The following is a 72089-nucleotide window of genomic DNA, read 5'->3' as shown; positions in this document are numbered from 1 at the left end:
CATTGCTCATCTAACTGAGAGGGAGAGGGGGAGGGGAGGGGAGGGGGGGGGGGGGTAGGAGAGGGTTCAGGGATTGTACTGATGTGTGGCACCTGCAGTCTGAGTGGCATGCATATCTCATATCTTACTACTGAACTATGGTAGATGTGGAACTCTACAAAGAGTTAGTAAAGGTTGTGACCACAGCTAAACTGAGACTGGCCATATCCCACATAGTGATGCACAGACTGTTGAGCACTGTGGAGGACAGTTGTAAAAAATCACATGAAATCAGTGGAGAGAAACACTCATGATTTCCAAAGTGCTACCAGCGGTCCAGCAAGCACAGTAGCTGTGTGTAGGGAGTTAAAAAGGAGAGGGTACAATGCTCGAGGACCTACTCATAAACCACATGTATCTTTAGTGATGCAGGAGGTGGTGTAAAGAGAAACACCATTGGACAGTGGATGACTGGAAATGACAGGCACAGAGTAATGACTCACGCTATACTAAGTGGCAATTTGATGGATACGGGTTTTGCGAATTCCTGAAGAACACTGCTTGCCATCGTGTGTACTGCCGACAGTGAAGTATAGGGGAGGTGGCGTTATGGTATGGGGATGCTTTTCATGGTTAGGGTGTGGGTCCCCTTATTGTACTTAAGAAAATGTTAAATGTGGAAGGGTATGAACACAGTTTACAGCACTTTGTACCGTATAGGAATAGTTCGGGAATGAAGAGTACTCATATCGGCATGATAATGAAACCTGTCATGAAGGAGCGCCTGTGAGGCAATGCTTTGTGGACAGTGACATTCCTGAAATTGACTGGCCAGCCCTAAATCCTGACCTGAAACAAGTGGAATAAGACTCCTTAAATGTACTGGCATTCCCAGAATCCCAGTCCAAACCCAGTAGAATACCTTAGGTACGAGTTTGAACGTCGACTCCACTCCAAATGCCAATTATCTACACTGCATCCTCCTCTGGCTTTGGCTCCTGAGGAAGGACAGCTGCCATCCCTCTACAACCATTTGAAGACGTCACTGTTACTTTTCCCAGCACAGCTCATGCTGTAATAAAGGTGAAGATTACACACACCTCATATTAATGCCCACTAACAGGTCCACGTACTTTTGATGAGAAAATGAATACAGAGAAATTGTAATCCCTCAGCTTATATTACTGTCTGCATATCCAGTAATAACCCAACTTGCACCAACTGCAGCTCTTCTCTAATGTTCCATTAATGTGTTAACCACTCATCTAAATATGTCCACTTCGACATCCTGCTGCCCCATAATGTCACGAATGCACAGCATGCAGTGAAACCAGTATACCCAAGACTCTGTATACTCACACGGACTACTGACAGGCACACTAAGATGCCTCATCTGGGGTGCCTTTTGTGTCAAATGTTTCCATTTTCTCCCACAATCACTTTAGTCTGCACAGTGTCACCATCACACAATGCTGTTTTGTTGATCTCTAAGCTCCATCACTTTGCAGGCATATATGTACCTAAAGGATGAAAGTGAAAAACTACAAATCAAAATGCAGAAAATAAATTACCAGTGTTTTTCTATTAAAAATGCATGTTTCTAAGCATTAAAAACTCATACCAGTACAGTAAATTCTAATGCTGCTGCTGCCGAAATTTTTGTTTACTTAATATGAGAAAATTTTAATTCAGTGCTTATGTGTCTAATGTTATATGTGATACTAAAAAATGTCATATGTTGCTATTTTTCCCACAACACTTAAGTGTAATCTAATGTAATCAAATCTGCTAACAAACTACATAAAATCTAGGCTCTACTTGCATTTTACTAGCTGACAAAACATGTACATAATACAGGTATGTTATACATACTGGAAGGTATCCCCATACGAGTATCTTGGTCTGAATTGTCATCTATGTCTGAAGGATCAGTTCAGTAATTTTCATCCCACTTCCTCTTCTTGTTCTTCTTTCTGTATTAAATGTAAAAACAGGCAATAAAAGCTACAATTCATTACAACAGTTTCAGTATGTTTCACAAAATATCAGTATCTTTTCCTTAAGAAACCTATTTGCTTAGCTTCTGTTCAACCTAATCACTTGTAAGACACACATTGTTTAACAGTTCCCCACATAAATTTGCACGAAATAAAACACTATTAAAATAATTAGAGAAGAGAATGGACAACTTTGTAATCTAAAATTATTAATTTGTTACATGAAACTATACACACTAATTATTAGTGTATTTTTGTTACCAGGAAACTAATCTTGCAGAGTATTCAGAATTTTTGTGAAGTTTAAGAAGTAAAAGAGAGGTAGTGCTAAAACTTAAGTAGTGGCTGCATGACTCTCCCTTTCGTGTGTGTGTGGGTGTGTGTGTGTGTGTGCGCGCGTATGTAGGGGGAAGAGGGAGGCTGTAAGGCCTTGTACAAACTTTTGAAATGTTGAAGTTTATTTAAAAAATAGTGGACATTGCTTAACAATTGGTATTATGTTACAGGAACATTTTATAATATGGCAGTTGCATAAAAAAATCTACTTGATTTCACACGCATATAGAAAAAAAGATACTACTGTAGCTGAAGATAGAAATTGTCCTTGAAATTTAGTATTACATGTTAGATGGTGCACAAAAAACTACGTTTGGAATTAATTATAACCTTGTGCCAATTCCCTTCGGTGATGCAGAAGATGAAACAGGTTGATAAAATTAAATATTTAATCACATTTTGGAGACCATTGTGATGGGACACTATAATTAAATTATGTTATCTTATACTGTCCACAAAATGTAAACTGAAGATTTCACTTATATCTATTGCTTTTGTGTTTTACAGAGGGTTGGATAAGCACCTTCTGGGAGTTCATGCTGCTCTCAACAGGGAAATGGTTCCCTAACAGCTGTTTCATCAACTGCATATTGCTATGAATGTTGTTCAGATGTAATGACATTCACGTGGATCAGATTTATTGTAAATCCATTAAAAACTTGGCCACTCTTGTCCCCTCCACCCCCCCCCCCCCCCACACTTTAAAAGGCAAGCTTTCTGGTTTGAATCCCAAACCAACATTGTAGAAGGCTGTTGTGATCAGCATCTTTCACTCTGATTCAAGATTCAGGATGAACATTTGCGGGACATAGCACACTCACATCATGTGAAATGTTTGTCCCATGAAATGTTTGAGGACTTCAGGTAGTCTCAGTTCTTGAAGATGCAGTCAGAATATTAGTTTTTTGATGTTCATCAGGAGTTTTAGCACTGAATGGACATAACCTTTTTTGTGTTTGAGCCATAAAAAGACCTTTTTTTTTGTCCAGTGTGATCTTCCAAACACAATTATTATTGTTATTATTATTATTATTACTATATGTCTCCCAGTTTAGGATTCCCTCATGAAGTCCATGTGAGTACATAAAACACAAAGCAATGTTCATGTAGAAGTTTGAAAGCATTTTGAAGACTTGGTTGATGATAACTGTAAGACATCTCTCCGACAACATGTCACCCCAAGAGCAGCGACACCTAACAAAAGGAAGTCACTTCAAAACATTGACTTCAACAGATCTTGAATGGCTAATGCACAGACAAAATATTTGTAGCACTGTAGCATCTGTAAACATGACCTCCTTATTTCGATTGAGTGACATTATACATGCTTACATTGCATATTCAAGTATAGAATGAAAAAATATTTTGTATGTTAACAATAACACTGGTGGGGTCCGCTATGTTTCAAAACTCATACTAGATTTAGTCTATTACCTGATCTCATTTACTGTGTTGTATATCTCTGGCTTCTTAAAAGTTCTTATAAGAGAATTCCAAGATGTTTCAATGATTTCTTGTCCCTAGGATCAAATTTTTAATTTGAGTGGCTTCTGTGCTTGTAAAATGGTGAGGTGTTGGTACAACATCAGCAGGTGTTTTGTGGTATTATATCTCGAGGACAGGGAATAGTATAGGTTGAGGCCAGGGAGTTATGGGAATGAAGGATATGTTGTAGAGAGAGTTCCCACCTGTGAAATTCTGAAAAGTTGGTGTTGGTGGAGAGCATCTAGGTGGCACAGATCTGGAGAGAGACTGTGTCCAATAGCTTAACCTCTCAACATAAAATCCCAGTTATAACATTTTTATTATTTTGACAGGAAATTAAAGTCCCGAGTATCCTCTGGCAATTTAAGAACAGACTTTTTAAAAAATAAACCCACATTTATATCCATTCCAGCACTGATAGTTAAGTGTTTAGCTGCTAGAAAGCATCTAGTCCTACACTAGTAGCCTGGTTGTCATGTTTTGGTTCAGGTGGTTGCCACTACATATCGTTTTTACTGTGCACAGCTTTGGATACTTGACAACAAAATGCGTGCATTCAGCCTCTCTCTTGCATTATGGTTTAGACTATAGTGATCCTGAGTTTGACACTGAATTTAGTGGCTCAAGAAGTAGAGAAGAATGCGACGTTACTTCACTGGAGACTGAAAGTGATGATATTTCATCAATTGAGTGACAAGTGCTCGGCAGTGGTACGAGATGAATGCATCAACTGTGCTCCAGCCAGCTCCTCAAAGATTTATATTCACAGGAAACCACTGTGAAATACACTATGAGACCTCAAGCTACACAGAAACTAAAATATGACATCAAGTTTCAGGATATTTTAATCAGAGTCCAGTGCACAAGTATACCTTGGGATTCTGTTACTGGTAACCTTCAAAATTTTGTAACTCATTATTTCAAGCTTTAAAACTATCTTTATAGTTTATATGTAATGCCATTCATATAAGGTGTTTTACATTAATAAAAAATAGTATTTGGGAGAATTTGAAAAAAAAATCAAAATGTTAATGTACTTTTAAATGTGACTGTCTGCCACTCAATGCCTCCTCTATGTGGTAAGTAACATTCTATCCTAATGCAGATTATTGTTATTCCCTGTAGGATTTTCCACAAACCTACAGACCTTACTTTTATTCAATACTGCAGCAGAGCTTTAAATTTCAGACCTTAAAGGTGTAATTAAAAAGCAACAGTTCAAGCCATTGTTCTGTAAGTTGGTCAAGCCATTGTTCTGTAAGTTGGCAGTACTGTTACCAATGATATAAGGAATGCCCTACCAATGGCCGTATACCACAGGCAAGCAAAACATGGTGACATCCAAGCCTAGGTTGAGTGAGTGGGTATGCACCCAGTAAGTAGGGATGGCTGAGTTGTTGGCAGTGGTGATGAGGAGGAGAGCAGGGGATCAGGATTTAAGAGTAGTTTGCAGGTGAATACAAATAAGTCAGAATCAGTGTAAATGAGGTAGTGGGCAGGGGGACTAGTGGCATTTAAATTCTCTTTGAATAGGCACTGTGACGTGGTACAGTGACCGGGCGTATCTACTGCCAGTGGCTGCCGGGGTTTGGAGCTCGGAAGCATGAAAGTTTGCAGTTGGTTGCATTCTTACTGGACCTCTGTTGGTACAAGCAAGCTGTGCCTAGTTCGCGGTGGTTGTCATTGCAGGATGGCAGTTAGAACCGTGCCTGCACGAGCTGCTGTTTTCTCCTGGGCCGGCATCACATATGTGAGAGTGGTCAGCACCTGGCAGTGGGTGCATGAGGTGTACATGGGCGACACTGGTGGAGAGTGGTGGTGTGAGTGATGTCTTGCATGCAGTGGGGTGGGGTGGTAGGGGTGGGTGAATAGCTGGTTGGAGCCGTGGGGAGGTAGCCAGCAATCTGTGCCACAGCTACAGTGGGGAAGGAGTTCAGGGTTTCGAACAGTTTACAGGCCAAGACCGTTGCGTTACCTACCGATAAATGGGTGTGTGAGGCCATGGCAGCCAGTATGGGGGCAGCAAGGTGCACAAACCAGCAGTTTAGGAGCAGACCTTTGGGGAGGATGCACAGTTCGATGAGTGCTCGGATGTGATCAAGAAACAAGGATGGGTGCATGTCGTTGCACTGGTTGGACGGTAACAAATTATGTGCACGTTGCAGCTCTGAGGGTGCAAAGCTGGATATGATGCATTCTTTTAGTTTAGTGTAGCTGCCAGAGGGGGTTGCTATGAGATAACATCCCAGACTTGAGTGGCAAGGGTCGTGTTGAGCTGGCAAACAACCATTCTGAATTTCGTTGCATCATTCGTGATAGAGCAATCTCCAAAAACTGCCTCGATGGAAGCAAACCATAGGCATGAATCTTGTGGATTGAAAGGAGCCAAGTGAGCAGCAGTGCAATCGAGGGGAGGGTATAACGATACAGCCTTCCCCAAAATTCATATGAAATGTCTGATACCACATTTTTTATATGCATTCGGATAGTTATCGGACAATTCAGTGCTTCCTAAGGCCTTGTATGTTTGTCTTTATATATATCATCCTGTCCTATTTGATAAAAAACTTGATATTCATTGCGAAGGCGTGTGGAATATTCAGGAAGGACGGGCGTTGTCGTAATTATTGGTGGATTTTTGTCACTGATAAAATTATGAACGTATACTAAATTAAGTAACTAGTCAAGAAACAGAAGTAATAAGTCCTTAGCAATAAATAACTAGAGGGTGCAGAGATGTTAGCATGAAAAATCAATACTTCTAATTAACAAAATAGTAATCTAAAAAAATCCAGTAACAGAAGACCTCACTGTCTTGAGAAACAGCTTAAAAGTTATTACTAAGCAATGTATTTTCACTTGTTATTTATTTTTATGTCTTCCTCTGGAATTAATATTCTTTGCAATTATGTTTCTAATTAACTCTCCAATTGTTTACATCTCACAGTTTTCCAATTTCCAGAATTTGAGGCCTTATTTGTGCATTTTATGTAGGTAATCGGATAAAGCACGAGCTCTGTACTACCATTGAATATTAGTAACCAAATCCAAACTGTAATTAATTACATAACTAAAATAATACAAGAGACATTATTTTAATTAAAGTTCAGAATGATTTTTTAAGGAAAACTAAAGATATTACTATAAAAGGTTGTCACTGAATATTGTATTTTATACCTTATTTGACTGTAACATCCGTTTCTTTACATTTTGTAAATTTTAATTGTAACATCAAAATTGTACAAGATTAATAATGCTTTACTTTGGAAGTTTTGTTAAAATTCAATATGAAGTGATGCAGCATTGCTGCGAGGATTCAGTTTTGAAATTACTTTTGGAAGTCAAAGAGATCAGTGAAGTCTGTCCGTGTTTTGGTTACACGACGAGTGTGACGTTCGGATGTCAATTAATGTGAATAAATTTTATGAAGCATGAAAATTTTGCATTCATTCAACAATGGACTTAAGTAACATTCAACATGAATCGTTACAAGGGTCTGCAGTCAGCTCATGCTGGGCACACAGCCCTATTAGCCAGTGCTGTCAGTTGCATGTGGGGTTCTGACACCTCCAAAGTGCTCCTAGGTGCTGAAGTGGCTAACAGGGGGCTGCTGGCTAGAGAGCCCATCAAGCGTGACCACCATAGGGCTGGAAATATGTGGCAGCACCATTGAGACTGAACAGTGCAGGCAGTGTGCCACAGTATGCAGGATGGTGCCGGCAAGCAATATTGCAGAGCAGAAAGTAGGTAGGACACGCACGGCGTGGATCACACAATACAATCTTTGCCTTGTGTTGTTGTGGGAAGGGGTGTTCAGTAGGCTGCACGATAACACTGTGACCTGTCCGGGCACACCGCTCTCAGCTCAAGGAGGGGCGCGGAGCGGTACTGTGGTGTGCACGGTGGGACCGTGTACATAGAGGGGCACGGGGAGAGGTACGACAGGGTGCAAAGGGAGGGCATGTGTGAAGGGGTGCGGGAGAGGTGCAGTGACGCATGTGGAGAGGTGCCGTGTGTGGAGGGGTAAGGGAAGGTTGGAGAAGGCAAGGGGGTGAGGGGTGGGAGAGGGATGCATCCAGCCAACCTTATGGGAGCTGATTTGTGTTTTGTATCCTACCTGGAAGGCAGTGCGTGGGTCTGCTCCTGTAAACTGAAGGGTAGGCTGAATGTAGGAAGTGAGTTGTTGTTGTGGTCTTCAGTCCAGAGACTGGTTTGATGCAACTCTCCATGCTACTCCATCCTGAGCAAGCTTCTTCATCTCCCAGCACTTACTGCAACATACATCCTTCTGAATCTGCTTAGTGTATTCATCTCTTGGTCTCCATCTACGATTTTTACCCTCCACACTGCCCTCCAATGCTAAATTTGTGATCCCCTGATGCCTCAGAATATGCCCTACCAACAGGTACCTTCTTCTTGTCAAGTTGTGCCACAAACTCCTCCCCAATTCTACTCAGTACCACCTCATTAGTTATGTGACCTACCCATCTACATTCTTCTGTAGCACTACATTTTGAAAGCTTCTATTCTCTTCTCATCCAAACTATTTATCGTCCATGTTTGACTTCCATACATGGCTACACTCCATACAAATACTTTCAGAAACGACTTCCTGACACTTAAATCTATACTCAATGCTAAGAAATTTCTCTTCTTCAGAAACACTTTCCTTGCCATTGCCAGTCTACATTTTATATCCTCTCTACTTCGACCATCGTCAGTTATTTTGCTCCCCAAATAGCAAAACTCATTTACTACCTCAAGTGTCTCATTACCTAATCTAATTCCTGCAGCATCACCCGATTTAATTTGACTACATCCCATTAACCTTGTTTTGCTTTTGTTGATGTTCATCTTATCCTTTCAAGACACTGTCCATTCCATTCAACTGCTCTTCCAACTCCTTTGCTGCCTCTGACAGAATTACAATGTCATCGGCAAACCTCAAAGTTTTTGTTTCTTCCCCATGGATTTTAATACCTACTCTGAATTTTTCTTTTGTTTCCTTTACTGCTTGCTCAATATACAGATTGAATAACGTCGGGGAGAGGCTACAACCCCGTCTAACTCCCTTCCCAGCCACTGCTTCCCTTTCATGTCCCTCGACTCTTATAACTGCCATCCAGTTTCTGTACAAATTGTAAATAGCCTATCGTTCCCTGTATTTAACCCCTGCCCCCCTTTAGAATTTGAAAGAGAGTATTCCTGTCAACACTGTCAAAAGCTTTCTCTAAGTCTACAAATGCTAGAAACGTAGGTTTACCTTTCCTTAATCTTTCTTCTAAAATAAGTCGTAAGGTCTGTATTGCCTCACATGTGCCACCATTTCTATGGAATCCAAATTGATCTTCCCCAAGGTCGGCTTCTACCACTTTTTCCATTCATCTGTAAAGAATTTGCGTTAGTATTTTGCAGCTGTGACTTATTAAACTGATAGTTCGGTAATTTTCACATCTGTCAACACCTGCTTTCTTTGGGATTGGGATTATTATATTTTTCTTGAAGTCTGAGGGTATTTCGCCTGTCTCATACATCTTGTTTACCAGATGGTAGAGTTTTGTCAGGACTGGCTCTCCCAAGGCCGTCAGTAGTTCCAATGGAATGTTGTCTACTCCCGGGGCCTTGTTTCAACTCAGGTCTTTCAGTGCTCTGTCAGGGGGGGGGGGGCAGCGAGGGGGGGGGGCAGGGGGAGGAAGTGAGTAGGAGCGGGAAAAGATGAAATGCTTTGGTACTGCATTTAAATTGAAATCACCTTTACTATAGAAAGAATTAATTACGTTAGGCTTACGTAACTTTGGATGAGATGAGCATGTAGGTGCGAAGCCATACATCAAGTTACAATGGCAAAATATGTAATGGCTTGCCCACTATGAAATAGTAATAATGTTGCTTGGTCGGCTACTCGGAATCAAATGGGCTGAATCTGGAGCGGCGCTCGTAGAGCTGCACATTGCCAGCTAGAAGGCGCTGTCGTCAGTATCATAGTGCCAATCTAGCAGAGCGCACTGATGTTTTTGTATCGTAGCTATCGATACCACAATGTGGGTTGTGCTAATCAGAATAATAAAAACGAAAAGCAGCGAATTTTGGTGATGAGGCTTGGTGGATTGGGTTAGAGTGGGTCACCAGTGAAGAGACAGTTTATGTTCCCTTCTATATGCTAAGGGGCATACATGACTAAGCAGTGTGCAAGTTAAAGAAGATGACAATATATGACGGGACATGCTGGAAGAGCCGTGCGGCCTGGTTCTGACATATTATACCTAAAAGCTAATGACTACAGTAAAATTCAATGAGCTAATACCTCTTAATAAGGAGTGCACTTGTTTGGGATGGAGACTCTGGACAGGGCACACCACAAATGGCCTTTGTTCGATGTCCTCTGGCGGCATGGGAAAACCTTACAGTATTCCAATTGCTGATACCGGAAGGACAAACAAGACATTTGGCAAGCACCTCAAGGAAACGCATATGAGGAATGTGGTGCAGAAAAACACAGTAGCACTCCTCTTGTTAAATGAACTATGATAGGTCACTGACACTGAACATAGGATGAGAATTCTGCAGTTTACACATACAACAGCAAAATGTGGCAGGTGATGATGCAAGCCATGTGGTGTTGTGCGGGCGAGCTGCCAAGAGCACAGCTGGGGGTGTTTCCTCATCGGAGTAGAACAAGAGATACTTGAGCGACAGTTCGGTGTGCCTCACATCTGGAAAGCACGGGTGTATAAGTTCTCCCTCTGGCAAAAGTGACCAGTGGAGATGTTGGGGGCCTGGTTTACGATCTGCACAGCCCATCATTTGCTGCTACAGACGGAGTTGCAGTGTTACATGGCTTTATACTTAATTACAGACTTACTATTTTATCAGCTGATATGTTTTCACCATGTAACGTCCGCTGTTTACTCCCTTCTTCATTGCTGAGCGATGTATCACTTTTCGTTCTGACGCCGCAACTCTTCCTTTCCTATATCTTTACTACTTTTTATCTATATAAATGATGAACTATTGGTTTTGCCATTTAACAACTTTTTAATAACTGTGGAAGTATTACAGGGATCGGGTCCCACCTAATGTGTCACCCGCCTATACGTTTTACATGAACCTTTCAAGACTCGATCAATCTGTTTACAAAGAGGAAGCAGAATCTCTCTGCCTTTGATGCTGTCCAACAACGACCTAGGAAGCTTGACGCCCTCACGGCCCAGGCTCTTCCGTGGCTCGCGGTAGTTTGCAGCATTCGTTTTATTCCTTGCCCACTTGCCGCTACGTCGAACTTTCGTGGTGATCGTTGGGCAACGTCTTCCACGTTATCTGCAACATAAATAAACTTTCTTCCCACAGTATTTCTGTAAACCCAAAAACAAACTTAAAGAACATAATAATAATAACTGTTCTTACAATTATTCGTATAAGTCTTGGTCGATTTAATGAGGGGTGGGACAGGCCTAAGCCTTGTGACACCACAGAGTCGATCGAAGGAGTCGCGAAAGACTCTACTTGAAAATGGAAATGCTAACTGATGTAATGAGGAAAAGGAGACTACAATTTTATGGATACATACACCGAATAGATACTAACAGATTAACCAAGAAGATCTTCAACTTAATAAACCTTAATAAACAGCTACAAATACAAACACACATGGTTCACTGAAATTGACAAAGGTATGAAAAACACAGGAATTAGAATGGACATAATAGGTAACAAAACACTTTTTAAAAAAGCAACACAAAAGACAGGATTTCAGGAAAGAAAGTGGTCTGCAAAAGAAAGAAAGTGGACACTGGAGGAAAAGGAGCAACACTCTCAAAGAAACCAAAGTTGATTTATTGTACCCTCCAAAAGGGTTATTATAATAAATAAATAAGATGAAAGAGAGTTTAGTGAATGTGGACTCTAAACTGCGTGCCTTAAGAGCTATGAGGACTTCACCTTTGCTACTATGAAGCAAATTGCTTTTACTGCAAGTTCCTCGCTTTCCTGAAGAGCTATGACCTATCGTTCACCTTCAGTAGAACAGATTCATTTCACAGTATCAAAGATGAAGGGGTGCTCGTGGCTCTTAATGTATGCATTTTTGGAGCACATGTTTACTAGACTTTTCTTCTCCTTGTTATATGAGGAATCCATCCAAAGATTTTCCATCAAGTTTTGCAACACCATGTATATTGTGGTTGTTGTTTGAAAATACAATAAATCTAATTTCTTCCAGAATGCCCTTTAATCTGCTTTCCTCTTCCTTGCAAAGATTCATTGATGCTGCTAATATTATGATCATCATTCTGCAGGTGTGCAGTAAATGAAGATTTCTAGTGCTTGCTTATGTTTGTGTGCTCTCTGAATCTGGTGGAGAAACATCTACTTTTTTGCCCCACACAGAAATGTTCACATTCACCACATTTGATTTTATTGGTTACATATTATGTAAATGGTTTTGTTTTGTGGGTGGTGTGTCTCATTATCATCCCTACTTTATTTTGCCCAAACAACAAAGTAGGGAGCACACAAACATAAGTGAGAACTGTAAATCTTCATTTAGTGCACAACTACAACACTACAATCATAATACCAGCAGCATGAAGGAACCTTTAAAGGTACTACATACTGTAGAGAAAGGCAGGCAGATTAATGGACACTCTAGAAACAATTGAGATTTATAGCTCCTTCCAAGAACGACCATGATACAGGGTGAACATTAACAAAACTGCAGGGATGGATTCCTTACTGGAAATGGAGGAAAAGAGCCCTGTGAACATGTGTCCACAAATGCATTGTTGCCACAGTAGATGGCACAGACGAATGACAGTTCCTCTGATTACATGCCGTGCGTTCCTTGTGTGTTGTAGGTGACAAGGATAGTAGCGGCTGTCATGCGGGATACAAGTAACCGTACTTTGGCTATTGGTAGACTGCTTGCCTGGAGCTTGTACTTGGGTTTGTCTCAATATCCTGTAGAACCCGGTCCTCCAGATCTGGTGTACGCACAGTCTGCTACCTCCCTGCACGTTCATCTGTCTGAAAGGACCATCGATCACACAAATACCCAAAATGGGCTTGAAATGTTCTGAGATGTGGTTGGCGTTTGTGAGGGTAGTCATTTTCATACAGCCGTACTGCCTCTCGACCATTCCCGCCTTCTTGGCCATATACGAACACAATCTCGGCTTATTCCCAACATGAATACCGGACCATGTGGCTGCTTACAGTACACTGAATCTATCACATAGTCTGCGACATGCAAGGAACATATGGCATGTGGTCAGAGGAACTGTCATCTGTCAGTGCCATCTACCATGGTAGTGATGCACTTCCGGACACATGTTCATAGGACCTTTACTTTTTTCCTCCATTCTCCGTCAGGAATCCATCCCTGCTGTTTGACAGTTTAACTAATGTTGAGCCTTTATATTCTTAATGAACAAGTAGACCTCAGAAATAAAACTTTTCGCAACTGCTTTAGACATTTACTCTAATGCATTATAAGTGCACACTTTTGGACATGTCAACCATTCAAGATATACACTATTCACTCAAAATTACACTACATAAAATGTATTGTCATAATTGCTAATTGACTAGTACCATTGACTGGTTGCTTTTTGATGCATATGCATTGTAATCTCTGTCCAACATCAACCTGAATGTCAAAAATCTCATAAGTACATGAATGTCAACAAACTACAAAATTAGTTCTAACCCCATTTTATATTGTTGTCAGTACATTGTATTATGTTTTGCAGATGCTTAAAAATGGTGTAAATTCCGTTATAACAGTTAAAAGCAATACAACACCATTTTTAAAGTAGTTGTTTTGTCTGTAATCCACTCTAGTCACCAAACTGACAATTCCTTGATGCCTAAGAATGTATCCTATCTAAATATCCCTTCGCTTTCTGCTGGTAAACCTTTTATGGTATAAGGTTGTGGTCTGTTCCTAACATTTTGTCCAGAACTGCACTGGGCATCTTCGGTGGTGTTGCTCCTCCATTGAGTCTTGCTGACTGGTGGGTTGGATGTCTGAGAATGACATATATATTATAGAAATGGAACATGGCCAGAGTCACACATGAGAGATGATCTTTGACAAAGATAAAACTTAACTATCAATTGTCACCTTGTCAAAGATAAAAAAAAAAAAAAAAAAAAAAAAAAAAAAAAAAAAAAAACAGTTTAGTGATTCAGCAGAGTTACTGTCCATATCTCGCTAAGTTTCATGGTCTTTTCTTACCTATTAACATTATTCCTAAGTGTATATATTTCAATGGCTTCTCTACATAGCTGTGGATAATAGTTCACCATCTTAGACAAAATTTTAGTTTCAGAAAAGTTGACTGAAGCACAGCATGAAGTTTCCTGAAACAAAAATTTTATTTATGACAATGTAGTAGTAGTAGTAGTAGTAGTAGTACATTTGCATCTACATCTACATCCATACTCCGCAAGCCACCTGACGATGTGTGGCGGAGGGTACCTTGAGTACCTCTATCGGTTCTCCCTTCTATTCCAGTCTTGTATTGTTCGTGGAAACAAGGATTGTCGGTATGCCTCTGTGTGGGCTCCAATCTCTTTGATTTTATCCTCATGGTCTCTTCGCGAGATATACGTAGCAGGGAGCAATATACTGCTTGACTCCTCGGTGAAGGTATGTTCTCGAAACTTCAACAAAAGCCTGTACCGAGCGTCTCTCCTGCAGAGTCTTCCACTGGAGTATAATTATAATCTCCGTAACGCTTTCGCGATTACTAAATGATCCTGTAACGAAGCGCACTGCTCTCTGTTGGATCTTCTCTATCTCTTCTATCAACCCTATCTGGCACAGATCCCACACCACTGAGCAGTATTCACGCAGTGGGCGAACAAGTGTACTGTAACCTACCTCCTTTGTTTTCAGATTGCATTTACTAGTAGCAGCTTTATTCATCCGTAGGTCTCTTTTTACAAGGATATACGACATGTCGAAGTATTTACAAATTTAGACCAATTTAAAATAAGCTAATTCGTACACACATATATTTACACACTTATAGTTAGAGACAATCATTAGATTTACTCCTGGTATACAATACTATTTTTACAAATAACTTATTAAATAATGTAATGCCAGTGTTCACTCATACCTCATTATCAGTCACTGCACACACTATATGTTCATTGTTTCATAACATGAACTATAAAACATAGGGATAATTTCCATAGGAACGAAGAAACAATGAAACTTAGCAACATATGGACAGTGGCTCTCCTGAATCATTAAACAGTTTGTTATCTTTGACAAGACAACGATCAATAGTTAAGTTTTATCTCTGACAGGATCATCTCTGCTTATCGCACGTAACTCTGGCCACGTACCCTTTTCTACAGCGCATATGTTGCTCTTAGATGTCTGATCCATGAGTCGGTAAGACTCAATGGAGGAGCAATGCTGTGGAAGATGTCCAGTGCAGTTCTGGGCAAAATGTTAGGAACAGAAGAGTTTCATGGAAGGTTTACCAGCAGCAATGTCATTCAGTCATGAAAGCCTTCATTCTATTACCCCTTCATTTACTCAAGCTGTGCCACAAAGCTCTTTTCTACTAAATTGAAATCAGTTCCTTTCAATTAGTTATTCCATCTACCCACGTAATATTCAAAAATTTTCAGGGACACTACATACCAAAGCTTCTAGTCTCTTCTTGCCTGCTTCATCTAAAGTTTATGTTTCACTTCTGAATAATGCTCCACTCCAGACAAATAAAATAAAAAAGACTTTCTAATGGTAAAATTTACATTCAATGTTAATATTTTCTTGTTTTCAGGAAGGCTATTATCTATTCTACATTTTACATTCTCTTCAGTTCTACAGTCATCAGTTATTTAACTGCTCAAATAGCAGAACTCTGTTTACTACCTCTAGTGCCTCATTTTCTAATCTAATTCCCCATCCTCACCCCACCAGCACCTGGCTACACTTCATTACTCACATTTTACTTTTATTAACATTTGTCTGACAACCTGTTCTCAACATACCATCTGTTTCGTTTAACTGATCAAGTACTTTGCCAAAACTTAAAATGATAATATTATCTGACGATTATACACTTGCCTCAGTTGCCAAAATTTTGTTCTTTATTTTGAACTTCTAATGATGCATTTCATTGTAATGAATATTTCTCTATTTTGTCTCACACTGAACTCTTATGCCACAGTTATGATGAAGGGGAAGCCCAAACATGTCATGAGAAGTTGAAAATACAGAATAATTTTTGGCGACCAGTACATGTGTATAATCATTAGTGTCAACACAGTCACAGATCTCTGAAAGACTTCTTGTCTAAGGTGATGAAATATTTGCCTCACTGGATATATGCAGATGTAAAACTGTGGTACATTTCTATACGTAACATTATGCTTAGTGTGATGAAAATTAGGTTCAATAAAATATGTTTATCTAATGGCGTTACAGCTTCGAAATTTACCCTAAAGGTGTCTCTAGTACATGTTACACTGTATTCTTATGCCACAGATCTGGTGGTGGGGTAATCAAAACACATCATCAGAAATTAAAAATAATGAAAAAGTTTTGGTGACCACGACATGTGTGTCATTAGTGCCATCATGGTTGCAGATTTCCTCAAAGACTTCTCATCTAAGGTGATAAAACATTATCTGAACAATATGAATATAAGTGTTTCATTATCGCAGTGATAGAACACATTGTTGTGCAAGGAAGAGTTGCTATTCACTGACATTATTTGAAACTGTCTTAAATACTGCTTTGAATGGAAGCAGGTGTATGAGAAACACACACACATGGTAACACAAGAGACGTTACAGTGGAGGCCTCTCCCATTATTAGGTGTGGGGAATAAGAGTCACTTATTGGTTTAAATGGTTCTGAGCACTATGGGACTTAACTTCTGAGGTCATCAGTCCCCTAGAACTTAGAACTACTTAAACCTAACTAACCTAAGGACATCACACACATCCATGCCCGAGGTAGGATTCGAACCTGTGACCGTAGTTGTCACACGGTTCCAGACTGTGGCACCTAGAACCACTCGGCCACCCTGGCCAGCAGTCACTTATTGAAAATTAAATAAAATATAATACTGATTCTACTTTTTGGAACAGCAGCCATTTAACTGTGCTAATGATGTTACTGTGTTACTGAAAGGAGGTCCCATCATCTTCAGTATGTCAATACAATCGTGTTGGGAATTCTTACAGCACAAGCTAGTAATGGACATAGGAGTATTTACCTAATCAGCAAATCACTGAAGGATTGACAAAATGTAATTAAACCGTATGGACCCAGTACCAGAAGTAACACAAACCAAGTTTTATTCTGGAATGAAAGTTTCACTCTGCAGCAGAGTGGGTGCTGATATGAAACTTCTAGACAGATTAATAACACTTGAATTCAGGACCTTTGCCTTACCAGTTTTGCACGAGAACTTCTGTGAGGTTTGTAAGGCAAGATATGACATACCAGTGGTGGCAGTAAAGCTGTGAGGATGGGTTGTTACTCGTGCTTTGGTAGCTCAATCACTTCCCCGCAAAAGACAAAGGTCCCAAATTCGAATCTCGCATGCTTGTGCTCCATCTCTAATGACCTCATTGTCGACGGGACGTTAAACAGTAATCTTCTTCTCCTTGAATCTCGCTCCAGCACATAGTTTTATTCTGCCTGGAAGTCTCAAGTTTTATTCTGCTTCCACATGAAGAGATTCACAACAACAGTGAATGTAGTATGTTGTTGTTGTGGTCTTCAGTCCTGAGACTGGTTTGATGCAGCTCTCCATGCTACTCTATCCTGTGCAAGCCTCTTCATTACCCAGTACCTACTGCAGCCTACATCCTTCTGAATCTGCTTAGTGTATTCATCTCTTGGTCTCCCACAACGATTTTTACCCTCCACGCTGCCCTCCAGTACTAAATTGGTGATCCCTTATTGCCTCAGAACATGTCCTACCAACCGATCCCTTCTTCTAGTCAAGTTGTGCCACAAACTCCTCTCCTCCCGAATTCTATACAATACCTCCTCATAAAATAACTGATGATGGTCGAAGTAGAGAGGATATAAAATGTAGACTGTCAATGGCAAGGAAAGCGGTTCTCAAGAAGAGAAATTTGTTGACATCGAGTATAGATTTAAGTGTCAGGAAGTCGTTTCTGAAAGTATTTGTATGGAGTGTAGCCATGTATGGAAGTGAAACATGGACGATAACTAGTTTGGACAAGAAAAGAATAGAAGCTTTCGAAATGTGGTGCTACAGAAGAATGCTGAAGATAAGGTGGGTAGATCACATAACTAATGAGGAGGTATTGAGTAGGATTGGGGAGAAGAGAAGTTTGTGGCACAACTTGACTAGAAGAAGGGATCGGTTGGTAGAACATGTTTTGAGGCATCAAGGGATCACAAATTTAGCATTGGAGGGCACCGTGGAGGGTACAAATCGTAGAGGGAGACCAAGAGATGAATACACTAAGCAGATTCAGAAGGATGTAGGTTGCAGTAGGTACTGGGAGATGAAGAAGCTTGCACAGGATAGAGTAGCATGGAGAGCTGCATCAAACCAGTCTCAGGACTGAAGACCACAACAACAACAACCTCCTCATTAGTTATGTGATCTACCCATCTAATCTTCAGCATTCTTCTGTAGCACCACTTTTCAAAAGCTTCTATTCTCTTCTTGTCTAAACTATTTATCGTCCATGTTTCACTTCCATACATGGCTACACTCCACACAAATACTTTCAGAAACAACTTCCTGACACTTACATCAATACTCGATGTTAACAAATTTCTCTTCTTCAGAAACGCTTTCCTTGCCATTGCCAGTCTACATTTTATATCCTCTCTACTTCAACCATCATCAGTTATTTTGCTCCCCAAATAGCAAAACTCCTTTACTACTTTAAGTGTCTCATTTTCTAATCTAATTCCCGCAGCATCACCCAACTTTTTTTCAACTACATTCCATTATCCTCGTTTCGCTTTTGTTGATGTTCATCTTACACCCTCCTTTCAAGACACTGTCCATTCCGTTCAACTGCTCTTCCAAGTCCTTTGCTGTCTCTGACAGAATTACAATGTCATCAGCAAACCTCAATGTTTTTATTTCTTCTCCATGGATTTTAATACCTACTCTGAACTATTCTTTCGTTTCCTTTACTGCTTCCTCAATATACAGATTGAACAGCATTGGGGAGAGGCTACAATCCTGTCTCACTCCCTTCCCAACCACTGCTTCCCTTTCATGTCCCTCAACTCTTATAACTGCCATCTGCTTTCTGTACAAATTGTAAATAGCCTTTTGCTCCCTGTATTTTACCCCTGCCACCTTCAGAATTTGAAAGAGAGTATTCCAGTCAAAATTGTCAAAAGCTTTCTCTAAGTCTACAAATGCTAGGAATGTAGGTTTGCCTTTCCTTAATCTTTCTTCTAAGATAAGTCGTAGGGTCAGTATTGCATCACGTGTTCCAACATATCTACGGAATCCAAACTTATCTTCCCCGAGGTCGGCTTCTACCAGTTTTCCATTTGTCTGTAAAGAATTCGCGTTAGTATTTTGCAGCTGTGACTTATTAAACTGATAAGTTCGGTAATTTTAACATCTGTCAACACTTGTTTTCTTTGGGATTGGAATTATTATATTCTTCTTGAAGTCTGAGGGAATTTCGCCTGTCTCGTACATCTTGCTCACCAGATGGTAGAGTTTTGTCAGGACTGGCTCTCCCAAGGCCGTCAGTAGTTCTAATGGAATGTTGTCTACTCCTGGGGCCTCATTTCGACTTAGGTCTTTCAGTGCTCTGTCAAGCTCTTCACGCAGTATCATATCTTCTGTTTCATGTTCATCTACCTCCTCTTCCATTTCCATAATACTGCCTCAAGAACATCGCCCCTGTATAGACCCTCTATATAATCCTTCCACCTTTCGGCTTTCCCTTCTTTGCTTAGAACTGGGTTTCCATCTGAGCTCTTGATATTCATGCAAGTGGTTCTCTTTTCTCCAAAGGTCTCTTTAATTGTCCTGTAGGCAGTATCTATCTTACCCCTCATGAGATAAGCCTCTACATCCTTACATTTGTCCCATAGCCATGCCTGCTTAGCCATTTTGCACTTCCTGTCGATCTCATTTTTGAGATGTTTGTATTCCTTTTTGCCTGATTCACTTGCTGCGTTTTTGTATTTTCTCCTTTCATCAATTAAAAGTCAATATCTCTTCTGTTACCCAAGGATTTGTACTAGCCCTTGTCTTTTTACCTACTTGATCCACTGCTGCCTTCGTTACTTCATCCCTCAGAGCTACCCATTCTTCTTCTACTGTATTTCTTTCCCCCATTCCTGTCAATTGTTCCCTTATGCTCTCCCTGAAACTCTGTACAACCTCTGATGCTTTCAGTTTATCCAGATCCCATCTCCTTAAATTCCCACCTTTTCGCAGTTTCTTCAGCTTTAATCTACAGCTCATAACCAATAGATTGTGGTCAAAGTCCACATCTGCCCCTGGAAACGTCTTACAATTTAAAATCTGGTTCCTAAATCTCTGTCTTACCATTATATAATCTATCTGAAACCTTTTAGTATCTCCAGGGTTCTTCCATGTATACAACCTTCTTTCATGATTCTTGAACTAAGTGTTAGCTATGATTAAGTTAAGATCTGTGCAACATTCTACCCGATGGCTTATGGCTTCCTCTTTCATTTCTTAGCCCCAATCCATATTCACCTATTACGTTTCCTTCTCTTCCTTTTCCTACTGTCGAATTCCAGTCACCCATGACTATTAAATTTTCATCTCCCTTCACTACCTGAATAATTTCTTTTATCTCATCATACATTTCATCAACTTCTTCATCATCTGCAGAGCTAGTTGACATATAAACTTGTACTACTGTAGTAGGTGTGGGCTTCGTGTCTATCTTGGCCTCAGTAATGCGTTCACTATGCTGTTTGTAGTAGCTTACCTGCACTCCTATTTTTTTATTCATTATGAAACGTACTCCTGCATTACCCCTATTTGATTTTGTATTTGTAACCCTGTATTCACCTGACCAAAAGTCTTGTTCCTCCATCCACCGAACTTCACTAATTCCCACTATATCTAACTTTAATCTAACCATTTCCCTTTTTAAATTTTCTAACCTACCTTCCTGATTATGGGATCTGACATTTCATGCTCCGATCTGTAGAATGCCAGTTTTCTTTCCCCTGATAACGATGTCCTCTTGAGTAGTCCTCGCCCGGAGATCGGAATGGCGGACTATTTTACCTCCGGAGTGTAGTATAGAAAGCAATAAAGTCTCATAACTATAGAATACATCAATATACAGTCTCGTAGGTGAGCATACAATAAGTAAGTAAACGTAAGTAAGGCCGAAGGTCTGCCAAACTGGGCTTATATTGGGCTGTTGCGCTTGCTACGTCATCTGTCAAGGTTGTGGTATGACCTCTCTAGGCCGACTGTGTAGTGTGCTGTTTGATTATGCGTGCTCATACTGCAAGCTTGCAACACTCCTTCCCCTTGGGGAAAAGTGTTGTCTATGCAGATGTCCCTGTCTTCACCAATATGTGATAACTGCTGATGTTGTGCTGTCACAGACAAATACAGTCTGAAATGGAGCAGATGCAGACACAGGTGCAGCACCCACCGTAAGGGAGCATCAGTGATGGAGGTGCTGTGTCCGTATCCACATTCAAGCAGGCCCTCAACAATGGAGGCAGCAGAGAAGACTGCGGCAGCGACAGGGGCTGTATAGATGGAGGTGGCCCAGTGCGGACTCCTCCACCCGACAATGGCGGCACATAGAGTGAAGGGGGCACAGGAGTTGGAGGAGGTGTGGACCACAATGCGTGTGACAGTGAAGTTGGTGGAGGCAGTTGCAGGGGCAGAGGGCTCTCCAGTGCACGGTCAGTCACGTACGGACGGAACCGGTCGTAGTGTCGTGTCACCGAGCCATCAAAGGTCCACACGGCACAGAGTCAGCAGCCTCAGCAGTGGTGGATGCCTGCTGGTATCCACTTAGGGTGCCAGCCAAACCCATGGACCCAGACAGTGGAGCCCGGACGACACTGTGGCAAAGCAGGCTCCAGTGGCTGGCCACACATCGGCCACAGCAGATGGAGCAGTGTACGGGGCTGGGATTTGTGAAGCAGCTCCGCTGGGCTACAGTCAGCGATTAGAGTGAACCTGTATGAACTCAAGAACCTATCGAAGGCTTCCTTGGGAGAAGATTAAGTGATATGTTTTTTCATCTCGGTTGCGAATGGACAGAACAGCCACTCTGCCTCTTCATTGGACTGGATATGAAATGGAAGGGCTGTAACATGCCAGATATCCTTCTTTGTACAAAAATATTCATAATATTGAGACACCAACTGTGAGCTGTTGTACATAGCAAGTGTATATGGCAGTTTTTCTAAGGAAAAAATCTTGGAGAGGGCTGTGACCACAGCAACCGTGGATGGGGATGGGCAACGGACCAGATGAGGAAACTTTTAGAGAGTGTCAACAACTACTAACCAAAAGGAGTTAAGGAACAGACACGCAAAACCAGTATGAATATGCTCACACGGGTGCTGTGTGGAGGATGGGCCATGGGGGAAGAGGGGCCTGTGATGCTGCTTGATGGGTGGCAAACGGTGGACAGGCTATGACAATACACACGATTTCATTGTAAATACCTGGAAGGGTAGCAATTTTGTACAAGAAATTGTACAGATGATCAAAATGACTTGTAAAATGATTTAGATAAGATATCTGTATGGTGTGAAAAGTGGCAATTGACCCTGAATAAAGAAAAGTGCAAAGTTATTCACATGAGTACTAAAAGAAATCAGCTAAATTTTGATTACACGTTAAGTCACACAAATCTGAGGGTTGTAAATTCAACTAAATACTTAGGGATTACAATTACAAATAACCTAAATTGGAACAATCACATAGATAATATTGTGGATAGAGCAAACCAAAGACTGCGATTCATTGGCAGAACACTTAGAATGTGCAACAGGTCTACCAAAGAGACTGCTTACACTACGCTTGTCCGCCCAATTCTGGAGTACTGCTGTGTGGTGTGGGATCCGCATCAGGTGGGACTGATGGATGACGTTGAAAAAGTACAAAAAAATGGCAGCTTGTTTTGTATTATCGCAAAATAGGGGAGATAGTGTTACAGACATGATACGTGAATTGGAGTGGCAATCATTAAAACAAAGGCGCTTTTCATTGCGACAGGATCTCCTCATGAAGTTTCAATCACTTTTCTCCTCTGATTGCGAAAACATTCTGTTGGCATCCACCTACATAGGGAGAAATGATCATCACGATAAAATAAGAGAAATCAGAGCTTGCACGGAAAAATTTAAGTGCTCGTTTTTCCCACGTGCCGTTCGAGAGTGGAACGTAGAGAGACAGCATTAAGGTGGTTCACTGAACACTCTCTGCCAGGCACTTTATTGTGAATAACAGAGTAATCACGTAGATGTAGATGTAGAAACACCGCAGTGGTCCAGGTGGAGAAGGTGCATGACGTCCTGCTGCAATACCGAGATGATCACAACCCTGGGCACCAACTCTTCAGTAGGCAACAGTAACAAACCACCAAGGCCTGAGAGATGGTGGCAGACAGTACAATAATTATGCAAAGGATTCAATACTCAGCCCAGTGATTCATCAGACCAATTGTGGTGGTCAAACTGAACAACCTGATGTAAGACAGGATCAGCCGTGATATCCACCAAAATCAAACAACTGGTAATGGGAAGACCATCCACAATGTTTTGGGCTTCTATGTCTACATGCAAACACAACAATTCAGCCCGATCAAATGTTGGATAGTGGCCAGCTGGCAATGAAGAAAGGGCATCCACATGAATGTGTTGTGCTGTGGGTCAGAAATGAATCTCACAGTTATAGCGTGACAAAACAGAGCTCAGCACTGCATGTGATGGGCCATTTTGTCCGGCAAAGAGGCCAAAAGACTGAAAAGAGACACTAGAAATTTATGATCAATAATCAAATACAACTTAGAACCATACAGGAAAACACAAAATTTTTTGAGCATGTCACAACAGCAAGAGTTTCTTTTTCTATCTGTGAGTAGTGCTGTTACACCTGATTCAGAGATTTGGAAGCATATGTAACAGGGAGTTTGGAATCATCCACATATTTGCATACCAGAACAGTCCCAAGGCCACACTGGGAGGTAACTGTGGCCAGTACAAGATATTAGACTGGTTGGAATGTAACTAAGCAAGGTGCAGAGTGTAATTTTGACCTTAGAAGGGTAAAGGCAAGCTCACAGGCAGGCACCCAGTGAAAAGGAACTTCTTTAAGTGGCTGGGTGAACCAGGAATAAAATTTATGGTAGTGGTACACAATCTTTCCGAGAAAGGCTTGCAACTCTTTACCATTAGCAGAACATGCATCAACATGCCGTCATAAATGCTGGACACCAGCATGCGAGACTTCAAAACTGAGATAGATGTTACAATACGAGAGAAGGAAAGTTGCTACTCACCATACAGTGGAGTCATGATAGGCACAATAAAAAGACTCACAGGGTCATAGCTTTCAGCCATTAATGCCTTTGTCAGCAGTAGACACACACACACACACACACACACACACACACAAGCACAACTTGCACAGATGACTGCAGTCTCAGAGAGCTGAAACTACACTGCGAGCAGCAGCACCAATGCATGATGGGAGTGGCGACTGGGTGGTGGTGAGGAGGAGGCTGGGGTGGGGAGGGGGAGGGATAGTATGATAGGAGTGGCGGACAATGAAGTGTTGCAGTTTAGACGGAGGGTAGGAGAGAAGGTGCGGAGGGGGGAGGGGCTAAGTAGCAGAAAGGAGAGAAATAAAAATAAAAAGAAATTAAAAGACTGGGTGTGGCGGTGAAATGACGACTGTGTAGTGCTGGAATGGGAACAGGGAGGGGGCTGGATGAGTGAGGACAGTGACTAGCAGAGGTTGAGGCCAGGAGGGTTACAGGAACATAGAATGTATTGCAGGAAAGTTCCCACCTGCCCAATTCAGAAAAGCTGGTGTTGGTGGGAAGGATCCATGCGGCACAGGCTGTGAAGTAGTCACTGAGATGAGGGATATCATGTTTGGCAGCGTGTTCAGCTACAGCCCCATTGTGGCCGGTTACTGTGCCCCCACTGAGAGAATCTCTGCTCTCATAGACCAACACCTTCAATCTATTACCCACAACTTATCCTCCTATATAAAAGATACCAGCAATTTCCTCAACCGACTCTCCACAGTTCCTTTCCCTTTACCACACGGTGCCCTGCTTGTCACTATTGATGGCACCTCCCTGTACACTAACATTCCTAATGCCTTACTGCTATTGAACACTACCTTTCCAGATGCCCTATGGATTCCAAACCAAGAACCTTCTTCCTAGCCTCCATGACCAACTACATCCTCACCCACAATTACTTCTCCTTTGAAGGCATTACCTACAAACAAATCCGCGGTACGGCTATGGGCACCCGCATGGCACCTTCCTATGCTAACCTATTCATGGGTCATCTAGAGGAATCCTTCCTAAAAACCCAGAATCCTAAACCCTTTACCTGGTTCAGATTCATTGATGACATCTTTGCTATCTGGACTTAAGGTGAGGACACCTTATTCACATTCCTCCAGAACCTCAACAACTTCTCCCCCATTTGCTTCACTTGGTTCTACCCAGCCCAAAAAGCCACCTTCCTAGATGTTGACCTGCACCTCAGAGATGGCTACATCAGTACCTCCATCCATATCAAACCTACTAACCGCCTGAAATACCTCCACTTCGACAGCTGCCACCCGTTTCATACCAAGAAGTCTCTTCCACACAACCTAGCCACCCGTGGTCGTCACATCTGCAGTGACAAGCAGTCCCTCTCTAAATATACTGAGGGTCTCACTGAAGCCTTCACTGACCGTAATTATCCTCCTATCCTTGTACAAAAACAAATCTCCCATGCCTTATCTTTCCAGTCTCCCACCACCTCCCAAAGTCCCACAGTCCGGCCACAGAGAAGTATTCCCCTCATAACTCAGTACCATCCAGGACTGGAGCAACTGAATTACATTCTCTGCCAGGGATAGATATCAATAACAGACTGTGGATTTACAGATACTTTAAAATCACCACGGAGCTGAAGGTTCTCCCAGGTTGTTTGATAATTACCAATGGAGTAGACCATTCATTAAAGGAAAGAAGCATGATAACACCCAAAGCCATAAGTCAATCTAGTTCCAATGTGACATGCTCCTGTAAAGCTATTGGGACTGGGCGAGCACAGAAAAAAAAAAGGAGGTACACCATCAGTTTCACTGTGATGTGAGCCTTGAAAATTGGTAGCACACCCTAAACCTTCCAAAAACATGGAGGATTATTCCGAGCAGAGTGCATTCAGTTGTGTGTACGGAACCTGATCTGATATCAGATGTACTTCATCAGAAATAGAGTACTCAAAAATTCTGAATGCATCTAACCCAAATAAATTTTCAGTGTTGGCATCATCAACTACTAGAAAGGTCAAAGGCCGAGCAACCACTTTTTCAGTATGGAAGTAGAAAACTGAACCAGTATGGGTATCTGTAGTAATTCACCCACTGATGAGAGACAGAACAATGCCGGTGATCTCAAGAGGTTTGAGAATTAAACAAAGTCACTGCTGCAGCCATGTCCACTTGCATTTTTAACAAGTACACACATGTACACCAAAGTAGTTTGTTTGGGCCTACTGTGACTTTGGAAATACTGCTCACATTCATGTTCATGTCTGGTGAACAAGGTAGATAGTTGAACACAGACACAATATTCCCATATTTTTATGATGGTTGCACGTCATCCTGTGCTTTAGGCACAGAGCCTGCTCATACTGAACAGAACAATATAGGCATGACAGAAGAGGAGCAGACGGCTGCTGTTGTGACTCTTAACTGCAGCTTAGCACAGCACTGTCCCATGCAGCATAGATGTTGCAGTTACACGGCCACGTCTTCCCCCTGTAAGTTAACTGACAGTGGCCGAGGTGGAGAGAAAGCAACGGTAGCTACTTCTCACTGTGCTTCTATCTGATTTTCTTATGTCCTACATACTTCAAAAGACTGAGCAATGTTCAGAACATCTGTGAGAGGGGGATTTTCACATTGTAAAGCATGTTCATGAACTTCCCTGCCAGAGGTCAGGCATATTGTAGCATCACAAACCATTGAATCAGCATACGACTCCTTGTGGACCTCAGTACAAACTGGCAGTGATTGCTAAGCCCACAAAGTTCCACTGCTTGAGCTCTGTACGGCTGTTGCGACAGCTTTTGACAGTGGTAGAACTCAATGTGAGCAACAATAATGTGAGTATGTTTCCAATGATAATTAGAGAGTAACTGACATTTCATCGAAAGAGAAACTGGCAGGTTCCTGAAGAGGAGCTAGCTGACACAAAAGGTGATAAACAAAAGGAGATATCCATGACAAAAATAAAGACTTACACAAGTTGGGGTCAGCAACTCTGAAAGCTTGAATATGTTGCTGTAGGCATTTTTCAAACACGTCCCCATCTTCATCATACAGAGGAAACAGTAGAGGTTGCACCAACGGCAATGGAACCTGGTGCATCAACGAGGCTGCCAAATTGTTTATTGCCACAGAAAGAGCCTGCTGTTTGTCAGTGGAGCTCACTGTTGTTGAACAAGAGATTGGAGCAATTCTTCAACTGACATATTGGCTGTATATCAAACCAAGAAACAAAACGTGCAGAGTAGAATACCACACGCATTGCCAAGTATCTTGTAACATTGTACAGACACAATATCAAAAGTAACACCAACCAAGTTTTATTCTGCTTCCACATGAAGAGATTTGCAGTAACACTGAATGGAGTATAGAGTGGGTCAAAGTCTCATAACTAAAGAACAGATAAACACACAGTTTTGTAGGTGAGCATACAATAAGTACGTAAGAAACTTCCTGGCAGATTAAAACTTTGTGCCAGACTGGGACTCGAACTTGGGACCTTTGCCTTTCGCAGGCAACTGCTCTACCATCTGAGCTACCCAAGCACTACTCACACCGTCCTCACAGCTTTACTTCTGCCAACACCTCATCTCCTACCTTCCAAACTTCACAGAAGCTCTCCTGTGAACCTTGCAGAACTAACACTCCTGGAAGAAATGCTATTGCGGAGACATGGCTTAGACATAGTGTGGGGGATGTTTCCAGAATGAGTGTGCACTGATATGAAACTTCCTGGCAGATTAAAACTGTGTGCCGGATCGAGACTTGAACTCGGGACCTTTGCCTTTCCTGGGCAAGTGCTCTACCATCTGAGCTACCCAAGCATGACTCACACCCGGTACTCACAGTTTTACTTCTGCCAGTACCTCGCCTCCTACCTTCCAAACTTCACAGCTCTCCTGCAAATCTTCGCAGGAGACCTAGGTTCGCAGGAGAGCTTCCGCTGCAGAGTGAAAATCTCATTCTGGAATAAGTAAGTAAACATAGGTGAGACCAAGGGCCCAGAATGTCGGGCCTATACTGGGCTGTCACACACATGGCACAGCACTTGCTGTGCTATCTGTGCAGGTTGCGAAGTAACCTCTGTAGGCCAGTTGTGGAGGCACTCATACAGCATGCTATTTGATTATGCATGCTCACACTATAGACTTACAACAATATATTATGTGAGACAGTTATAAAGGTTTGACAGATGTGGTGAGAAAAATAGAGATCTGTAGCTGATCACTCCAAGAAAAAAAATTATTCCAAATATGTGTTCATAATCTTAAAGCTTACAGGTTATGCCAAATGTATATGAGCAGTTCATGCTACTCACGAAGACATCCAGAGACAATTTCTTTTTTCTTTTTTTTTTCAAATCTGATTTTAAGGAACTTTTGACACATTACTTGTTAATGTGTTCAGAAATCATAACGTGAATGTGTGTACATTCTGGTATTGCTTTTGTAAGTATAACTGATGTGTGATGCCTGTCGTTATTGGACATAATTTTTCCATGTTGAATTAAGTGTGCCTCCTATATGTGTTAATCAGCTGGTACCTCAAGATGATCTGAAAGCATCTGTTGGTGTGTGTGTACATACAATGCAAGTTTCATACTGTAGAGCTGTGGAACACTCCTTAGCAAAAATACCTTTGTCGTTCTTCTACCAGTTGGCAGATTCTCTCCACGGCTTCCCGGTGCCTCTCAGTTGCCTCACTCCACTCGCGGGTGCCCTTCACTACTTCTAAATTTGATTCGATGAAGTCCACAGTCCACTCCAGCAAAAAATCCCGCTCATTCTCCAATGCAAACACAGCTGCAGTTGCAGTGACAGCGACAGCGACAGAACGGTCCCGACTGAGTTTCCAGATCACCCAATACTCACACTCGGTACACAGGAAGAACAGTTCAAATCTGTGAAACGCCACCAGAAGTTCCACTGAGGCATCCCAATAAAGATTATTTGCTTCGGCCGAGTACATGTAATACAGAACCTTTTCTAAAATTTGAGGTTTCATATCCGGAAACTCCAGTCGTCCCTTCTTCGACACCTCCGAGCCCGGCTGCAGCATACGGGCGAAGACGGGGCTACGGGCAGCCAGTATTGCTCTGTGCGCTCCCATCTCGACAGTTCCTGCACACAATATGAAGTCTACGAAATTTCCCGACAGTCGCAATGACTGTAGATCCTGTTCGAAACTCGACTGCCGCACTGGCTTAATTGCTCCTACCCAGTGCTGTACAAGGCACACCGTACTGATTTCACATTCGAGCCTCACCCCTTCTGTATTCTGAAGGAAAAATTTGCACGGGAAACAATGCTGTGACTCTGACCCTTCGTCAATCACACAATCTGTTTTTTGAGTGCAATTCATTCGTACTTTTTCCTTAACACTCAGATCTACTTTTATGCTACGACCTCCTTCACTTTTCAACAGGTGGAAGCGTACTTCGTATGCCCATTCACGAAGTTTGTAGAGTCTTAGCTCCCAGCGAACTGACTCGGGATGGCAGAAATGAGGTGATGCCACAAACTCCCTGCCCTCTGGCCAGTAATTCAACCCTGAAACTGTCCATCCGTAGATCACTTTCTTTCTTTCACAGCACGTGTGGCCCGAATCACACACAGTGTCCGAAATGCCCTCACAAGTCATGGAAATGCTGTGCTCTGGCACACATTCTGAGGCTGAAGAATTTCCTGGTGTAGCATCCGAATATGAACCAGATGTAGCAGGTGGAGAGTGATACCTACGGAGAAGAATAAAGCAGCAATATTACTCAGTGATATAGGTGCATGCAAGAGGGAAATTATGACACACACACACACACACACACACACACACACACACACACACACAAACATTGGGGTGGCTCTTATTTATTTATTATTATTATTATTATTATTATTATTTTTTTTTTTTTTTTTTTTTTTTTTTCAAGTTTGATTTATTCATCATGTTATTCTCGAGTTGTTTCGACCATGCTTGTGGTCATCTTCAGACCTACAAGTCAAATACAAAGTCTGATCAGAGGGCTACATACATTAAAGAAAATTTTATAAAATTACAAAGTGCTGAAACCATTGTAGAGCCATACACCACACCTGGATTGCTGAGAGGCATGCATCAGTCCACCAACAAAGATGACTCTGGAATGAACAAGTCAGCAGCATGGTGGATTACATGTGTGATGTGATCCACCCATTCCTAGAAGCTGCCTCGATGTTCAAACACAGCCACCAGCTGGCTTAGCATACAGTTAGATCCGTTGATCATCGATTCCAGCATCTTCCTTTCAAGTATTGCTCCATCTGGTAGGTGAATCCAGAGTGTAAGTGGTCACTCAAATGTAGGTCATCTGTTACTTCCCACTGGGCAGTGTCTGAGAGGGGTGGAGAGCAGAAAGAGAGGCCAATGGCTGAGAATGACCCAGTGCAGTATATCATGTAATTGTAAATTTTGAAATATATTTAAAATACATACGAGTGTACAATTGATGTGGTGGCAAAACCTTTGCTTTGAGCGACTGCATTCCAGAGAATCTACATTACTTACCAATGTATGGATTCTTTACTGCTTACGGCATCCAGTCGCTGGTTCAGTGCATATTATACAACTAATTGTAAAATGGCTGAAGACCCAACTTTAGTCCAATGTCTTTCATGTACAGTTGTTCTCTATTTTCTGACAATTGGTAATTGTTCATTTTGTTCATGGTACAATAAAAAGTGTTATCTTATGTACATGTTCTCTTTAAGTAAACAGAACCGAACTTCAACCTATAAGTAAAGGATGAACTTCAGAACACCTTATGAGATTTATCAAATTTATTAATGAGCCTTCGGCTCTGCTGCAATTACATTTAAGCTCTTAGCTGGTGTACTCAATTGATAATGAAATCCAATCATACAATTGCTTTCCATGAGACATGCAGGAAAGGCAACACGAGGCACACTATACCAGCAGTGGCACAGAAAAGAGTGGGATAGTGTATGTTGTTGATGTACAGCTCCTGAGATATCATGAGGGTCTCCTAAACTCAACCCCTAGGGCAAGTTTGCTCCAAGCCCCATAATACATTATGGGCAATTAAATTTCCCAATAGGAGAAATGATTGGGAGAGGTTCTGTGGGAGCCACAGAGTCTATTGCACCTTGTAGAGGTAAATACAGTGAGCAGACAGTGATCCTCTGATCCACACAAACTTCAGCTGCTACTGTTTGTAGGCCAGTAACCAAGAAGAGTGCAGAGGAATGATGACAAACACAGCTACACCTCACTTGGCCCTGCCCCAATTGGGTCCTCCTTGCTGTGGAGGGCACAGCCTCATTGCACAGTGACTTCAGTAAGCTTAAAATTATGTTTCCTTTAAGCACAAGTATACAAGATGCTCCTGGGCTACGATTTTCAGTTCCTCCATGTGTGTCCTGAACCCACTGATACTCTACTCTAGTATGAGAGCCACTTTATCAGTGAGGGTTTTCTTTCACCCAGTGTGTGCTTCCTGTAACTGATGGGGGCTTTGTCTGAGGCCTGGAGAGTGTCCCAGGAGGACTTCATATCCCCTTCGCTCCTAAGCAGAATTGTGAGAACTGTCAGACATAAAGAGCTCAACATGGTCAGACAGTTTACTTCCTGTCTTCATCTGCGGTTCATACTTACTATTAGGGTCTTTTTTTGCCTGAGATAGCTTTGGAAGAACAGCTGTGGCACTAGTAGTTGGATTGCTGGTCTGTTAACCACATTCTGCCTTTGGAGGTGCTGGGAGCTCCAGAATGTTGGTGACTGCGAGTTTTTCTGACATTCTGAGGGCGGGCAGAGCTATGGGCGTCGAAATAACAGCAGATTTACAAGTGCACTGAAAAATGCAGGTAGCAATGCTGACATAGCAACCTCAATTTGTGTAGAGGCCTTGGCTGCCATAATAGGCTTTTGAAGAGGTGCATCCAAAGAAGCAGTGAATGGAGTAGGCCATGTGGCCTTATAGATCCTTTCGGCCGCACCATACAGGATGCGCTTCAATGTTTTGAGTTCCTGTATCTTCCTTTCTTCAACATAGATGCTGCAGTCTCTAATCCAGACAGCATAATCCTCCGAGCAATTTATAAACTTGGAGGAAAGGAACAAACGATGCCGTCATGGGTCTCTTTATCACATATGCAAAAAGTGGCTTGACTGCACATTTCAGTGAAGGAAACCTACCTTGACATGCACTGGAAGTTTCGTGCTATCAGATGCAAGGATAAAGGAGTCTGATTTGACCAGATTGCCTTCTGCCATTTTTATTGTATTTTGCACATCAATTATACCTTCTGGAGCCCACTAACCTCTAGGTTTCTCTTTTGGAATATCTACACAATCTGTGCAAGACACAACACCTTTGCTGTACTTTAAGGTGTTGTATAGCTCCATTTCAACTGCATATTCCCTAAGGTGTTCAGCTTTCTGCAGGTCCACTGCCTATTGGGAACTAGAAGCTTGAACCAGCAATGTCCAATTTCGTAGTTGCTTTACACATTCTAGATTCCCAGCAGTGCCCTCTAAAGACTTTCAAATGTAGAAAGGTGAAATCTTCGCAAAGCTACCCTCTTTCCTTGAAACTATTAAAAACACATTCTGACTAGCAGCATATATTCTGTTACTAAAATCAAAAGTACTGGAATTACTTCCCGTATCAGTACAACTGGTGGCATGAGCCCTCTTGTTAGGCTGGGTGTTGATATATATCAACAGTATGTCCATTCCACTGGGAGCTGAAATGGCAGGCTCAAGCATTCCATCTCAAGCCCACAAGCAACTAGGAAAACTAAGGCTCCACACAGACGTAGTCCCTCTTGCCTGCGTAAGCCTTATATAACCAAGATTCGGCAGGTTCAACTTTTCCATCTCAACAGCCAGACGTGTGATTGGTGCACAGTTCACTTTGAGACTGAGGTCTTTTTTTACAGAGAAGTTTATACTAGTCTCGCAAAACGGGTAGCAAAGCCGAGATCCCCATTCCCTGTGACACACAACACTCCATTGTCCCACTGCACAGTGCTCACTGAAACATGCCCAGAGCTTATGGTTATAGAGGACTAGTGAAACTTACGAATCTCTATTTCAGGACACCTGGGTTCACCTAGCTCATACCCAGAAAATGAACACTGTGCTCCCTGAGGTGCTCAACATTTGGCAAAATCTGGGGGCACTTGAGACTTATTCGATGCCACAGGTGTGCCAAGCATTACACCCCAAAAGGAACTTGCAAAACTGTGTACAGAATGTCTACAAGAGAAGAAATTCCCCAAAACTGGAACAATGCTGCAATTATTTTACTTCATAAGGCAGGTGAGAGAAAAAAAACAACTACAGATTCATCAACCCACTCTCTCTACAAGATACTGACTAAAATTATCACCAGTGGCATATAAATAGTTTCATATTTAATCAAGCAGCGGAGTAAGCTGACTGCAGAAGTGTGTGTGGTAGACAGACCATTTGAAAGTTGTGAAGAAACTACAGAATGGAGCAGTGAATATGAACTATCACCCTGTCTAGGATTCAAAAGTCTTACAAAGTTTTTTATTCAGTTTCAATAAAATCTGTCCTGACAGTGCTTGAGAGGCTGTGCATTCATACAACCTACCCCAATACACTGAAGAACATACGAGACATAGCCACAAAGTCTTATTAACTTGAAAAATCAAAGAGTCAAAAAATTTTGTGCAGTACATTAAAAAATTGAGTAACAGTGAGTACAGTACACCAAGAAACAAAGATGTGGCTATCTGTTATAAGCTTCACTTATTGGTGACTGAAATATCTCATGATTGTATATATAATAAATAGATGGGCAAGAGCCACCTGGACAGCCGTGTGCTGGCTGCAGATCGAATCCGCACTATGGGTTAACAATGAGGCAAGGTGCGCTGGCCAGCCTGGATGTGATTTTTAGGGAGTTGTTCATATCCCACTAAGTGAATACCATGTTGGTACCCGAGACCTGTGTCAGTTACATGATTCACAAGCTTTAGAAAACTTTCACTTACTTTCACTCACTTTCACATGAATAACACTACACCCAGACTACTGGGGTACACATATTCTGTCCCAGGAAGTAGTGGGTTGGCAATAGGAACGTCATGCAGCTAATCCTTGAATTAAGCATTTCAAATTTGTTAGTAGTCATGCTGACCCTGCCACAATGCAGAACAAAGGCACGATAAAAAGAAGAATAATCTGGTGAGCAAGATGTGTTCCTGTATAAAAAGATTTATGTTAATTGCCTGTTAATCATTCAAAAGTTACACTGAAAATTTAAATAGCTTCGTTTTTTCCATCTTATCAGATAGAGATCATGCCTTTCAGTGAGTTTCAAACATATTGTTTATTACTGCAATTTACATTAAGAACTTAATAACTATTAGGTCTACAATTTTGCTTCCGCTGTTTTGCAATAGACGGCAGTTGCAAGTGGGTTTCAGGTGATTGGTCATAGGTGTAATTCAATAAGCTTAGGCATCTGTAAACATAATGCCATAAAAATATTAGTCGATTTGCGATTGCATCATAAGGTTATTCTCGATTAAGTACGTCAACTTATGTACCCATTTCTTGCCATTTGCGGAAAGTTTTAATTTTCTGCTTTAACATGAAGAAATCTGTGGCTGTGGCTCTTAAAATGCTGGTAAGACCAATGGAGAGGGAACTATTAGTGGAAGAACATGCAGAGAATGTTTTCAATGCCTTAAGAACGGTGATTTTGATGTCAAAGACTGGCATGGCGGTGGAAGACAGAATGATTTTGTAGCTACTGAAACAGATGAAGACAGTCACAGGACATCATTATCAAAAGCAACTAATACGTTCAAGTCCAGCACTGAAACACAAATGGCCACAATACAGCGATAGACACATAAAGGTAATTTTGCTGCAGGTCAGTGCTCGACACCATGTCGCAAACCCCATCAAAATATACATGTAAACGTTGAAATGAGAAGTCCTATCCCTCCTGCCGTATTCTCCATATGTTGCTCTCTCTGACTACCACCTTTTTCGATCAGTGGCACACAGTCTGGCTGACCAGCACTTCCGATCATATGAACAAGTGCAAAATTGAATCGATTCATGGATCCCCACAAAAGATGACCAGTTATTCCACCACGGGATTTGTATGCTATCCAAAAGTTGGGAGAATGTAGTGGCTGGTGATGGGCAATACTATCAATCAAATTTTTTTGCAAGTTTTTCACAATAAAGCTCCGAACTTCGAGAAAAAATGGTGGAAGCAAAGTTGTAGACCTAGTATTTTTGTGAGATAATGCCTTCACTCCCTCCCCACCATCTTCAGACGAAGCTCACAGCTGTAGCAATATGGTACTTACCTATGCCTGTGTACAATATACCATTAACTGTCATGTGATATTACAATGAACACTGGCACTTACAGCCACCAGCAATGACAGTCATTGGATATGAATAGTTAGATAATTTGTACAATGAATGGCAAGGTATGTTTTTCATTTTCTTTTGGATTAACAAAAATTCCCAATGTCTTGCTTTATGTCCATTGAATCCTGTCGAATATCTTTGCACCCACCCTCTGAATTTTACACAAAGAGGCAAAGCATTATTTTCGTTTAGTATTTTAACTGTTCACAAGAGATTTCCACTGAAACTGATTTCTACGCCAGTAACAAATGTCATTAAAAATAAAATGTACGAGAAAGTAAGAGTAAGACTTCCATGACTATTACATAGACTGCATCTGCTGTTATCTACTTTAAATAATATTCTTCCTCAAGTGTGGCTGATAGTTAAAGTTTCTGAGTTGGAGAAGGCCCAAACTGTGTATCAAAATACATTTCTCAATAATGAATTACAGAATTATCAGGATGCATTTCAAACATTTCCCACACAAATGTACATAACACAGACCACAGTTTCAGACATGTTGATGACATCGAGTGAGGTTTTTTTGAACAGATAGTAGCCAGTCTGAATGCTGTGCTTTGAAATGCCAGTTACCTATATGTAGAGTGTGGCCTCAGCACGGTACAGCTCTAGTGGGCCTCCCAAAGGCTCAGTCCTTTCAGACGAGCTGTCCTATATCACAAACAGAATTTGGGAGATGACATATAGGATTTCGTCCTAATCAGCTAAAGCTCATATTTGGTGAGTTTTACATTATAACTTATGTTCTATTAACATATGCTGCTCCAAATCACCACCGCATTGAGGAGCTCTTGAAAATGCCTTGTTTTGGTACAGTTTGTTGTAAGAAAATGATGGGAAACATCATATAGGTCATTAAGTAAATTTCAGATTTCTTTGTTTTTGTATTATAACTAGCATCTTATAAAACTAAGCTGCTTCAACACAACAGTTTACTGAAGGTACATCAAAACTGTCTCATCCTTCTTACTATTTTTCACAATTAAATGTCAGTTAATGACATACCAGAGATTAATGTCATCCTTCAGGGGGATCACAGAACAAAAGAAGTTCGCAGTTGCACAGTGGTTAGAGGTACAGACTTACTTTATCAAATGTGGTTGGTTCTTGTCCTGCTCTCTCAATTTTTTATTCACCTTTGAATTTTCTAAAGGATTCTAGGACTTTTTTTTTATCAATTTCAAAGAAGTATGGTCTGTAACATTAGACATTATGTCTCTCTCTCTCTCTCTCTCTCTCTCTCTCTCTGTCTCTCTCTCTCTCTCTCTCTCTCATGAGTGAGTTTGCTCCACTGTGTGAGCATTCAAGGGAATATAGACCAATGAATTGCAACATTGTTTTCTATGTCACTGCCTAATTCAGCTGCAATTCAGTATTTAATTATTCATCCAAAAATCACATTCACAGAACAAGAGCCATGATGTCAATGACTCATTGCCATTTTATTGCTCAAACTCAATCACCGAGGACTGAACACATGCAGCTTAGAATTAAAGCGCTAAAACACTAAGCATGCACTGAAGCTAACATACACAGCATTATAGATCTCTTGAAAATGCACTTTTCAGTAAAATTTGCTATCCCTTGGAAATCTTGGCTTGCTGTGATGGACAGATCAGTAGCGTAGTCAAATGTCTGGGTTAGATCTGATCAATAAATGTTGTAGGCTTGAACAGTATGAAAACCACAAGCTGTGTCTGTTCTTATACTCACTTCTACTTAATAAACATTTACTTCACATGCTTTGCCTCAGTGGTTCAGTGGTTAAGTGCCACACAGCAGATCTAAAGGTTTTGCATTTGATCACTGGTCAGTCCAAGGTCTCTGATCTTGCTACGTTGCCGTATAAATGCTGAGTTGCACCACAGTTCACATTAAAACATATGTTTATCTACAAAAATGTATGAACAGTATTGGCTACATCAGTTCAGAGGCTGGAGGAACTCAAGGACATGGCCTAATAAAACACTTTGGTGCTCAAACAATGACTGTCTTACCTTTTATGCATTAGCTCAGAAGAAATTCCACGAAATGACAGGGAGTGAAAAGCATGAAAACTAAGCCAAGACCAATCTCTTAAGGTAACACAATTGAGAGAGTCTGGTAAATGCATATAATAAGTGTAAAATATAACAGGGCTTTTTTATTTATCTATATCAATTTTAATCTCTTCAAAATGGTTACCATTAGATATTATAAAACTCAGGCCAGTGATTTTCAGAGAGCTTTCAGCTCTCTCACTGATGTGTTTTTTAATCTCATTTATGCTTGTCTTTATTTTTTAAAACAGAAAAAAGTTACATAGGGCCATGTCTCGTGAACATAGGGCCATGTCTCGTTAACAGCGGGGTGAAGGCAGTGTTACAGCATTGTCTTCGGTGAAAAATTCACGAACAAGCAAGTCCTTGACAATGAGTGTTCATCAGAGATGAGGGTATCATCAGGAGTGTCCTAGGGAAGTGTGACAAGACTACTTTTGTACTATATATACACTACCTTATTGCCCACTACTTTGGTTGTGTAAACTGTATGGTCTACACAGATTTTTTGTTTTTCTTTAATGGAATTTTATGCTGTTCACAAATTGCATCATCATCTAAACTTTTTGCATTAATTAAGGTCATAGAAGCAAGGTCTTTTCTGAATGTACTTCTGACCAAAAAGCAATTCAGGTAGCTGGAGACCAAGGTAATCATATCTTTTGTGTTCCTGCAGTGATATTTCCCCAGAAACTTTCATTCCCTAACACAAATTTCATTCTATCTAACCAAGCGGTGAAATACCAATTTCCATAGATTTAGCTTCAATTTTTTTTTTTTTTTTTTTTAATATAACAAAATATTTTCCTAAAAATTTTCATCATTCCTTATTTCACCTGCTTAGGGGTTGAACTTCCAAAAACAGGAAACATGTATTTTTTATTTCTAACAGAGAAGCTAAATACAAATATTTATAGATTTAGCTTTGAAAATGCTTTTGTAACAAAATAATTTCATAAAATTTTTCATCCCCTGTTTCACTCCCTTAGAGGGTTGAATTTGAAAAAGGCTGAAGCACAATTTTTTTTTCTTTCCAAGCCAGAAGTCAAATACAAATTTTCATAGATGTAGCTTTCAAAATGCTTCAGTAGGTCTTTAATAATGATTCACTGGTTTTTTTAAGAAAAAAAAGATCATCCACTATTTTACCCACCAGTATTTGAATTTCCAAAACTTCTGACTGAGATATCAAACACCAGTTTTCATAGTCCTAGGTTCAAAAGTGTCTTAATAATGACATATTTTCAAAAAGCCTTTCATCCCCTATTTCACACCCTTAGGAGTGGAATTCTGAACAATCCCTTCTTAAATGATGCCTACAGTATAAGATCAACACCCTCTCCAAAATTCAAGTTTCTGTCCTTAGCACTTTGGGCTGGGGAATGATGAGTCAGTGGACCAGTCTTGTCCTGTTTCATTCCTTAGCAGTCGACTTTCCAAAAACAGTGAAACACACTTTTTTTCGTTTCTTACTGAGGAGCCAAATACCAATATTCAAAGATTTAGTTTTAAAAATACTTTCACAATTAAATATTGTCATACAACATCTCACTCCAAATTTCAGCCCCTTAGTGGTTGAATTTCCAAAAACAGTGAAACACTATTTTTTTCCTTATTTTTACTGAGAACCCAAATTCAAATTTTTATAATGAAGCTTTAAAAATGTTGCCGTAACGAAATAGTTTAATAAAACATTTCATCCTGCAAAAACAATTAAACACACAATTCTTTATTTGTAACTGAGGAATCAAAAACCAATTTTCATAGCTGTAGCTTTAAAATACTTTACTACTTCTTTAATAATGTTTTATTTTTTAAAAAAATATTTTAATCTCTATTTCATCCCCACAGGGGTAAAATTTCCAATAATGCAGAAACACATGTTCTTTATTTCTGACTGAGGAACAAAATACCAGTTTTTGTAGGTCTAGCTTAAAAACTGCCTTAATAGTGACATATTTTGAAAAAAACCTTTCATCCCATATTTATCATCCTTTGGGGTGAAATTTCAAGAAACCCCTTCTTAAATTACCTCAACAGTATAAGATCCACACCCTCTGCAAATTTCAAGTTTCTATCCTTGGGCTGGGTGATGACGAGTGAGTCAGCGAGTGAGTGAGTGAGTCAGTCAGTCAGTCAGAACGTTGCCTTTAAGAGATAAATGATCTGTCAGATAGGGTGAGCAGAAATCCGCAACTTTTTGCTGATTATTCTGTAGTATATGAGAAAGAAGCATCATTGAGTGACTGTAGAAGCATACAAGATGACTTTTATGGAATTTGGTGTGCTAGATGGCAGCTTGTTCTAAATGTAGTGAAATGTAAGTTTATGCAGAGGAATAGGAAAACCAGTCCTGTAATGTTCAAATTGGTCTGCTGCCTGACACAGTCACATCAGTTAAATATCTTGGTATGCTACTACAAAGCAATATGAAATGGAACATGCACATAAGGGCTGTAGTAGGGGAGAGTTGTAAGAAAGTGTAGCTCATCTACAAAGGAGACCATGCATAGGACACTTGACATCATATTCATAAACCCACTTCTCATCACTAACTACTCCTGAGAAACTTGAATTTGCTGCTGTTTTCATCTGAAATTCAGAAATTTTGCTGTCACATGTTTCATACCTAAAATAACTGAAAAATGTCATGAGATGAGCAAATGATATGCAAACATCAGCAGCAGCTCCTCTGATAGTGATTCAGAGATTTCTCATTATCATTACTTTCACTGCTTTATCGCTTGATGACATGCTATGATGTCTGGGACACCTGTCATCGTCAATGACTTCACAGCCTTCTTTGAAACACTTATACCATTTGAAAACCCTTGTTTTTACCCAAAGCAGACTTACCAAAGCAATATTCAATATTTTGAAAACTTCCTTGCACATTATTCTATTTTGATAGCAAAATTTAATAGTTCTTTGATCCATTTTTATACACAGTAAATAACTGAAGATACTAACAGAACACCCATGGCCTGAAACTTCCTGGAAGATTAAAATTGTCTGCTGGGGCAGGACTGCCATTTGGGACCTTCGCTTTTCGCGAGCAACTGCTCTACCGACTGATCTACCCAAGCACGACTCACAACTTGTCCTCATAGATTTACTTCTGCCAGTACCTCGTCTCCTACCTTCACAGGAGCTCTCCCATGAAACTTGCAAGACTAGCACTACTGGAATGTCCCAAGTTTGAGTCTCAGTCCAACACACAGTTCTAATCCCCCAGGAAGTTTTGTGTCACAATTCTGCTACAGAGGGAAAATTTCATTCTGGAAATATCCCCCAGGCTTTGGCTAACCCATGTCTCCCTAATATCCAATCTTCCAGAAGTGCTAGTCTTGCAAGTTTCACAGGAGAATTTCTGTGAAGTTTGGAAGGTATGAGATGAGGTTATGGTGGGAGTAAAGCTGTGAGGATGAGTTGTGAGTCATACTTGGGTAGCTCAGTCAATAGAGCACTTGCCCACAAAAAGCAAAGGTCTCAAATTCAAGTCTCAGTCTGGCACACAGTTTTAATCTGCCAGGACGTTTCATCTCAGTGTACACTCTGCTTCAGAACGAAAATTTCATTCTGGACACATGTAGCCTTTTTGACAATTCACAACAGACCAAATATCCAATATGACTAACAGTGTGCAGACCCTTTTCAGGAATACTGGAGTAATAGAAAATACAAAATAACAAAATTGGTGTTATTTTTTGAAAACACCTCACATTTGAGACACAAGGTGCATTCTTGTATATATACTGTTAATGTTAATAGCCTGTTAACCATTCCACTTTATTATACTGTGTCATATGGAATAGTTATAGAAAATGAAAGTACTAGAAGCTAATGAATATTACGAGGTTTGCCTGGAAAGAAATATCACTGGTTCCATCCTAATGCTCCTATTGAATGGAGGATGATCTACTTGTCCAAGCTAGTTGGTGGGGCTGTTAGCTTCACAACACGAGCAGTCTCAGTTTCCTCCAACTGCTTGGAGAGTCAGGATGTGTCCCTACCTGAACCTCCACCTGGTCGTCCAATTCCACCTGCGACAAAGTGTTCACTGGAACAACTGCATGCAATCAAATTCGGGAAGCTCACTGCCAAAATGTATCAAACAACTGAGCGGGAATTTGGGAATGAACATTTGTCAAAACAGCAGGTGTTTCAGAAGCACAAGGCGTGTCTGGTAGGCCAGGATGAAACAGACAACAAAACTTGCTTCGGAAGCCACGCAATATCAAAAGACAAAGACAGTGCAACTCGTATCCTTCAACTTTTGAACGCAGACCATACAATGAGTGTTTCTCTCATAGCTCCAACTCTGGATGTGCCAAAACAATTGTCCACACAATTCTAATGAATCAATTTCAGAAAGAAGGAAGTGTGGGCAAAACTGGTTCCAAAAATTTTGACTGACTGCCACAAGTGCAATTGAGAGCTCATTTGTGAAGAACTACTGGAATTGTGTAGAAATGTTGGACAATGTTATAAATGATGATGAGTCATGGATTTTTGAATATGACGCTGAGACAGAGACAGATGTGGAGCTCTGTATGGCACACCTCACAGCTCTTATCCGGTCAACTCATGCCCCGAGAAAGCACAGATGAGCAGGTCCAAAGTAAAGGCAATGCCTGTTGTCTTTTATGAACTAATGTTATTGTCCACTCCAAGTTTGCACATCTGACAGATAGTCAATTTTTACATGGAAGTGCTCAAAAGACTGGGGGGGGGGGGGGGGGGGGGGGAGGCACGGTTGTGCACATCAGGCTGCACATTGGCAGTTCCTGGAAGCTCCACAGAGACAATCTGTGCAGCTACAGTGTCTTCACAGTGAGAGGTTATCTGCTCAAAAACAATGTGGCAGTGCTGCCCAGACCCTCTACAATTCTAAGCTCACTCTGCAACACCCTTTTGTTCCTCAGCTTGAGACACCCTCGAGAGGACACAGTTTAGAGACTGTTGACAGTGTGAAAACTGCTCTTACGTGTGCCCTAAGGACATTCCAACCCGGATGTTCCAGGTTGCCTACAACTGGGAATCTCACTGGCAAAAATGTATTGAGGCAGAAGGACCCTACTGTTAAGAATTTTTACGTATTGTACATTTCGGTTAAAATGCAGTTACTGTGTTGTGGCTCTTCCTTTACGTGCCGCTGTTAAAATTCATTTCCATTTGAAAGTTGGTTACTCGACTTTGTACGTACCTGGCGAATGCCACATTTTCATTTTCAGTTATGTTTCTGTCAACCAGATTTGTTAGTGTTGGCGCGGTAGCAATCGTCTGTGCTCGTGGAATTGTTCCTGAGGCTACCGCCTTGAGTTTGTATAGATTAACATGGAAAAACGAGAATGGTTGCAGGCTTTGTTAAAACAGACATAGCATACAGATGTGATAATGATTATGGCCTGAGTATGTCATCTAGTCAGTTTTAATTAACTGTGGGTATATTACTAAAAAGGAATAAATGTCTCACTTAATATACATGGTGAAACTTAAAATAAAGTTGAATTATGTGTGTTTTAATTTACAGCTGAGAATAACCTGTATTTCCACTCTCTGTATCAGGTATTCGCATAGCATATTAGCAGGTTATGTGAGGCTACAGAATCTGATGTCAGTGATGATTTCTCACGCTACTAGTTATGACAAACTATGCCAATTTTAAACTACCTAAGTGATGTGGCTCGCATTTGGCATGGCTATTTACCAGCCATCAACTTTGACTTTAAAGCACTATTCTGGAAGAATTACTTGAAGTGAAATATAACAACTAAACTAATCAGAACCCAACAAAAATATAATAATGAAAAGATATATGTCTTGTATTGTATGTTACATGGAACATGACAGAATTTCTTGGGATATTGTCATATTTCCTCATTATAGTCAGGTTTTGAGTTGGCAGAGCCAACAAATGTGACTGGAGGAAGACTGGCTGTGGTGACATACGGACCTGTAGCGTACCCCAGTGATCGTTTTTAAAAATTTGTGGGGTATTTTCAAAATGTCCCAATTTCCAAGATTGTGGTTATTCAGAAACCAAAGACTACAGTTTAAATATTACAGAGAACGCTGTTTTATATGACAACATTCTGCACAATATATTCCATTATGCTGCCATGTAATTTCATATTTTCTACATCATGACAATATGTAGTGAACACTATTTTCTCGCTGATTCTGCTACCGCCTCCAATCGTATGACTTATCATTTTTCACATCCACTTCCCAGCATTCACCACGCAAACAGTTATTCACTGCAACACAAGACGGAAAAAGGCACCAACATTGTAAGTGCACTTTTACCTACCTTTCTGATCGATGAATTAGCTTTCATTTACTTTAGTGACATTACTTTCCAGACAAACCTCACACTTTGTCAAATTCAGTGGTGCATTACCTCTCTGATCCTCCAGAGATCAATTTGCTGATCATCTTTGCGGCCACAGGGCACTGGTCAATGATGTCTGCCCAGCCTACGGTCCCCACCACCTTTTCAAGATGGGTCTTAATGAAAGCCAGGCACACCTCCTGTAGGTAGAAAGACGAGGTGAGAATTGCACATGCAGCAGTTATGGCAGCACTGTCTATTGTCAGCTTCCTCGCCAGCTCCGATTCGCACTCCGACTTTGCGTACGGGAGCCCGTACTTGTCGAATGCCACCAAGAGCTTCTCTGTTATATCACTCGGTAACAGCACACTGTCAGTGTAGACGTAGCGCAAGATCTCCGACACGACTTCCGGGTCCACATCCGTGATCTCCACACGGCCTTCTCGAGCCTCCTTCGTATCGTGACGGAGCATGGCTGCAAAGACTGGACTCCGCGCACTCAGAATTGCCCTGTGTGCTTCCAGCTGGACACCTCCAGCACACAGTGTGAAATCTGTGTACTTTTTTGAGTCCCACAACCGCTTCAGATCCAGTTTCAGACCACCTGCGACTTCCCAGGTCGGAGGACTGATGTTCTCCGATACGACTTCCACGATCTCCACTTCAAATTCAAAAAGCCAGTCCTCCCCATTGAACACGTCCACAATGCACTGCAGAGGAGATCTCTCGCCTATTTGAAGAGTGCAGAACTGCAGCCGATATGCCTGGCATTCCGTACCGTCCCGACTTGAAACGGAAGCACCGAGGGTCACCCCCACAGGCTGCGAACCGGCGCTAGCCACGAGACGGAAGCACATCCTTGGCGTGCCAACATCATTTTCCAGTTCTGCACACCATTTACTTGAATTTGGATGAGAAAAAATGGGCGATCTAAGATCTTCTGTGGCCTCGGAACAGGCACTCAAGCCACAAACACTCCAGTAGTAGTTGGTTTTCTCCGGTGCCTGTAATGTTGTTGTTCCTAACAGACTTACAGTATCAAGCCTACCGACATCATCTTGAGGTGGGCTATGCCTTGCAGCTTTTACAAGATCCATCAATTGAGAATGTTTGCAATGTCTGTCCTCTAATGCTTGATGCCCTGTTAAAAAAGAATAGGATATTATTACTGTTATACATATGTACAAATTGAACAAATTAATAGAAATTTTCTCCAACTAAAGCAGTATTAATTCATGTGTGGTACTTCACACTGTGAAGGAGACATTCCATGGATGAGGAATAAATTATGGTATTTTGACAGTATTTCAGTTAGCATTAACCACAATGTTTATTAACATTTCTGGAATGAATCTGTTTTGAAACTGACAGATTAAAACTGACAATCACTGGGCCTAGGACCTGTTTTACTCAAGTAATTCACATTATGAGAAGAACAATGTGTTTCAGGAGAAGATTTCCATTCTCTAGGAAAACTTATAAAACTAGCATTATAAACAAAACTGGATAAAAACCATTCTGCTCATTTTATAAAATACCAGACAAAGAGAATTAGTCTGGTATTTCAGAGGATAAATGGTCAGATTTTCATTCACTTCTGTGCAAATATGCTAGGATTCTTGTACGAGTTTTCACTGAAGATGTGGGTATTATCTCCAGAAATGTTGTTTACTTTGCTACCTTAAAAGCATTAATAAGCAATGTGTTTGGAATAGCATGAAATGACTTTCAAAACTGGATATCATAATCTCTTAGAACTAAAACCTAAGTTTTAAATTAAAAGAAGTGTGTCAGAAATAATTATGTAGGCTGCATTGACAAAAGGGTTTTGAAGAGGACTCTGCAAGATGCACAGTTATCAACATTGTACAACATACATTTTGAAGCTCTGAAATCTGGCTGTAGAGAAGAACAGAGAAAATTAAATGTTTGGACAGAGTAGGGAATGATGACATACTTGAAGAGCAAAGGAAATAAGAACTCTACTGCACTATGGCAAAAAGATGAAAGTGAACTAGGTTGGATGTATTCTAAGGAAAACTGTACACATAAAAATTTTCATTTTAATGAAAACTAGATGGAAAGAGAAGCAGACATTGAAGATATGATTTGCGGAGAGTTTTTGCAAAAGGCAGTTTTAGCAAGAAACACAAAACTAAGTACAGCTAAAATGTATCTTGTCAGATTTATATGAAAGGGGGAGGCAAAAATGAAAACCTTAAATACATTTTTAATTGAACAAAAATGGAGCACAAGTGTATCATTTTCCAACATAGTCTCCCTGTAATTCGGCATACTTCCTCCAGCATGTATGAAGTGCACAGATTCCTCTTGTCATATTGCAAAATAACACCTGTAGTCAGAAGTCCACATTGCTTTGATCTTATTGCAGGCCAGATCTGATTTTTTAATGTATTGGCATATGACAGACTAGTCGTGTCATGTTCCAAGACATCACCTCGCTCATCCCCAAAGAGTCGGGAAATACTTCCCTGAAGACGTTTGCATCCAGAACTTCTTGGGTTTTGGTGGTAAGGAATGGCATCATTCCTAACTTGCTCTCTTTGTTTCATGCTCGTGGAAGTATATGCAGGTTTCATCTCCTGTAACGATTCTCAGAAAGAAGCCATCACCTTCTGCTTTAAAGCACCACAAAAGTTCTTCACAATGTCAATGCATCACTCTTTAAGTTCTGGAGTGAGCTGCCATGGCAGCCATCTTCCATACACTCAGTGAAACTTAAGCACTTCGTGAGTGATGTGATGGGATGGGCTGAGCCATGACTAAGGTTCTGCATACACCATCACACATCAATTGTGCATCACAATGGCTTCAATTGCTGCAGCAGACTCTGGTGTCACAACAAGGCATTCTTGACCCAGGGGCAGAGCATCTGTATTTCCAAACTTACTACTCTGTTCATGCATTCGCTGCAAAGGTAGACATGCATCATCATACTGGACTTTTATTCACCAATGGATTTCAATAGGTTTCATACCTTCACTGCGCAGAAAACATATGACAGAAGAATGTTGTTCTTCCTCAGGGTATGTCGCAAGCATGACACTCATTTTCAACAGGTACTGTGGTCGCATTTCACTTGAACATAATATGCTGTCACCTCTAGGGCATTCCTTACACCACTGGTAACAGTACTGCCAACTTACAGAACAATGGCACGAAATGTTAATTTTTTAATTACACTTGTAAATGATAATGAGTAAATTCACGTCACTTACTCTTGTGTTGCTAGCTTTTGGACAAATCATTTTCTGGAATACAGAATTCATCTGGAAGTTTGCATAGTTCTCAGTTTAGTTTACATGCCTTTCAACAACCAATTTCCTTTGCTATTTGGTGTGTTGTTATCTCTACTTCTTAAATTATTTACACTCCACTATTACTTTCCATTACTATACTTCTACTGAACAAATTTTTTATTTATTTTAAAGTTCATTCCACAAAACTAAAGAGAGAACACATACACAAATTATACTATCACTCTTGTACTCAAATTAATGCAATCAGACACTTGCTGCAAAGCATGGTGTACTAAACTTCATTATTTTCATCTACATGCTGGCTATTTTAACTTGTTAGCTCATTATCATCATAAGGTGGTGTGTCTATTGTCAGCTTCCTGAAGCAATTGTTGTCTCCATGTGATCCTGTTCCAGGTCGACTTCTTCATCATCCAGTATTTCCTCTTTCCACTTCATTCAGTATTTTTATTCCTTTTGTTCCTACTTTCTTCTGTCCTTCCACTGTACCTCTGATCCTCTAACTGCTATCATCAGAACACCTTTTCCTCTTAGTATGTGTCCCACACAGTCTGCTTTCCTTTGCTCAATCACATTTACAAGAGATTTTTGGTCCTTTACCATTTACAGTACTTCACAGTTTTATGGTTCTTGTATGCTTCTTGTATGAATTTTAGACATTCTTTCATTTAGTCATTTATATTGATACTGGTAGATTGCTTAAATTTGTATAAAACTTCACATTAGCAAGAATGATAGCTAAATTTTGTAACATATTTTCACTAGGGGGACAATTCCACGTTTTAGGAAAGATGACTGACAAGCAACATAGGTGTGTCCACTTCCAGTCAGCAAAATCATAAGAAAACTGTGAACTGTGGTAGAAACATGGAGCAATGATAGCAATCATAAGGTACCTTGTCAACAAACATCTAACTGTAAATTCCGCCAATACTTGATACTCAAAATGGAGGCATCAAATCAATAGCAGCTTTCTGTGGTCGGATAACTAGAGTTCTCACAAACATGTATATTTAATGAGTATAGATACCGTTGATACTACATGTCATGTATTTAGGGTAATGTCTTCTGCAAAGCAGTCATCCAGACTGCTTCTAAAGACATGTCTGAGACAGTTTGTGTTGGAGGAGCATGAATTTCATAAATCTTGTAATTTAAGGAAAATCAGAATACTCCAAGTTATACATTTTCTTATGCAAGCTCTGTGCCAACAGATCTCCCTTCACTTGTATGGTTGTTGTTCAACATTGTGTTTTCTATGCATGTGTCACAATAAATAATACATTTTTTTTATAGGAATTTCAAATTTTATGTGGCATATTTGTCAGAAAATTACTTTACTGTAAGTCATATTTGTATCTCATGAATGTAATGAAATTTCCATCTGAAACTGTTGCTTTTGCATATGTATAATTAAAAAAGGTGAGCTAGATTTTGTCTTTGTGGCAGGGCAGTTCCTATCTTCACTCTCAGTAAAGTACAGCCATATTTTCTTGGCTACTCTTCTCTCTGGTACAGAGTCGGTAGATGTTGCCGAAATTCGAGCCATTAATATTTTTATTCTTCTCGCTGCCAATGTAGACCTGACACTATAGTTGTCATTGTATAATGCTGAACTTCATTTTGATGCGAGTCATTTGTAGCAGTGAGTATCATTTGCATGTGACCTCTCTTACATCATCATATACTTGGGAAGAAGAAAAAAACAAGAAACTGAGCACACACAAACCACTTATTACAGAATCTGTAATAAAGTAGTGTTGCTAAAGATTTCAGCAACACGTCAGGTGGTGTCATTATGTCTGCAATATTTTGATTTCACGTTCAGCTGCCACATTTAGAGAGCGGTGTCAAGTGTTGATGAAAACCCCAGCAGGGCATTCTCGTGGCAAAATGTGGATACACATATGCACAGCATCAAGTTCTTGACAACAAAGAAAATGTTCTCTGCACGATATGACTTTAAGAGCATATCGGCAGAGCAACAGCCATTGCATTGTGGTGATGCACTAATCCTTTATACACACAGTTCTTGGCTCTGGAATTCTTTTCTGTGGATAAAATAAACAAAATACAGAAAATTTTTTACACTGCAGTAAATGGTCACTGTTGTCATGCTCTTCAGTCTGGAGACTGCTTTGATGCAGCTCTCCACGCTAGTCTATCCTACCGAAGCCTTTTCATATACATAACTACCACAATGTACATCCATTTCAACCTGTGTACTCTACTGAAGCACTGGCCCCTCTCTACAATTCTTACCCACCATACATTCCTTGACACTTTCGGCTATGTCCTATCAAACGACCTCTTGATTTAGTCAAGCTGTGCCACAAATTTCTTTTTCCCCCATCCAATTACATACCTCCTCGCTACTTACACAGAATGCATATCTGATGTTCAGCATTCTTCTGCAGCACCACACTTCACAAGCTTCTATTCTTGTCTTGTCTGAACTGCTTCTTAGTCACATTTCACTTCCATTCTAGGCTACACTCCTAATAACACCTTCAGTAAAGACTCACTCACACTTATATTGATATTCGACACTGACAAATTTCTCTTTCCCAGAAAGGCTTTTCTCGGTATTCCCAGTTTGCATTGCTGTCCAAATAACAGAAGTCATCTACTATTCTATGTGTCACATTTCCCAATTTAACTTCCTCAGCATCATCCAATTTGATTTGCCTACATTCCAACACCAGTGTTTCACTTTTGTCAATGTTCATCTTATAACCTGTTTTCAAGACATTAGCTATTCCCTCCAACTGCTCTTCCAAGTTCTTTGCTTTCTGACAGAATTACAATGTCACTGGCAAACCTCTAAGTTTTTATTTCTTCTCCCTGACCTTCAATTCCCTTTTCAAAATTCTACCTGATTTCCTTTAATGCTTGTTTAATGAACAAACTGAATAACATTGGAGAGAGCTACACCATTATCTTACTCCCTTCCGTCATACCCTTCAACTCTTATAACTGCTGTCTGGTTTCTGTACAAGTTGTAAATAACGTTTCATTCCCTATATTTCAACCATCCTATCTTCACAATTTCAAAGATTGTACTGCAGTCAACATTGTCCAAAGTTTTCTCTAACTACAAAAGCTATAAATGTAGATTTTCCCTTCTCAGTCTATAGTCTGGGATAAGTCATAGGGTCAGTATGGCCTTACACACTCCTACATTTTTCTGGAACCCAAATTTATTTCCCTGAGGCCAATTTCTACAAATTTTTTTCCATTCTTCTGTAAATAATACATGTGAACGTTTTGCAATCATGAATTATTAAACTGATGGTTTGGTAATATTCAAATGTGTCAACTTCTGTCTTCATTGGAATAAGAGTTATTACAGTCTTCTGAAAGTCTGACTGTATTTCACGTCTCACACCCTGTGTATGAGGTGAAACAGTTTTGTCATGCCTGGCTCCCCCAAGAATCTCATTAATACTGAAGGAATGTTGTCTACTCCAGAAGCCTTGTTTTGGCTTAGATCTTCCATTACTCTATCACATTCTTCTGACAAAATCATATCTCCCATTTGTGATATCCAAGGATTTCTACTCGGACTTATTTACTACTTCTTCTCTTTCTATAACATAGCCTTCGAGGTCACTCTATGTGTATTTCTTCCACCTTTCAGGTTACCCTCCTCTGCTTAATACTGGCTTGCAGTATAAGATTTTGGCACTAATACAATTGCTTTTCTTTTCTCCAGAGGCACCTAATTTTCCTATAAGTGGCATCATTTTGGATATCTGTATTCCCTTTTGCCTGCATGTTAAATGCCAATCTTCCTTCTTTCCTTGCTTTTGCCTGCTTCATTTTTATATTTTCTCCTTTCATCAGTTAGATTCAATATCCCCTGTGATATCCAAGGATTTCTACTCAGCCTTATCTTTTTGAATATGTGATCCCCTGCTGCCTTCACTATTTCATCTCTCACGGTTACTCATTTCACTTCTATTGCGATTCTTACTCCTCTTTCAGTCAATTGTTGCCAAATACTCCCTTTGCAACTCTTAATACCTCTCACTCTTGTCAACTTATTTAGATCCCACCTCCTTAAATTCCCACCTTTCCGCAGTTCATAATCAATGAATTATGGTCCAATTCCACATTTGTCCTGGAAATGTCTTGCACTTTAAAATCTGGTTTCAGAATCTCTGTCTTAGCATTAATACATTATTTGAAACCTTTTAGTACTTCCAGGTAACTACCACCCAACCTTCTTTCATGGTTATTAAAACAAGAGACAGGGGCTATAGTAATAGTAATAGTAATAGTAATAATAATAATAATAATAATAATAATAATTAGTTGAGCTTCTTGTATAGAACTATTTTTAAAAACTTCAAGTCTCCTTATTGTACCAAGTGAGTGCATCTGCCATTCTGTTGTGTCCATCAGGAAAACTCTAAGTGTCTCACTAACAGTTCTCCACATGACTGTGTAATATGAGTCAATCTGGAATACCACTTATCAAGAAAAACTAACTAGCACTGTCTATCTGGGATTAAAATTTAATAATAAACTGCACCCCAAATCTAAGGACCATGCTTTTCTAATTCACTATCTCAGTTGGTTATTCCTAATGTAACAAAAAAATTATACATTGTTCATTTACCGTCTTAACAATTTTCACTGCACATGAACACACACACTTGCAGATGACTTTAGGACCACAAACTGAAGTTAACTGAATTACTTAGTAATAATTGAATATATTTATAGTCATCTGATTTTTTAATGTATCAATGTCTGTAAATCCAAACTGAAATAACTTTTACTGTTACTATTAGTACATAGATAATGTTTAAATATCTTTAATATGTATTTTTTTAGGCAGGTGAGCATCTGATTTTTTTTTATTATTGCTGTTGAAGCTGTAATGTATGCATGGAGCAGTGTAGGACTAGACAGGAGATATGTGGGCTCAGGAAGTTTATGAGACAGTGTTGCAGCAACCATTGTGGCATTTTCCTGAACATACAGCATCTTGAACCACAGGCTAATATTTTAATAAACACGCTTCCAAAAGCATTTACACCTTGTGTATATAGATCTTACAAGTTAGCTCAAAGACTTGAAAAATGGTTGTACTCTATTCATTGGTCTCTCAACACTCCTCACTAGACAAAATTGCAGAAAAACTCAGGACCATATCCCCACATCCACACTGCCACACTTCTCTAAAATCTCCATGCCATCCATTCTGCCTGTCTGGGAAAAAAAAAAAGTTATTCTTCATTCACACGTTTGATCTATCCCCAACAGAGAATAGCAGCAAACAATTAAAATAAATTTTACAATCTGAAAAGCCCCCCCATGAACCATGGACCTTGCAGTTGGTGGGGAGGCTTGCATGTCTCAACAATACAGATAGCCGTACCGTAGGTGCAACCACAATGAAGGGGTATCTGTTGAGAGGCCACACAAATGTGTGTTTCCTGAAGAGGGCCAGCAGCCTTTTCAGTAGTTGCAGGGGCTACAGTCTGGATGATTGACTGACCTGGCCCTGTAACACTAACCAAAACGGCCTTGCTGTTGTGGTACTGTGAACGGATGAAAGCAAGGGGAAACTACAGCCGTAATTTTTCCCGAAGGCATGCAGCTTTACTGCATGGTTAAATGATGATGGCGTCCTCTTGGGTAAAATATTCCGGAGGTGAAATAGTCCCCCATTCGGATCTCCGGGTGGGAACTACTCAAGAGGACATCGTTATCGGGAGAAAGAAAACTGGAGTTCTACGGATCGGAGCGTGGAATGTTGGATCCCTTAATCTGGCAGGTAGGTAAGAAAATTTAAAAAGAGAAATGGATAGGTTGAAGTTAGATATAGTCGGAATTAGTGAAGTTCGGTAGCAGGAAGAACAAGCCTTCTGCTCAGGTAAATACAGCGTTATAAATACAAAATCAAATAGGGGTAATGCAGGAGTACGTTTCATAATGAATAAAAAAATAGGAGTGCAGGTAAGCTACTACCAACAGCATAGTGAACACATTATTGTGGCCAAGATAGACACGAAGCCCATGACTACTATAGTAGTACAAGTTTATATGCCAACTAGCTGTGCAGATGATGAGAAATTGATGAAATGTATGATGAGATAAAAGAAATTATTCAGGTAGTGAAGGGAGATGAAAATTTAATAGTCATGGGTGACTGGAATTCGACAGTAGGAAAAGGAAGAGAAGGAAACGTAATAGGTGAATATGGATTGGGACTAAGAAATGAAAGAGGAAGCCATAAGCCATCTGGTAGAATGTTGCACAGATCTTAACTTAATCATAGCTAACACTTGGTTCAAGAATCATGAAAGAAGGTTGTATACATGGAAGAACCCTGTAGATACTAAAAGGTTACAGATAGATTATATAGTGGTAAGACAGAGATTTAGGAACCAGATTTTAAATTGTAAGACATTTCCAGGGGCAGATGTGGACTCTGACCACAATCTATTGGTTATGAACCGTAGATTAAAACTGAAGAAACTGCAAAAAGGAGGGAATTTAAGGAGATGGGATCTGGATAAACTGAAAGAATCAGAGGTTGTACAGAGTTTCAGGGAGAGCATAAGGGAACAATTGACAGGAATGGGGAAAAGAAATACAGTAGAAGAAGAATGGGTAGCTTTGAGGAATGAAATAGTGAAGGCAGCAGAGGATCAAGTAGGTAAAAAGACAAGGGCTAGTAGTAATCCTTGGGTAACAGAAGAGATACTGAATTTAATTGACCAAAGGAGAAAATACAAAAATCCAACAAGTGAACCAGGCAAAAACGAATACAAACGTCTCAAAAATGAGATCGACAAGAAGTGCAAAATGGCTAAGCAGGGATGGCTAGAGGACAAATGTAAGGATGTAGAGGCTTATCTCACGAGGGGTAAGATGGATACTGCCTACAGGAAAATTAAAGATACCTTTGGAGAAAAGAGAGCCAATTGCACGAATATCAAGAGCTCAGATGGAAACCCAGTTCTAAGCAAAGAAGGGAAAGCAGAAAGGTGGAGGAGTACATAGAGGGTCTATACAGGTGAGATGTTGTTGAGGACAATATTATGGAAATGGAAGAAGATGTAAATGAAGATGAAATGGGAGATATGGTAATGCGTGAAGAGTTTGACAGAGCACTGAAAAATCTAAGTCGAAATGAGGCCCCGGGAGTAGACAACATTCCATTAGAACTACTGACAGCCTTGGGAGTGCCAGTCCTGACAAAACTCTACCATCTGGTGAGCAAGATGTATGAGACAGGTGAAATTCCCTCAGACTTCAAGAAAAATATAATAATTCCAATCCCAAAGAAAGCAGGTGTTGACAGATGTGAAAATTACCAAACTATCAGTTTAATAAGCCACAGCTGCAAAATACTAATGTGAATTCTTTACAGGCGAATGGAAAAACTGGTAGAAGCCGCCGACCTCAGGGAAGATCAGTTTGGATTCCGTAGAAATGTTGGAACACGTGAGGCAATACTGACCCTGCGACTAATCTTAGAAGAATGATTAAGGAAAGGTAAACCTACGTTTCTAGCGTTTGTAGACTTAGAGAAAGCTTTTGACAATGTTGATTGGAATACTCTCTTTCAAATTCTGAAGGTGGCAGGGGTAAAATACAGGGAGCAAAAGGCTATTTACAATTTGTACAGAAACCAGATGGCAGTTATAAGAGTCGAGGGACATGAAAGGGAAGCAGTGGTTGGGAAGGGAGTAAGACAGGGTTGTAGCCTCTCCCCGATGCTATTCAATCTGTATATTGAGCAAGCAGTAAAGGAAACAAAAGAAAAGTTTGGAGTAGGTATTAAAATCCATGGAGAAGTAATAAAAACTTTGAGGTTCGCCGATGACATTGTAATTCTGTCAGAGACAGCAAAGGACTTGGAAGAGCAGTTGAAAGGAATACAGTGCCTTGAAAGGAGGGTATAAGATGAACATCAACAAAAGCAAAATGAGGATAATGGAATGTAGTCGAATTAAGTCAGGTGATGCTGAGGCAATTAGATTAGGAAATGAGACACTTAAAGTAGTAAAGGAGTTTTGCTATTTGGGGAGCAAAATAACTGATGATGGTCGAAGTAGAGAGGATATAAAATGTAGACTGGCAATGGCAAGGAAAGCGTTTCTGAAGAAGAAAAATTTGTTAACATCGAGTATAGATTTAAATGTCAAGAAGTCGTTTCTGAAAGTATTTGTATGGAGTGTAGCCATGTATGGAAATGAAACATGGACGATAAATATTTTAGACAAGAAGAGAATAGAAGCTTTCAAAATGTGGTGCTACAGAAGAATGCTGAAGATTAGATGGGTATATCATATAACTAATGAGGAGGTATTAAATAGGATTGGGGAGAAGAGAAGTTTGTGGCACAACTTGACTAGAAGAAGGGATCGGTTGGTAGGACATGTTCTGAGGCATCAAGGGATCACCAATTTAGTACTGGAGGGCAGCGTGGAGGGTAAAAATCGTAGAGGGAGACCAAGAGATGAATACACTACGCAGATTCAGAAGGATGTAGGCTGCAGTAGGTACTGGGAGATGAAGAAGCTTGCACAGGATCAAGTAGCATGGAGAGCTGCATCAAACCAGTCTCAGGACTGAAGATAACAACAACAACAACAACAACAACAACAATCTGAAAAGTTGAGTTGGAAGCTAGAACTCTGACGATGTATATAACTTATCAATGACCTGTGTCACACAATTTTGTTTTCAGGTTTTCCATGATCTGGCACTATTTGAGACTTCACTCTGTGTGGTAAAATATTTAGGAACATTAAGTTCATTTGTATACGCTTCACGTTTGATTTACAGGAACCAATGTTGGAAACAGCTGAAACATGTGATATGGAATAATATTTATGCGCTTTATTAACTGAACGAGTGAAATGGTCACAGAATCCTGTCCTGAACGGATTCCCCACATTAATAATGATCTGTAGGGTACAGCATGAGTGAGCTCAGGCCAGTTAAGATGTGGTAAAAATCTGTTGTGTTTACGTTTGGGAATGTAGCCTTTAACGAGACTAGGCTACAGTCCCTAAACTTGGAAAAGAAAGCCCTCTCCTACTGTGGACTTTTGGCGTTTTATAATGGGGGAACATGTAAAAATGTTACAGAATATAAATAATGTTATTGCATTTTAAGAACACTTACAAATATTGGAATAGAGAAAAACTTTTATACCCCTTAGAAGGATTGTAGGAATCAGAAAAGGGTTTCACCAGAAAGAACCATAAACTTTAAATAACTTATATCATGGCAGATATCTCACAAGAACTTCTCACTATTAAGTGGTCCAATGTATGTAATTGTGAAACAATAAACACAGATATTTTACACAGGGAAATATATCTGACAGTGTCATCTCATAAAAAAATTGTGTTATAACAACTTCAACATTTATCACTGGGTTATCATGGTTATAGTCTATCTGACGTCAGTTCCATTGCTTATTTATTTATTGAAACATTCCTCACTGTGCTTGCAAAACCTAAACACAGTTTAGAAGTCTTCAGGCATCCATTAATAATGATTATTGTTAACCTACAATGTGTTGTAAGTATTTAATTTAAAACCATCACTTTAAGTTGCAAAACTCTACCCGCCAAGTGGTAGCAGAAGAAAATGGCTAAAGGATGTGGAAATGCACGAGCTTTCAGAACCAGTGACTCTTTCTTCTCACAGAAGGGTTAGTGGAAGACGAAGAGGTTTGAAGGAAAAGGGCTGGTAAGGCTTAAGAAATGGTAAGAGTTGCGGAAAAGTCATCCAGAATTCCAGGTCAGGGGAGACTTACTGGACAGGATGAAAAGGAAAGTCCAACTTTTAATGTCTGCAGTGGATGAAATTTGGAAGGCTGTGAACGTAAAGGTGGAAGCTTGGTTAATAAACAAGAGAGATATTGCTGAAAAAAGATGATGAAAGAGTCAATAAGAGTGGAAAGCTAAATTTGTTATACAGAGTGGACCGAAAGTAATTACTGATTTTGCAATTCTATTGATGGTATGTGTAGATAGCAATGAAAGCCATCTTGTTTTATTGTCTAAAGTGTGCCATTTTTATTACATTTTCTCCAGATCCTGTAAGCTTCTGATGTTCCTTTGAAGCCAGAAAGATGTCAGGACACCTAACAATTGAGGAGGGGACTAAAACTGTACTAATATTTAAGGTGTAGCAGTCTGTAACTCAGATCAAAAGGTAGTGCAGGGATAAACACAGAAGGCAAGCTGCTCATTTAAGACAGAGTGTAACAAATACTGGAGCACACACTGAGTTGTAACTTTTGGAAAGATCATGGTATACAATAAACTACATTTCTGTAAAAGACTGAGTTTAGAAGTACAATATTTTAGGAGAGGAAAAATATTAAAAATAAGGAGTTACTTCCACTCACCATGTAGAGGAAGAAAAAAGACAAGTCAGAAAATTAAAAAAAAATATATAGAAAAATAAAAGGGAGCAAAGAAAAGGAACAGTTACTGGAAAGAAATTCTGAGACCACAGATATTAATGTAAATTTCGGCCAGGTGGATGGGGAGAATGGAGCGCATGTTGTAAAGACAACTGCGTACTTTTGAGAAATACAGAAGGCATGTGTGGTGAAACAGGTACTGAGGTCATGACTGTCATATTGCAGAGTATGCTCATAACAGGATATTGTGTGTTGGCAGTATACACCCTCTGTCTATGTCCATTCATCCTAACTGATGACTTGGTGGTACTCGTACCAATGTAGAGGGCCAAACAGTGATTACATAACAGCTGGTAAACAACATGGGCTCTGCCTTTGATAGTACACCTGGTCAATTAAAACCACTGATCTATTATCAATATATTATTATCAGTATAAACCCAGCCAGGAGACAACAGCATCACCTGGAGAGAAATGACTGCCAATATCTGGGCAGATTGTGATGGCCCGGAGGCTCAGAATGAAGAGAGAAACTGCACGACTTGTCAGGTGTTCAAGGAGCGCTGTGACGAGTGTCTTCAACACATGGCAAAGCCACGGCCAGACATCAAGGTGTTGAGTGGCCATCACTCATTACAGATATCGGACATCATAGGTTGGGCAGACTGGTAAAACAGGACAGGTGGTGAACTGTGGCAGCACTAACATCAGACTTTAATGCCGGGCAGAGTGAAAATGTGTCTGAACACACAGTACACTGAACACTCCTAATAATGGGTCTCCACAGCCGACGACCCGTGCATGTGCCAGTGTTAACATCACATCAGCAACTACGACTGAAATGGGCACATGACCATCAGCACTGGATGTTGATGCTATGACAGAGCACTGCATGTTCTGATGAATCCTGGTACCTTCATAAACATGTTGATTGGATGGCACAAATCTGTCATCTTCCACAGGAACAGCTCCTTGACATCCGTATGGCTGGATGGAGACAAGCTGGTGGCAGCTCCATTACGCTCTGAGAAACATTCACATGGGCACTCAAGAGTCCAGTGGAGCTCGTGCAAGGCACCATGATGGCCAAGGAGTATCGTACACTGGTTACAGACCACATACCCCCTTCATGAGAATCATGGCATTTTTTAAACAAGATAATGTGCCATATCACAGGGCCAGGTGTCAATGTTCTGGCTGATCAGTGTAAGTCTTGCTGTTACAGAGCTCACGTAGGTGGTTCCAGGGTGGTGCATCGGGCAGTCTTAAGATGCATCGGGCAGTCTTAAGAGGAGGGACAGTCACAGGGGTCAGAGCCAGAGGGTACGAAAATTTTTTGCGTAAGGAGCATAGGGTGTGCAAGACAAGTGTGTTACAGAAACTTGGATGAGAGGTTTTTTTTTCGGGGGGTGGGGGTGGGGGGGGGGGGAGGGGGGGCAGAAAACTATTATAGGCGGGCAGGGCAAAATATCAGACAGAATCGACCTCATCCCATAGAGTAAGTCTCTTCTAACACAGGGTTCTGGCTGACTCTTCCATAGCTCAGCCCATTTCATAAAACTCATCAGTCCTTTTCCTTCCCGCCCTTCCATTCCCTTCAACCCTTCTGGCAGGAGGAGGAGTCATTGGCTCCAGAAACTCACCTGTTTTCACAGCTTTTTTGTGTGTCTTTTCCTCATGCTACTGCTGCTGCTGCTGCTGCTAGGTGAGTAGTCTTGTTCATCAAACCTGTTATACTGAGTATTTTTGTTGAGGCATCATTTATTGCAACATGTGCCAAAATCTGCAACTGATTGCACCCTGTTGCCTCAATGTCTTCAGAACAGTTTCTTCGACATCTTGAATGAGGCACCCTAGGCATACACACTGGATGCACTATCTGATCCTTCACATCCTTTCTTGACATTTCCCTAAGGGTTGGCAATAGTCATGGAAAAATTCAAACTTCCAATATTAACAGATTTGTACCCATTTGCACATGCTTTCCCTCAACACAGCAGGCTTCTGACAGATGAAGTTTGTCACAATAGCTCAGTTTCAGAGCAAGACAGTGCAATGTACTGAGATACTACACAACAAGAGTTTGCAACAGTTGGTACCAGACATACCATGGACCTCCATCCACAGCAACAACACTGCAATGCACAAACCAATCCTGCTGCCATTGAGAACCACGTTCCCTGGAGTGGCAGCGCTATTAATAAGAGAGAAGTGCACTTGAGTAACCGTGCACAAGATGATGTGAATTGTAAGTCTGAACGCCAGACTGAGTCTTGCTAGGAAGTTCCTGAAGAATGTTTAGTGTGCCTTCGACTCGTTGAGTGAGACAGAAATAGTGGCCTATTGATAGACAGTGATTATCCTTCACTAGAAACTGAACAGTGAATAGAATTTTTGTGTATGGACAGAGACCACCTGCCTAGAGTTTTAACCGAGTACTGTTAGTTTGGAACTGTTCTTCGAATAGTACATCAAGGCACAAGATTAGTTTTCTTCAGACGTTAGTTCAGACATTATTTAATTTCTGTCTTTGAACTGTAGTCAACACAGTACAGATAAAATAAACCTGCTTCTACAACTGCTGTAACTACTATTACCAAAGCTGAGTAATATATTTTACTATTCACTATTCTGTGTTACTTTCATTGTGTGTATGTGCTGCCCTAAAACCCACACATTTGCTGTACCAGGACACCTTTATTAGATTTTTTCACAGAAGCGAGACTTTCATCAAAGTGGATTCCCCCAGTCTACAATAGACAGCACTTCAAATTTAATGGTAAGGAGTAAGGGTGTAGTACCCTGAACTGTCCCTCCTATGTACAAAGGATTAAACCCACTACAGACTCACCACACAATCAAGACAACAAATAGTGATGAGCACTATTTTTCTTGGAGAAGAGCCAGTACCTACACGACAAGACAGTACTTGAAGTATCTCTGTATCACCCCACATACCAAATCACAATAGCTTCCAGTCATTTGAAAGCAGTCCAGAATATTCCAGCTGCTTGTAAACAGGGACAAATTCATCCCACACCCAAGAACTACAAACACAGGAGGGCTCCTTTGATAGAATTACCATATATAATCATGCAGAATGAGTATTATAGTGACTGACTGCACCGTAGTATACCCAATGTATTGGTTCAATCAAAAAATTATAGTTGTGAATCCAACAAATGTGATCAAAGGATCTTTCTAACATATTTGAAATTTACAGAACCAAGCTAAGACAAGATACCTATTTTAGCTAGTTTTAAAATCTCTATTTTTGTGAGACACTTAGGAGTTTTCGATGAACATTGCACCAATTAGTTTAGTCCTGATATTTTGTTCAGTGATTTTTTTCCAACATTGAATTATGTTAAATTTTATATGCAACACATTTTGCGTAAAATACTTCATAAGAAAAGTGAAAGCCAAGGAAATTACTGCTCGATTAAGTGCATAAAATGCATACGTAAAGGCTCACATAAAATATATTGCGATATCATTGGGCGCGTTCTCCAGTTGTACTAGTAATTTTAGAATCCAGAGCCATGGAAGTCAGTAATGGGAACAAACCAATAGACTCTTGCAAAATCCATTTTCAGATGGCTGGAGATGGTAAACTGCACTGCTTTTATATTTTGAAATGTATATATGTTGGCTGGTTGGTTGGTTTGGAGAGAAAGGGACCAAATATCAACCAGTCCGGGTTGCAAATATTATATAAAACGTTTTGGATAAAATGATTTTCGGTATTGGTCCGCGTTATCGTAAACAAATAAATCATGTAAACTGACGACGTTCCGACCAATTTACTGCGGAGCCCTTTCATGAACTTGTACAAAGCAGTTGCAATGTATTGGGGCCATAACCTACCCAATGCAGATATCAGTAAGTTTTGTCCAGCGTCAGTGGCACACTGAGATATCAGGTCACATAAACAAATAAAGACCTGTTGCCGTTACTATAAACATTTCCGGCATAAATGTTCCGAGGATTAATAATGGATATTTCTTTCGATGTAATTTTGCTGTCACAACTGTCAAACTAAAATCGGATAGCTACGCTGTCACAGCTGTTTTGTTTGTAAACTGAACATCGAGATGCAGCAGGGTCGCCAACTGTCAAGTGCAATTTCCTCCTATTTTGCATTTGAAATTCCCCTAAATCAGGTCAGACATGCATAAATAGTTTAACAAAATAAATAGCTATATTATTAATTTTTTTGGGGGGGGGGAGGGGCAGTGAATAGCAGTGATCGGAACTAATTAAATAACCGTAACACTTTCGACGGCGCAATCGTGTATTGCAATTCTGGAGTGAATTCTAGTGTCCGATAATAAGACTCTTACGCTTGAGCAGTTACGTCATACCAGAGGCAAGCGGTGAAGTAGCGCAAATTTATAACAATAATTATTGAATCTATCGAGGCCACCGCTGGAAAGTGGGGATTTGGAAAGGAAGAAACTAAAATGTACCACAATAATGGAAAAATGAAATAAATAACGATGTATTTCAAACAGTAGCATGAAATGTTAAAAAACCGACACAGGAATCATGTAGCGCGTTTAAAATTAGTTATTACTTTTGACGTTTGGCTGACCGGAGCGGGACATGACGCCGTTGCCCAGGTAACACCAATGGCGAGCCGGCTTTCCCTACTACGCAGCCAGCGGTTCGTCTGATAAAGTGCCCCTGTTGCCAAACGATGAGTAAACAGCACCACGTGGTATCACGCTGTAGATGCGTCAACGTTTGACGCCTCTCGTAGTAAAGTCGTATTTTCTGGAATTGCTGTTCTGTAGTCGTCAGGTATTGTGAACAAGTGTTTTGTGTTACTGTTGCGTTAATGACAACAATGCAGTAGATCTGCATACGAGATTTGCAATAAAAAGCAGTCTGGGATGTTGTAAAAAAGGAAACGGGGAGAGGCAAATAAACGCATAATAACATACTGCTAAGGGAGGGGGATAAGGTAATAAATGATCCACAACACTTAGCAAACTTTGTAAACGAACATTTTTCAAGTATTACTGAGAAGTTACAGCAAAAATTCCCAAAAACAAATATAACACCTGTAAACAATGTCACACTAAATACAATGATGTTACTTCCAACCACAGAGAATCAAGTCAATAAAACTGTTCAAAAACTAAAAAATAAAAAGTCAGTAGGCTTACATGAAGCACCAGTGTGTGTACTGAAACAATACATAGGGATTATACAAGTCCCCTTGACAAATATAATAAATGAATCCTTCACATCAGGACATTTTCAGAGCAGTTAAAGCAGGCAAGAGTTGTACCTTTGCTTAAGAAAGGTAATGCAGAAGACATAGAAAATTACCAGCCCATTTTCCTGCTGTCAGCATTCTCAAAAATAATAGAAGCAATTATGAAAGACAAATTAATGAATTACTTGAATAAATACAGTCTTTTAAGCGAATCACAGTTTGGTTTCCAAAGTGGCAAAAATATGGAGTCACCCATAGTAGAATTCACAAAAGTTGTACTTGATGCTCTTGATAAAGATGAGTGTGTCACAGACATATTTCTGGGGGCGTTTGATACAGTCGACCACAAGATTCTATTAAATAAATTAGAAGCATTAGGCATTATAGGGGTAGCTAATGACTGGTTTCGATCATACCTAACAGATAGGATACAAAGAGTAGAGATCACACACACTAGAAATAGATCTAAACATTTAATAAAACACTTATCAGAATCAAAATACATTAATACAGGGGTTCCGCAAGGTAGCATATTAGGACCAACACTGTTCCTGATATACATCAATGACTTTCCCAGTAGTGTTACTCATGGTGAAAAAATTCTCTTTGCTGATGACAGCAATATTATAGTCACTGAGAAAACAAGTGAACTGCTTGCCAAGAAACCAAATGAAACTCTCAAGGAAGTTTGTGACTGGTCAATAAGCAATAAAGTGACATTCAACATAAAGAAAACTAATGCCATGAATTTCAGTTTGAAGAGTAAAAACGACAATGTTAAATTAAATGTAGGTGGCACCTGTATAGACTGCATAACAAATGCAAAACTTCTAGAAATGAATACTGATTCTCAGTTGAAGTAGTGTGAACACACAAAGGTACTTGCAAACAAATGTCATCAGCATGTTATAGCCTTAGAATCATATCACCAGTGTGTAGCATGCAGTGTCTTTTAGTTACATATTATTCATATGTACACTCAATTCTTAGCTATGGCATTCTTTTTTGGGGAACAAATGTACAAAATATGAGCACAATTTTAAACTCCAGAAAAGAGCCATATGAATAATAACCAAAAATACTAGTCGAGATCATTGTACAGATCTGTTCAAAACACTAGGGATTTTAACTGCTCCATGTGAATACATTTCCCAGTCAGTTGAACACATCAAAAATAACATTGGTGATTACTGCACAAACAGCTCTGTCCATGACCATGCAACAAGAGATAGACTCAACTTATATTTTCCAAGAAAAAATAAACATAAAACTCAAAACAGCATTTTCACCAAGGAATGAAACTGTACAATAAATTACCAAAAGAGATTTTAAAAATTGCAAAAATGCACTTATTCAAAAAGGCAGCTAAAAAGTACCTGATATGCAATACATTTTATACATTGAAGGATTACTTAGATAAAACAGAGTAGGGGTTTGATAAAAAATGTTATACAAATAAATAATAATAATAATGACTATAAAACATCCAATATTCCACATAACACCTTCACTTTATGTTTTTTCCCTTCTTTTTTCCTTTCTAGAAATACTTACCCCCAAGATATGCATAGCACAATACTAACACCTCTTCCTCATTTGAGCTCAACATCTCACTCATTATGGATGGATGCTGACTCAGTTTTTCAGGATAGCAAATGGGAACTTGCAGTACAGAAAATGGCCCAGAGATCACCAATGTGTGTGTGTGTGTGTGTGTGTGTGTGTGGTGTGTGTGTGTGTGTGTGTGTGTGTGTGTGTGTGTGTAGTGAGTGGTTATGAAACAATGTGCATATGGTGTATACAGTGATTGATAGTGAGACATGAGTGAACAGTGTGGCATTACATTATTTAATAAGTTATTTTTAAAAAAATAGTATTGTATACTTGGAGTAAATCTAATGATTGTCTCTAGCTAGAAGTCTGTAAATATATGTGTATATGAATTAGCTTATTTTAAATTGATATAAACTTGTAAATACTTTGAAATGTCCTATACCCTTGTAAGAAAATGTACAGAAGAATAAAGCTACTACTACTACTACTAGTAGTAGTAGTAGTAGATGTAGTATTGCTGTGAAGATAATGTTCTGCTGCAAAACACTCGTCGGAATTCGACAATAGTAATGGACAAAACGCCATGCCACTATGTTTTGATGCATAAAGCTCCAACAATGCAATGGACGAAAGCGCAAATTTTGCTCTGGGTACAAAGAAATATTTCATGAGACAAAGTTTAACCTAGCATGTATAAGGCGAAGTTAATGGAACTTTCAGTGTTGTACAAGCCAAAACTTCACGCGAAGTGGTGGACAGTAAAGGACATAGTTCAATCAGTCTTCATCTGTATCATGCTCATTTAAATCCGACAGAGTATAAAGGCCTAGGTGAAAAGTAATGTGGCAAGAAACAGCAAGAAATTTATGCTCACTGAGATTGAAATGCTGGTAAAAGAAGCTACTGTGAATGTTATATGGCAGGCCTGGCCTTGAGTTGTCAGCCATAATACCAAGAAGGTAGTCGAGGAGACATTGATTCATGAAGGTCAGTGACGAGTTCTGAGGAATACATAACTTCTCCTGCTGCCATGTTAAAATTTTCTCTTGTTAAAATACAGCAGAGTTTTGAAATATTCATCTCACTAACACTGTAATGCAGTTGAAATTGGGACATAATCCTGAAATAGTGTGTTATTAAACTAAGAACTGAGTGCAAGTCTGTCCAGTAGTTTATGAAAGAGCAAATTCTCTGTATAAAAGTAAACGTGTAACTTCTTTGCTTATATTGTTACAAAACTCACAGCAGTTCTCGTTTCGCCAAAGCCCTCAATAATTACAATATTTATTTGAAAAAAATCTGTAGTCGCTTGAATATCACTGTAGATATGGCAGTTCTGCATATTAATCATATGACAAAACAGTCTCGTAATTGTTTATCATTCGCCAAAATCTGTTTCGATATCTCAAAACTTTTATGAGATACGAGAAATTTATGAATAATTCATCCTAGTTTTTTCACTGACACACGAGTTCGTGCCGGAGCGCTCTATGTACATTCAATTTGCTCAAGTCTGGAAACAGACAGTGCTATCCTGCCAAGTCTAAAGAGAAATTTAATATATTATCTACATTTAATACACAGCAACACACAACAAACACAAATTCATGGCGAAACCTATTTTCCATCGCAAACTAAGAATTTCTTGTAGTAATTTATTTACTAGCGAAATATCACAATAACTATGACCATTAACGAAATGCTGAGTGATTCGTTATGACTCTGACAACTTCAAGTAATGATGTAAAAGTTTATTACTGAAAAGTTTGTTTAAAATCGTTTCAGAAAGATCGCAGATATCACAATAACTATGACCATTAACGAAATGACAAGTGGTTTATTACTCAATAGTTTGTTTAAAATCGTTTCAGAAAGATAGCAGATCGGACAGCTTGCTGTTCACGCAGTGAAGCGACCCTGCCACGTTCCGCATGTGGCCATCTGCAACACACGTTGGCAACTACACTTCCCTCCACTCACTCCGTGCTGAACTGTCGAAAGTCGCAACTCATTTTAAACGCACTATAGTCCTAAGCCAGTACACAGAAAACGAAAATTTGCCATAAGTAACTAATATTGAAATTGGTAACTAGAACTAACCGACATACGTTCTCCAATATTTTTTCACAGTAGTTCAGAGAGCATTTACAAGTTCAGAAATTCTATTACATTTAAGTGCACACATATGTTGCAAAAGCGATCTAAATAATCAAGCATGCAATAGTTGGAATCGGTAATTAGAAATTACCTCTTATACAGCTTAATTCTAGTTACCGATTCCAATATTTGTCATTTTATCGCAGTAGTTTACAGAGCAATTACAAATTGTGAAATGCTATTTTTTTTTCATTTTATACACCTGCCGGAAAAATGATCTAATTATAATCAACCATGGAAGTGTTGGAATCGGTAACTAGAATTTACCTATATTGGAGGTCAATTTTAGTTAGCGATTTCAACCATTCGGTGGTTCATAATTTTGGAAATGTGTGAACTCGGTTTTCGTAGAATTTCTAGAATTCATTTTGATCTCTGAACTACTTCTAAAAAGTAACAAAATTCATAGGGATCGGTTCCAAATTTCTTGTTTCTTTTCCTTTTTTGGTTTCATAGTAGTGAAGGGAATAATACCAGACAAAGAAAGCCTATAACACTAGTGCAAACACTTGTTGCAAAAACAATGTAAATAACGAACTGCGGAATGGTTGTAATCGGAAACAAGAACTAACCTATATAGCTTAATTGTAGTTACCGATTCTAATATTTGTTCCTTTTTGTGAATTTTAGTTATTTGTGTACTGGCTTTTCTTTTAGGATTTCTGTGTCGGTTTCTCCACATTTCATGCTACTGTTCTTTTATGTTTCATATATAGTATTTATTTATTTCATTTTCCTGTAGTGTTACATTTTAGTTTCTCCTCGTCCAGAACCCCCACTTTCCCGCAGTACTCCCATTAGATTTGAAAAACATTATTACAAATTAACGCTGTTTCTCAGTATTACGACCTCACAATGCTCTATACTGGTACTGTAATGGATTTAAAGGTTCTCTCTGTTTAAATAACGATAATAATTTATTTCAGATATGTATTTTCTCTTTTTCTGTTTTTATTTACGAGGGTTGACTGAAAAGTAATGCCTCCACCGCCGTAACTCTTCAACAGTTGGCAGCATTGGTATGCGACAGGTACTGGCTTGTTCCGTAGCCTCTTTTCTACAGCTCCAGTTGGCAGGAAGCCTTACTATTTAACAGTTGTGTTGTTACAGTCTAAAGTATGGAACCCTGAGCAGACGGTCGGTCAAAGTGATTTAACCAACGTGCAGTTACTGAATTCTTGACAGCAGAAGGTGTCACACCAAAGGAGATTCATCAGAGAATGAAAGCAGTTTCTGGTGATTGCGTTGATTGAGTACTTTGCGTCGTTGGGGGAGTAAGTTTAAAGATGTTGAGGGGGGAACATCTGACATGCATGTCAAACAAAGAGTTGACTATCCTGTGACAGCAACCACAGAGTTTCACAAGCAAAATGTTGTAATATTGATTCAGGACGATCGTCGTATCACTCAAATGGTTCAAATGGCTCTGAGCACTATGGGACTTAACATCTGAGGTCATCAGTCCCCGAGAACTTAGAACTACTTAAACCTAACTAACCTCAGCACATCACACACATCCATGCCCGAGGCAGGATTCGAACCTGCGACCGTAGCGGTCGCGCGATTCCAGACTGAAGCGCCTAGAACCGCTCGGTCACAGCGGCCGGCCGTATCACTCGCAGAGAAATTGCAAACACAATCGAATTTCACAAGAAAGTGTGCGTAACATTATTGCTTTGCGGGGCTACAGGAAGATCTGTGCACAATGGGTATCCCGGATGCTGACTCCTGAAATGAAAGTGCACATACTTGAAATTTGACAGGAACTCCTCTTGCATTATGAGAAGGAAGACGCACAGCAGCCACATCAACTCTGCTTTCATTGTCTGATGAATCTTTTTTGGTGTGACACCTGCTGCTGTTAAGAATTCAATGACTGCACTTTGCTTAAATCGAATTGACCGACCGTCTGCGCAGGGTTCCATACTTTATATTGTAACAACACAACCGTTCAATGTAAGGCTTTCCACCAAGTGGAGCTGTAGACAAGAGGCTGTGGAACAAGCCAGTACCTGCCACATACCAATGCTGCCAACTGTTGAAGAGTTACGAAGATTTAGGCATTACTTTTCAGTCAGCCCTCGTATTTTCGTTACCTTCAATTCTTTTCGACATAATTCGTGAACTGTGATTGTAATAGTATCGACTGTTGAAGAGTTACGAAGATTTAGGCATTACTTTTCTGTCAGCCCTCGTATTTTCGTTACCTTCAATTCTTTTCGACATAATTCGTGAACTGTGATTGTAATAGTATCGACTGCTACATTCACTTATTTCGAATAAGATCAGTTGGTTTCAAAGATTGTCTATACCTAGCATATTTTGTTGACGTGCCTCTCGCGGGTCCCGAGGAAGCACTTCATGTCATCAGAAAGGCTGAAAGTGTGACAGTGTTGCCTTGGTGACTAGATCTGTAAGCAGCTCTATTGACATAAATGACGTCAGTCACCTGTTGTCCCCAGCCTCTATACTGACCTGCCCTCAGCTGTTATTTTGAAATTTCAAGTCAATACAGACTGCTTGAATGAAGCTGTCGTTATGAGAATTAAATGTAGAAACAAGTTTCGAATGCGAACAATCTCGATTATGATGACATACTAATCCGCAGCATAGATAGTTACAGATTAGAGTCTTACGTGATTGATTGAGGTGAACTGATTACGAATTATTATTTGAATGGCAGAGTGATTATATTATGCCTTCAGGACAATGTCTCTAAATGTTTTTTTAACATATAAAGTGAGGCTTACTAATGTAACTACCACTCAGACGTTTGCAATACTTAACTACAAATTTGTCTTTGCATCCATACCAACAGTAACAAATGCGGAAAAACGGGTCAAATGCAGTAAGAGATATGTAGTGGAATGCCCCTTGCATTTTTGTAGTTTGTGTACGATATATGTACGTAATATGCATCAAACACACATCGGATGCTTATTCATTGTCTTTTTTATTATAAAAAGTGAATTAAATATGGAAAAATGCATTTAAATATGGCGCAAACAAAATATTAGACAATGCCACACATCTGTCTGTTACCACCACCTTTATTTCTCATTTTCTGAGTTCCACAACTGTCAACATAGTTATCTCTTTTCAACGTAATGTAGACTTCAGACTACGCTACAGAAAAGCTTGTTACTCCACTCCAGCCAAGGTTTCTAGGGAAGGGGGGGGGGGGAGAATCCAATATAGTACACTAGCCCAGATATGTGCTCTTTCCAGTCTGTGCTACTGATATGGTTACATTTTGATCGTTGACATGTAAACAAACAGCTATATACTAATCACATTTTCCAATATGTAGTTTCTCAAAATGCACTTAATTTTTATGTGGCATTTTGATAAACAGAGCTTAATGAGGAATTTTTAACAGATCTGAGCTAATTTAAGACTGTTATAGATGCAAGTCACTGATTATCAGAGTGTATCAGGTACAGTTAAATGTGAAACAAAACATGTGAAATAAATCATGAAGCTTTAGGTCAGTATAACTAATATTTTTTGATGTTGTAGGCAGTCACAATTTTATTCCGAATAACACACACATACACACACACACACACACACACACACACACACACACACACACACACACATATATATATATATATATATATATATATATATATATATATATATATATATACGTGCTACACAAGTAACCAAATGGTGCATGGCGGTGGATACCTTGTACTGCTCAAATGATTTTCTTCTCTATTCCACTCGCAAATAGACTGACGGAAGAAAGGCTATCTATAAAGCTCAATATGAGCCCTAATTTCTCATGTCCTCATAGTCCTTAAGTGAAATATACATCGGTGGTGGTGGGACTGTTCTCCAGTCAGCTTCCAACGCCAGTTCTCCAAATTTTCTCAATAGTGTTCCACAAAAAAAACGTTGTCTTCTGTCTAGGGATTCTCATATGAATCCACTAAGCATATTCATAATACTCACATGTTGTTTGAACCTACTGATAACCTACCTAGCAGCCTGCCTCTGAGTTGCTTCAATACGTTCGTTTAATCTGACTTGGTGGGGATCTGAAACAAACTGAGCAGTACACGCGAATAGGTCACGCTAGTGCTCTACACAGGTGGTGGCTCTGAGCACCATGGGACTTAACATCTGAGGTCATCAGTCCCCTAGAACTTAGAACTACTTAAATATAACTAACCTAAGGATATCACACACATCCATGCCCGAGGCAGGATTCGAACCTGCGACCGTAGCGGTCGTGCGGTTCCCGACTGAAGCGCCTAGAACAGCTCGGCCACACCGATCGGCTCCACAGGTGGTCTAAATGACCTTCCGCTCATTCTCAATCTTCCAAAACCTATCTATCATCCCAGAGGAAGGAACTAATAGTTCTAAAATCAATAAATAGCTTTTCATTCAAGTGCTGTTCTTGTCTCAGACTTCATACAAAGCATTTCATAACTTTTCAAAGAGTACTGTCAGCCTTACATATAATAGTAATGTTAACCAGAAGATGCATCCTTCAGTCCAAACATTGTGCTTAATTATAATTAATTATAGAAGGAGAGGCTCATAAAATAATCCGCTACTTCAAATTATTTTACATCTTGGGATTTCCAGTTTTCTGCCTGATGTCTAGCAGCAACCTGTTAAAGAGTTTTCTATCAGAATGTAAAATTCGATTCAGAATCGTAGACAGGGACATTATTTTTACTTCCAGTATTTTGCAAATTCATTTCACTGAACATAATAACATTACACCTGTTATTAACAACAAATATTATTAGGGAGTAAATATACTGAAATTTAAGAGTAAGACTCCTGAGGACCCTGAAGAGATTCCTGTTAAGATACTCAGCTATCAGTTTTACACAATAGTTTTACTCACATGGATAAGAAGTTCTATTAACTTTCCCTGTTAAATTTGTATAAAATCAGAAGCTTTCCATAACAGCCTCCATCATCATAATGTTTGAAATACAGCGTTATAGTTACCTGGTTGAAATATCTAGACATAATGCAGCAAAGCGATATGAAATGGAACAGGCATGTAAGGATTGTAATACAAAGGGCATTAATGGTTGACTTCAGTTTATTGGGAGAGGCTTGGAAAAGCGTGATTCATCTGTAAAGTACTCTGCACATAGGACACTAGTGCGACACATTCTTGAGTACTGCTAGAGTGTTTGGGATCACCAACAGACTGGATTAAAGGAAAATGTGGAAACAATTTAGAGGTAGGCTGCTACATTTGTTACTGGTAGTTATGGACAACGTGCAAGTATTATGGAGACGCTTTGGGAACTCAAATGGGAATCCAGGGAGGGAAAACGATGTTGTTTGTGAGGAACAATATTGAAAAAAAATTAGGGAACT

The 72089-nt window shown here is 39.9% G+C and overlaps 1 protein-coding gene across 1 annotated transcript; it reads right to left on the bottom strand.

Annotated features, from left to right (window-relative positions):
* Window positions 1-14058: 14058 nt before the first annotated feature.
* Window positions 14059-61827, bottom strand: LOC124551069. The gene is made up of 4 exons (XM_047125956.1): window positions 61664-61827; window positions 44177-45248; window positions 28950-30047; window positions 14059-14156 (listed from the first exon to the last, which is right to left on the bottom strand). Exons 2-4 carry the CDS (start codon window positions 45202-45204, stop codon window positions 14096-14098), a joined length of 2187 nt encoding a protein of 728 aa, XP_046981912.1. The 5' UTR covers window positions 45205-45248; window positions 61664-61827; the 3' UTR covers window positions 14059-14095.
* Between the last annotated feature and the right edge of the window lie 10262 nt (window positions 61828-72089).

This window comes from Schistocerca americana, chromosome 9, assembly GCF_021461395.2.
Source record: "Schistocerca americana isolate TAMUIC-IGC-003095 chromosome 9, iqSchAmer2.1, whole genome shotgun sequence".
NCBI lineage: Eukaryota > Metazoa > Arthropoda > Insecta > Orthoptera > Acrididae > Schistocerca > Schistocerca americana.
This window is presented reverse-complemented; position numbering and strand designations above follow the sequence as displayed.

What these genes read in the sequence shown, in the direction of transcription:
- LOC124551069 (XM_047125956.1), bottom strand. Translation starts at nt 45,204, where the DNA reads ATGGATCTTGTAAAAGCTGCAAGGCATAGCCCACCTCAAGATGATGTC. An exon ending in ATCTCTGGAGGATCAGAGAG is followed by an intron (nt 30,048 to 44,176) that starts GTAATGCACCAC and finishes TCTTCTCCGTAG; the next exon opens with GTATCACTCTCCACCTGCTA. An exon ending in CTGGTAGAAGAACGACAAAG is followed by an intron (nt 14,157 to 28,949) that starts GTATTTTTGCTA and finishes TTTTTGTTTCAG; the next exon opens with GAAACTTCATGCTGTGCTTC.